The sequence below is a fragment of the Muntiacus reevesi genome, chromosome 10, assembly GCF_963930625.1.
Source record: "Muntiacus reevesi chromosome 10, mMunRee1.1, whole genome shotgun sequence".
In the NCBI taxonomy this organism is placed as follows: domain Eukaryota; kingdom Metazoa; phylum Chordata; class Mammalia; order Artiodactyla; family Cervidae; genus Muntiacus; species Muntiacus reevesi.
In genome coordinates, this window is record NC_089258.1 from 24,071,995 (window position 1) to 24,144,083 (window position 72,089).

General features: G+C 37.6%; 1 protein-coding gene across 1 annotated transcript; it reads left to right on the forward strand.

The window, feature by feature from the left end:
* The first annotated feature begins 13,566 nt into the window (after window positions 1-13,566).
* On the forward strand, window positions 13,567-58,844 carry CYLC2 (cylicin 2). Its single transcript, XM_065946498.1, has 5 exons — window positions 13,567-13,744; window positions 13,926-14,118; window positions 54,693-54,733; window positions 56,039-56,160; window positions 57,789-58,844. Exons 1-5 carry the CDS (start codon window positions 13,567-13,569, stop codon window positions 58,842-58,844), a joined length of 1,590 nt encoding a protein of 529 aa, XP_065802570.1.
* Window positions 58,845-72,089: the final 13,245 nt, after the last annotated feature.

Genomic DNA, 72,089 nt, shown 5'->3' on the forward strand with positions numbered 1-72,089 from the left:
TCTCATTCAAATTTGACAGAAAAATAAAAAAGCTTTATAGACAAGCAATAGCTAAAAGAATTCAGCACCACCAAATCAGCTTTATAATAAATGCTAAAGGAACCTCCCGGGGCGGGGGTGGGGGGGGTGGGAGTCAAGCAACTTAAAACACGCTTGTACATATGTTGTTGTTGTCCAGTCGCTATGTTATGTCCAGGTCTTTGCAACTCCATGAACTTCAGCACACCAAGCTTCCCTGCCCTTCACTATCATTTGGATTTTGCTCAAATTCATGTCCATTGAGTTGGTGATGCTATGTAACCATCATGTCCTCTGCTGCCCTCTTCTCCTTTTGCCTTCAATCTTTCCCATCAACAGGGTCTTTATAGTGAGTTGACTCTTCAGATCAGCTGACCAAAATACTGAAGCTTCAGCTTCAGCAACATTCCTTCCAATGAATATTTAGGGTTGATTCCCTTTAGGATTGACTGGTTTGACCTCCTTGTAGTCCAAGGGACTCTCAAGCATCTTCTTCAGCATGACAATCTGAAAATATCAATTCTTCGGTGTTCAACCTTTTTAATCGTCCAGCTCTCACATCTGTATATAAATACTGCAAAAATCATAGCTTTGACTAGATGGACCTTTGTTGGCAAAGTGATGTCTCTGCTCTCTAGGTTTTTCTTAGTTTTCTTTCCAAGAAGCAAACATCTGTTAATATCACAGCTGCAGTCACTGTCTGCAGTGATTTTGGAGTTCAAGAAAATAAAATTTGTCACTGCTTCCACTTTCCCCCCCATCTATTTGCCATGAAGTGATAGGACCTCTCATTGAGAGTGAAAGAAGAGAGTGGAAAAGCTAGCTTAAAATAACATTAAAACAAGCAAACAAATAACTTAGATCATGGCATCTGGTACCATTACTTCAATAAGTGGTGCTGAAAAAGTATGACAGCTACATGTAAAAGAATGAAACTAGAACATTCTCTAGCACTACAAACAAAAATAAACTAGCTGAAGGGCTCAATTTTGGTAGATAAGTCACTCCAGTGTGCACACGGGGAACATTTTTTCCTCTCAATCTGGGCTTTTCCTTTATGGGACAAGCTAATTTGCTTGGGTACCCATTTGTAGAGGGAGGTATTGTTGGACTCTACCCTGAGCCAATTCATTGGGAACTAGTCTTTGTGCGGCAAGCCTACTCTAGTTGGAATTAGCTCATTTGTAGGGTAAATGTATTTACCTGATTTAGCTACTGGTCCAATTGGAACCAGTTCATTTGGGAGCTAATTCTTGTGGGGGTGGTTAACGTAGTTGGAACTAGTTCATTTGCTTTATAGGGTAAATTTATTTGTCCTATCACGGAATCTGTATGCATCAGTGTTGGAATTTGTGCTGTTCTTATCGGAATTTGTCTGTATTTCTTTTGTTTTGGTGTTATATAGCTTATAAAAATGGGAAATATTTCATCTCCCATTCATTCCTGAGAAGGAAATGGCAACCCACTCTAGTGTTCTTGCCTAAAGAATTTCATGACAGAGGAACCTGGTGGGCTATAGTCTATGAGATCATAAAGAGTCAGACATGATTGAGTGACTAACACTTACACTTACTTACTTAAATTCAAATGGGATTAAAGACCTAAGCATAAGATTGGATACTGTAAAATGCTCAGAGAAATATATAGGCAGAACACTCTCTGACATAAATCACAGGGAGCCCTTTTTTGAAATAACTCTGAAAGTAGTGAAAATAAAAACAAAAATAAACAAATTAAACTTAAGATATTGCACAGCAAGGAAAGGAAAGTGAAGTGGTTCAGTCGTGTCCAACTCTTTGCGAACACATGGACTGTAGCCTACCAGTCTCCTCCACCCATGGGATTTTCCAGGCAAGTGTACTGGAGTGGGTTGCCATTTCCTTCTCCAGGGGATCTTCCCAACTGAAGGATCAAAGCGGGGCCTCCCACATTGCAGGCAGACACTTTACCATTTGAGCCACCAGGGAAAGGAGACCATAAACAAAATATAAAGAAAACTCACAGAATGGGACAGCATATTTGCAAATGAAGAGATCCACAAGGGATTGATCTCCAAAATATACAAACAGCTCATGCAACTCAATATCAAATAAATGAACAAGTCAATTAAAAAAAAAAGATGAAGGATCCAAACAAACATTTCTCCAAAGACTATAGTAGGCCAAAAAACACGTAAAAACATGCTCACTAAATATTAGAAGAATGCAAATCAGAACTATAAGAGGTATCACATCACACCACTTAGATTAGTCATCATCAAAAAATCTACAAACAATAAACTCTGGAGATGGTGTGAAGAAAAGGGAACCCTCCTACACTGGTGGGAATGTAAAATAGTATAGTCACTATGGAAAACAATATGGAGAGTCCTAAAAAAAACTAATATATGTCAAAGCTGTATATTGTCACCCTGATTATTTAACTTATATGCAGAGTACATCATGAGAAACGTTGGGCTGGAGGAAGCACAAGCTGGAATCAAGATTGCCGGGAGAAATATCAATAACCTCAGATATGCAGATGACACCACCCTTAATGGCAGAAAGTGAAGAAGAACAAAAGAGGCTCTTGATGAAGATGAAAGAGGAGAGTGAAAAAGTTGGCTTAAAGCTCAACATTCAGAAAACTAAGATCATGGCATCCGGTCCCATCACTTCATGGCAGATAGATGGGGAAACAGTGGAAACAGTGGCTGACTTTTTTTCCTGGGCTCCAAAATCACTGTAGGTGGTGATTGCAGCCATGAAATTAAAAGATGCTTACACCTTGGAAGGAAAATTATGACCAACCTAGACAGCATATTAAAAAGCAGAGACAGTATGTTGCCAACAAAGATCCGTCTAGTCAAGGCTACGGTTTTTCTAGTAGTCATGTATTGATGTGAGAGTTGGACTATAAAGAAAGCTGAGCGCCAAAGAATTGATGCTTTTGAACTGTGGTGTTGGAGAAGACTTTTGAGAGTCCCTTGGACTGAAAAGAGATCCAACCAGTCCATTCTAAAGGAGATCAGTCCTGGGTGTTCATTGGAAGGACTGATGTTGAAGCTGAAACTCCAATACTCTGGCCACCTGATGTGAAGAGCTGACTTATTGGAAAAGACCCTGATGCTGGGAAAGATTGAGGGCAGGAGAAGAAGGGGACAACTGAGGATGAGATGGTTGGATGGCAACATCAACTCGATGGACATGGGTTTGGGTGGACTCCAGGTGTTGGTGATGGACAGGGAGGCCTGGCGTGCTGCGGTTCATGGAGTCACAAAGAGTTGGACACGAGTGAGCAACTGAACTCAACTGAACTGAAAAAAATTAAAAATACAGCTATCATATAATCAAGCAATCCCATTACTGGCCATATATCTGCGGAGGGGAGGGGGCGGGGGGGAAACAACATTATTTGAAAGGATACAGACATTCCAGTGTTCATTGCAGCCCTATTTACAATAGCCAGGACATGCTGCTGCTTCTGCTGCTGCTAAGTTGCTTCAGTTGTGTCCGACTCTGTGTGACCCCATAGATGGCAGCCCACCAGGCTCCCCCATCCCTGGGATTCTGCAGGCAAGAACACTGGAGTGGGTTGCCATTTCCTTCTCCAATGCATGAAAGTGAAAAATGAAAGTGAAGTCACTCAGTCCTGTCTGACTCTTAGCGACCCCATGAACTCAAGTCTACCAGGCTCCTCCATCCATGGGATATTCCAGGCAAGAGTACTGGAGTGGGACGCATTGCCTTCTTCAAGCCAGGACATGGATGCAACCTAAATATCCATTGACGGAGGAATGGATAAAGAGGATGTGGTGTGTATATGCAATGGAATATTAGCCCTAAAAAGAATAAAATAATGCCATTTTCAGTGACATGGGTGCCTAGAGTTTGTTATACTGACTGAAGTTAAGTCAGACAAAGACAAATACCATATGGTATTTCTTATATGCCAAATCTAAAAATAATTGTCTAAATTAACCTATTTACAAAAGAGAAATTGAGTCACAGATTTAGAGCACAAACTTACAGTTATCAAGGAGGAAGGGGGAAGGACAAATTAGGAGATTGGGATTGACAATGTGTACACTACTATATAAAAAATGGATGACTGATGGAAACTTACTGTATAGCATGGGAACTGTATTCTATCATAATCTGTAATGATCAATATAGGAATAGAATCTAAAAAAGAGTGTGATGTATATGTATATGTATGACTGACTCACTTTGCTATACAGCAGAGACTAACACAGTTTTGTAAATGAAACACGCTCCAATAAAAATTGCTTAAAAAAAAAAGAGTATGAAAAAAATGCATTGTGCTTAAGGAAGAAAATTTAAGGTATTATACTTGCCCATTCCAGTTACGATTAATAATGATGGCACATGTTAGAAGTTTGGCATTTGGTTGGCCTTTGATTAATATGGGTTCACTTTTCTACTTTGAATGTATCTAGGGGCATGAAAGAAAGAGTGATTCCAAGGAAGAGAATGTTAATAAAAATCAAATTTTAAAATAGATGCAGCTTTTATAGGCAGAAACAGTTCATTCCTGGAAGCCCAAAAGTGTGAAGGTAAGGCTTTTGAGGATACAGGGCAGGCTTTTCGATCTGGACATGTTTGTGAAATAGTGAAGTAGGATATAAGACTGGCTAGTTTTGTGAAGGACTTCCCTTGTGGCTCAGCTGGTAAAGAATCCACCTGCAATGTGGGAGACCTGGGTTTGATCCCTGGGTTGGGAAAATCCCCTGGAGAAGGGAAAGGCTAACCACTCCAGTACTCTACCCTAGAGAATTCCATGGATTGTACAGTCCACAGGGTAGCAAACAGACATGACTGAGTGGCTTGAAAAAAAGAAAAAAAATTGTGAAAAGGTATGGGTTAATTGAAAGGAAGGTGTAATGAAATATCATATTATTGTGATTAGAAGAATTAATGGAATATAGTTACACTTCAATAAATGTTTGATGAATGAATTCCAATATATATATATTTCTACCCTAGTTCATTGTGTCAGTTATTACTAATGAGATGGCAACAGGTTCTATTCTTTGCAAAATATTTATGTTAGTGCACTGAGGTAGGCAAATTACTGAATGTCAGTCTAGTAAAATGCTATATAGGTGACTCTACTTCCCTGGCATGACTAATTTAATTTCAATTGCAAAATAGAAACTGGGTTATAAACACACAGACCCACAACCACAGACATACACACACCTGTTGGGAGCCGCCGGGACGAGAAAGGAACCTGCAAGGCAGCTCTTCCCCTCGAGGTTGTCCCAGGGGCTCGGTATGTCCTTCTGTCTTACTGTTGTTGGGCTTTCTATTAATTTTTGGAAATTATAATTTATAGTAATAAGGCCTCGCTGGAAAAGTCCAAGCCTTTTTGGAAATGCTCAAGATTACTCTGGCTCAGGACACAACCATAAACATCAAGTCATAAAAGAAAAGGCCACAGGTATAGTTTGGCTGCTTGCTTACAAGATTATAATGTTCTAGAATAGAAAAGAGTAGAGGTGTTTACATTTAGAAGTAGATATACTGCTTTAGTTTACTTGCTCCTTGGTTGAGAGGGTTTTCACTATTGCTATTTCTTTGCTGCTATTTGTTTATTGTTTCCCTTTCTTTAAACAACATGGGATATTATGGGTATTTTTGTAAAATTAGAAAATGGGGTACATAGGATTTTAATAGAAGATTTATATTAACCAGCTTTATTGCCATTATTTTACTATTAATAGAGGTATTTTGCTGCTTTAAAGGTGTTTTTGCTGTTTGATGGTTAATTGTTGTAAATTGAGATTTTGTGGTTTCAGGTAAAGAAAAATATCAGGGTTTTCTCATGGTACTATTCTCAGAAATGTCAAACATGTTACTGTGACCCTTCCCATGTGTTGTTTTACTGTCCAAAGAATTTACACTATACCTGAGCTTTATGAAACATTATTTTTGTTAGAGTGAGAATGTTAGGCCATTGAGGCAAGAAGATTATGTACAGGATATTTAAGTATAAACCCTGTAATTGAAATGTTCTAGATGAATGCTTAGGGGAAAAACATGGGGAAAAAATATTGATGGAAGCATAAACCAATATCTGATGTAATATGTGGTGACTTAAGGGGGAGGTAACATTCATTCTATAAAAACTGAACTATCCTAAAAATAAAAAAAAAGAGCTACCTCTTCTACGCAACGTCTGTGTGTGTGTGTGTGTCTGTCTTCTCTCGCCGACGCCGTTCATCCTGAGGGTTCCCCTGGATCCTTCTGGGGCTGGACCCCGCACACACCGTGCAGCAATGCCCTTCAAAGAAAAAATAATACTTATGACAGTGCTACTGTTATCTTCTTGCCCTTTTCTGCCACTTTTTAAAATTTTAGTCTTTACTTTTCCAAATAAGTATATGCCTCCCAACGTGATAGTTGTGCTAGAAGCAAAGGACACCTGTCATTCTTCCCAAGTGAATCCTGGGGTAATGAAAATGGTGTGGTTAGAAAAAGGGGAACCAAATGAGAGTCTCAAGTGTAGAACTAAATAGAGAGCATAAAATTTCAGTGACATCTCCAGTTTAGAAACCTCCAGCCACCATCTCAAGAAGGATCTTATCTCTAAATACATTATTTTCCCTACTTTCTTATTTTCCTGTAGTGATGATTCATAAACAATTAAAAAAATAATCTTCAAAGTAAATGACTTGTATGTTTATTTTGATGGAACTAAAGAAGAGAAAGAAATGTGAAAATTTACTTGGAAATCCAAAGCCAGGCTTAAAAGGTACATAAAATCTGGTAGGAGACAGTCAAAGCCAGCATTATAACCTAAAGATATGTGAAGCAGCTTTTGTGAGAGGGTTACATTGATCCAAGCAGTAAATATCAGTAGATAAATCTACAGAATCCCTAATGTCCCTATTTTTTAAAGCTAATTTTCAATATTATCATAATGTAGCAAAGGCAGATAGTGACCTCAGTGGAAGGAATAGGGTTTGACCCATTTCTTTATTTCCCTTCTAGCTATGTGACTTAGGACAATTCATATAACATCTCTGGTAGTATTGGAATAAATTATTTTCAAGAGTTATTCCTGCTCTAAAATGCTCCTTGATGCTAGGAAATGGATTACTGGAATCAGAGACACAAAAGCAAAGACAATCTTAATCATGATGCAAACAAGATGCAGCAGTGAGAGACATTGGAATTTCACAATAAGTCCCTTTCCTCTGATAAGGAGACTAATGAGCAGTGAAAAGACCAATTGTAAGCAACAGATGGAAAACAGGGGAAAAAATTCTGAAAAAGTCCATTACTTAGATAATCAACTCCTGAATAATTCAGTGATGACTGAATTGCTTTCCTCATTGCCCAAATATTTAGCAAACCTCATTGATGATACTCCTATGACTCTCCTGAGGTCACTTTCATCAAAACAAATGCTCTTCCATAACAATTCAATGGTAAGAAAAGAACAAATGAGGCTTTCCCCATTTGACATTCACTGCTGACTTTGAGCCCAGCTAGGTTTTCCTTGTCTATTTTTCAAAGGATTATATCCAGTCTGAGACTTCCCTGGTGGCTCAGATGGTAAAGCATCTATATCCAGTCCATCCTCACTATCAATCCGTTAGTCCATGCCACAGTACCCTTCTTCTAGATTTTTGTCCTAATTATGAATATTCAAATTATTCATTGACAAATGACCAGTATCTCTCTTTAGAGAAAGCTGTGCTGTGCTGTTCTAAGTCGCTTCAGTTGTATTCCACTCTTTATGACCCTATGGATTTTAACCTGTCAGGCTCCTCTGTCCATGGGATTTTCCAGGCAAGAATACTAGAGTGGGTTGCCATGCCCTTCTCCAGGGTATCTACAATCCAAAAATGCATGTTATTGCAAGACCTCCCTTTAGCATATTTCTTTTCAATCCCACCTTTTATATTCCATAATAAGGAACATTTTTATTCTTCTTACATCCAGATTGGAGTAGTTGCAAAGTTTATATTCTGTTTTTCTTTTAATAGAAATTTATAGATACTAAAAAATAATAGTGAGAGGACAATATGGGGGCAATATATTGACTTACTTGATTTCATGCTTAGAGCACAAGGGATTAACAGAAAACTAAACTTGAATTCCGAACTGGAAAATCCAAATAGACTGTGTTTAAAAATTTGCATTTTTGCTGAAAGTATAAGCACAAAGAAATCATATGCTACTGATGCTTAATACAATTTTCAAAAATGCTATCTTGTTTAAAAAGTTGAGATATGTACATATATCTCAACATATGTGTGTGTATATATATATGTAGATATAGATATATATGAAATGTGAGATGATCAATTTTTCTGATATTCCCGGAAATTTAAAAAAAAACTTGTTTGATGTTTCATGTGTTACTTGAACTTACAAAGCTGTGAAACAGTGTTAAATCTTTGAGGTCCAGCAACTTGTTTGTATTTTTTTACATGCATTTTTTTTCTATTTGACTGACACTGAATTAACAGGGAAAAACACAAATTTCCCTTCACAACCAGATTACATTATTCTATTCTATTCATAACTGCTCACATACCATTATATTCTCTAGTGAAAGAGAGAATATACTTTTGTTTTATTTAAAGCTACAGATCTATTCTCACAAGGTATTACATTCGCCCTTCAATAGAGAGAACAGTGGGGTTTCAGTGATTTGTAGAAGAAGCTGACACTATTTTAATGGTCTGAAGTGTCATTGAAATGCAAAAATATGTAAATTTAACAAAGCAATTAGTAGTAAAATGTAAAGAGAAAAAAAGATGCAACTTGTTTACTACTCTATTTCTTCAACTCTGTCACTTAGCAATTTGTATCTATTTATATTACTGTTATTCCTCAAATTTATTGTAACTAAACTTAACAAATTGATGTCTAGGCCTGGGTCTTATTGAATATAACATGCTCAGATACACATCAGTGCTTGGAAGGTAACAATTCTGTAAATGTTTATGGAATGGATTCTATGTTAGTTTCCAATGGCGGCCATAAAAAAAAAAATAGCACAGATTTGCTGGTTCATAACAACAGAACTGCATTCCATATTAGTTTGACAGTCAGATGCTTGAAATCACGGTGTCAAAAGAGTGTGTTCCTTCTAGAGACTCAGAGAGGTAGTTTTATACCTTTCTTCTAGCTCTCCTGGCTTCCCAGCATGCCTACACCACTTCAGTCTCTGGTACCATTTTCACATCATCTTCTCCCTTGCGTTTCTGTACGTTCTATTTTGTATCTTATAAGGGCACTCTATCATTCAATTTAGGACTCACTGTAGTCCAGTGTGATCTCATGTTAAGCTTTACTTTAATTACATCTACAAAGACCCTATTTTCAGATAAGGCTATCTTCAGAGTTTCAAATTTTCATTAAAACATCCCTATGAAATCTAATCTGTAACCAGGAGATAATAATAGCTAATAACTATGGAGAGCTTTTAGTCAGTTTAACACTACTCCAAGTGTTCTATATGAATTAAATAATTTGTCTCATATCAACCCTGTGATACAGGTACTAATATCACATTATTCCTATTTTACAGGTGAAAAAGCTAAAGCAGAGTGGTTTCATAACTTACCCAAGGTTTTATGGTTAATTATTAGTAGAGCCAGGCTGTGAACCCAGACATTCTGGCACCAAACCTCACATCCTTAATCACAGCTCAACTATCTCTCAGTTGAAGGGTTAAGCTTAACTAGGAGGACGTGGGGCTCGCTAGAGTCTTCTACTTCTGGCTTATCAGGCTGCTGCTTTGTTTAATAGGCTGTAGGTTTATTAGTTGAGGAGGGCACAGGCAACCCACTCCAGTATTCTTGCCTGGAGAATCCACGGACAGAGGAGCCTGGCAAGCTACAGTACATGGGGTCACAAAGAGTCAGACACGACTGAGTAACAAAGAACAGCACAGCACAGGCGTATTAGGGTTCATCAGAGAAACAGAACCAATAGGATATCCAGCTGAGCCTTGAACAACTAGAGTTTGAGACACACAGGTCGACTTATACATGGATTTTTTTTTCCCAATAAATACTGCAGTGCTACATGATCTGTTATTGATTGAATCTGTGAATGCCGGAAGTGCAGCTATGGAGGGCTGACAGTAAAGCTGTCTGCATTTTTCGACTGTGTGTTGTGAGGCGAGCAGCAGTAACGCAACTTAGATTAGGAGTAGGCCTTCCTACTATCAGGTAGCTTTCGCTTAACAATGACCACTGTTTGCCAATTAGGACCAATTAGCTTTCACCCATGTTTGCCAATTAGGAAATTAGGAACGGGGTGGAAACCCCCAGGAAAGTCCCGCCCACGCGAAAGTATTCACCAATGAAATTGTTTTGCAAACGTGTAAACAATCCGCTTCTCACTCTATAAATTTGTGTAACAGGTTGGGCTCGGGGCTCTCTGACCCGCACCACTGCGTTGGTTGCGGCAGGGAGTCCTGACTCGAGTCAGTAATAAACTTCCCTTCCTGCGAGTTGCATTGTCTTGGAAGCCTTCTCTCTTCCCGCTCGGGGATTCGGACATCGGGCATAACATTTGGGGGCTCGTTCGGGGTCCCTTTACCGGGGGAAGAGAACACTTCCAGGACAGAAGGGAAGGATAGATAATAGCACCGGTGCTCAGGAAAACTCAGGGGGCCCGAAAACCCAGCACTGTGTTGTCAGCTGTCCGTGTGTTTGTCTTTGGTGTGTGTGCCGGCATTGTCTCAAGACAGGAAGCCCAGAGTAATTCCGGGGCCCTGCTGTAAAGCAGGGGAGGTATCTGGCACAGGAGAAAGCTTTCTCTAGCCGGCGTAAGGCCGAGGCCAGTGAGCGCACTGGAAGGCAGCCGGCTCTGTGGGAAAGAGAGCTTCTCTCCTGATCCCAAGTCTGGTCTGGTCTGGTCAGGGGGCCCGGAAAAAACTCAGCGCTGTTAAGACAGGAAGCCCAGAGTAATTCCGGGGCCCTGCTGTAAAGCAAGGGGAGGTATCTGGCACAGGGAAAGTCCAGAGTAATTCCGGGGCCCTGCTGTAAAGCAAGGGGAGGTATCTGGCACAGGGAAAGTCCAGAGTAATTCCGGGGCCCTGCTGTAAAGCAAGGGAGGTATCTGGCACAGGAGAAAGCTTTCTCTAGCCGGCGTAAGGCCGAGGCCAGCGAGCGCACTGGAAGGCAGCCGGCTCTGTGGGAAAGAGAGCTTCTCTCCTGATCCCAAGTCTGGTCTGGTCTGGTCAGGGGGCCCGGAAAAAACTCAGCGCTGTTATCGGCTGACGTTTGTCTGTCCGTGTGTTTGCCTTCGGCTTTCCGTGTTTGTCCGTGTTTGTGTGTGTGCCGGCATTGTCTCTGGTCTCGTTCCTACTCTGACTCGAGTTTCAGTGAACAGGCGAACGTTTGTGGGCGCAATTGATGAGTCCCGGCCAGGGCTACACTCTGGCGGACTCTGAAGGCCCTACAATAAGTGAGCCTCAGTAACTAGAGCCCAACCAGGTGAAACTCTCCTTTCACTACGATTGTCAGCAGCTGTTGCAGGAGCGAATTCTGGCAGAAGCGGAAATGGGTCCCAGGGGCCGACGGGAGGCCAACCACCCAGCCTCATCTCGCGGACGAGGGGTTTCCTCTGTTGCAGCCTAACTGGGATTTTGAGCGAGCGGAAGGTAGGGAGCGTCACCGAGTGTACCGCCAGACTCTTATTGCTGGCCTGCGGGCTGCAGCAAGAAAGCCGACAAATTTGTAGTAAGGCAAGAGCCCACTGAGAGCCCGGCAGCCTTCTTAGAGAGGCTAATGGAAGCTTTCAGGACACCTATGGACCCCCAGGCTGAGGAGTCAGTGCTGTAGTTCTGTTAGCGTTTGTAAATCGGGCAGCCCCAGATATTAGGAAGAAGTTACAAAAGATAGAGGGATTAGGAGAACAGACGATACAGGATTTACGGAAAAGGTACGGGAGGAAAGGGAATTAGCTGAGAAGATCAGGAAGGAAGATAGAGAATATAGAACAAGGGAAAAGAGGAAGAACCAGAGGGAGCTAGCCCAGATTCTCTTTGCGGGGATAAAAGCCGGAACAGAATTGAGGGAACCTCGAGACTCCTGGACGAGAGAAAAGGAGAACCCAAAAAAAGCAGGCCCTAAAGAAAGATCAGTGCGCCTACTGCGGAGAACAGGGGCACTGGAAAAACGAGTGCCCTAAGAGGGACCTGAGGAGAGGTACGACCCAGAGACAGAGAATCTCCCCTGGAACTCGAGTTCTATATGCGGGGGAAGACAGTGACTAGGGGAGTCAAGACTCAGCACCCCTCCCCAAGTCCTGGGCAACGAAAAGTAGATCTGGGGACCCACCAGGTGTCCCATTCGTTTTTGGTGATACCAGAATGCCCAGAGACTTGTTGTGGCCGATGGCATTCCCTGTGGATGCAGTCATGAGGAACTGGAAAATTCTGCTGAAGATTACATGTTAGATCTGAGGTACGGGGACCCTGAAAATCTGGAATTAGCGTACCTCTCTATGGTGGAGATCAGACCCAGAAAGTTACTCACTCACAGCTGTGGCACTTTACTTTGCTGATCAGTGATAGACTATTGAAAACATCTGTCTCTTCTAGAGAGGCTTAAGCAGGTGAGAACTCTTGGGGAGAGAATGGTTAACTCCTGTGAGGGTGAGATAGTACCCCATGAACCAGGAAGCTCGGTGGGGGATCACTCCCCACATTCGACGTTTCATGGATGCTGGAATTCTCAAGCGGTGTCAGTCCCCTTGAAACACCCCCTTACTGCCAGTGAAGAAGCCGGGGGGACAGATTAACTGCGAGAAGTCAACAAACGGGTGAGTGACATACACCCCACTGTCTAACCCATACACCCTCCTGAGCAGCTTGCTGCCTGAGTGAAGATGCATTTTTCAGCCTACCCCTGGCGGCCCAGAGCCAGGAGGTATCTGCCTTTGAGTGGACCGAGGAGGAAGGCCAACTGGTAATCCCACAGAGGTTCAAGAGGCTCTGAGTGAGGACCTCTACGAATATCGGACTTGCCACCCAGAGGTCCTTCTGCTACACAATTAATAGCCCGGCAAGAGGTCACCTGTTTGGGGTATAAGATCAGGCAGGGGCAAAGGTGGCTAACCCACGCCATGAAGGAAACAATATTGCAGATACCAGAGCCCAAGACCCCCCGCCAGGTGAGAGTTTCTGGGGACTGTTGGATATTGCAGACTGTGGATTATGGGGTTTGCTGAGAAGGCCCGGCCCTTGTATGAGGGAAGTAAAGAGACCCCAAACTGGACTTGGACTGAGCCAATGAAACAGGCTTTCCAGACACTCATATGGGCCCTACTAGAAGCCCCAGCCCTTGCCCTGTCTAACCCAAATAAGCCATTCCAGCTGTTTGTAGCTCCATGATTGCAGCGAGATACTGGCGGAGGCCCTGGTGGCACGAAAAGACTTAACTGATGTACCCCTAAACAACAGTGAGCTAGTATGGTTCACCGATGGGAGCAGCTACACACACTGCTGCTGTTCCTCTGGATTTGGTGAAATGCCGTATGCAGGCGGACCCACAGAAGTACAAGGGCATTCTTAATGGATTTTCAGTTCCGTGGCTTGGCCAAAGGATGGGCCCCGACCCTCATTGGCTACTCCCTGCAGGGGCTCTGCAAGTTTGGTTTTTATGAAGTCTTCAAGGTTTTGTACAGCAACATGCTTGGAGAGGAAAATGCCTATCTGTGGCGCACATCACTGTATTTGGCTGCCTCTGCCAGTGCTGAACATTGCTCTGGCTCCTATGGAAGCTGCTAAGGTTCGAATTCAAACCCAACCAGGTTACACTCTGAGGGATGCAGCTTCCAAAATGTATACAAGAGGGTTGCTCCTCTTTGGATGAGACAGATCCTGCTTTGAACGTACTGTTGCTGATTCCGTGGTGTCTGTGTTGAATAAAGAGAAGGGTAGCAGAACCTCTCAGGTCCTCAAGAGACTTGGATTTAGAGTTGTATGGAAGAGACTCTTTGCCCGCATCATCATGATCGGCACTCTGAGTGCACTACAGTGGTTTATCTATGATTCTGTGAAGGTCTATTTCAGGCTCCCTCGCCCTCCTCCCCCTGAGATGCCAGAGGCTCTGAAGAAGCTTGGGTATGGACTGAATAAAATACAAATGGACGAGAGATAATCCAGGCTTGCAAAGCGTGCCAGCTGATGAGGACAGGAAAAAAGCAGCACATGGGAACGAGGTACCGAGGGGAAGAGCCAGGGCAACACTGGGAGATAGGCAACACTGGGTCAGGCAAGTACAGGTATCGCTGTCTGTTGGTTCTGGTAGATACCTTCTCAGGGTGGGTGGAAGCCTTCCCCACTAAGGGAGAGACAGCAATAGTGGTTGCTAAAAAAATCTTAGAGGAAATAGTGCCTAGGTATGGGCTGCCGGTGACTATGGGCTCTGATAACGGACCTGCCTTTGTGAGTCAGATGATACAAGGGCTGGCCCAAGCTCTGGGGATGAAATGGAAGTTATATTGTGAATATAATCCCCAGAGCTCAGGACAGGTTGAGAAAATGAATCAGAATGAAGTTGACAATAGAGACTGGCGGGGACTGGGTGATCCTCCTTCTCTTCGCACTCTTTCAGGCATGTAGCACCCCTTATAAGCTGCCCTTTTGAGATTCTGTATGGAAGACCCCTCCTGTGTGTATTAGAACCTAGATGGAAAGGCCCTTATGTTGTTCTCCTTACCACTCCTACTGCTGTAAAGGTCGACGGGATTGGACTCTGAGTTCACTGCAATCACGTGCAGAAAGCCACACCGGAAGAACAGGAGGAGAATGGAAGGCAAGACCTCACCCGTACTCGTCTGCTGGGAGGTCTCCTAATTCTCCTGCTGATTATTGCAGGAGCTGAAGCTGTATAACCTCTTGTGATGGGCCCCGGGAATGGGACGTAGGAAACAGATTTGGTAGACCCCGAGTGTGGTGCAACCCGCAGGGCCAAGTACCTCAGATATGGGTGAATCAAGCTTTACTATCTCTGCAAGGCCAAGGGCTTTCCTACGAGCTGCTGTAGATGACTTGATTTTTCTCCAACAGGGTAGGGTCTGCGAGGTTTCTATGTAGACCATACAAGAGTGGTAAGAGAATCAATCAGTCATCTAGAGAAGTCTTTGACTTCCTTGTCTGAGGTGATCTTGTTTAGGAAGAGAACAGGAAGCCCAGCAGAGATGGTTTGAGTCTTGTTTTTAACTACCTTAATTTCCACCCTCCTGGATCCACTTATAGTGTCAGCGGCCCAAGATGGAAAAGAGGAAGATTCCTCTACTTGAACAACAGACAGGGGGGAATGTGAGGCGAGCAGCAGTAACGCAACTTAGATTAGGAGTAGGCCTTCCTACTATCAGGTAGCTTTCGCTTAACAATGACCACTGTTTGCCAATTAGGACCAATTAGCTTTCACCCATGTTTGCCAATTAGGAAATTAGGAACGGGGTGGAAACCCCCAGGAAAGTCCCGCCCACGCGAAAGTATTCACCAATGAAATTGTTTTGCAAACGTGTAAACAATCCGCTTCTCACTCTATAAATTTGTGTAACAGGTTGGGCTCGGGGCTCTCTGACCCGCACCACTGCGTTGGTTGCGGCAGGGAGTCCTGACTCGAGTCAGTAATAAACTTCCCTTCCTGCGAGTTGCATTGTCTTGGAAGCCTTCTCTCTTCCCGCTCGGGGATTCGGACATCGGGCATAACATGTGTGGGTCAAAAACAAGTGCTGTGTGTAAGTCCTTCAGAAAACTTCCATACAAGTTAAAACATAATTTCGCCAATAGGTATGCTCTATTCCTTCCTATTAAAGCAGGTTTCTTCCCTCCACCCACAAAATTCTTACACTTATGATTCATCCATTTGAGTGTGCCGTCTTCATGCAGGTATTTATTTTCTGTCACTTAGTATGGCCTATCTCCTAACCTCCTTGTAGCTTTTAAAACCTAATCCTCACTTTTGAACTCTGTGGGAGAAGGTGAGGGTGGGATGTTTTGAAAGAACAGCATGTATATTATCTATGGTGAAACAGATCACCAGCCCAGGTGGGATGCATGAGACAAGTGCTCGAGCCTGGTGCACTGGGAGGACCCAGAGGAATCGGGTGGAGAGGGAGGTGGGAGGGGGAATTGGGATGGGGAATACATGTAACTCTATGGCTGATTCGTGTCAATGTATGACAAAACCCACTGAAATGTTGTGAAGTAATTGGCCTCCAACTAATAAAAAAAAAATTAAAAAAAAAAAAAAACCTTAATCCTCAGAAGGCAGTCACAAGACGGCAGAGGAATAGGAAGAGGAGACCAGTTTCTCCCCGACAGTTCATCAGAAGGTCATTCGAATGCTGAGCAACTCCCACAAAACAACTTCTGAAGGCTGGCAGAGGACACCAGGCACCCAGAAAGGCAGCCCATTCCTTTCAAAACGAGGTAGGACAAAATATAAAAGATGAAAGAGAGACAAAAGAGTTAGGGGTGGAGACCCATCCTGGGGAGGGAGTTGTGAAAGAGAAGCTTCCAAACAGTAGGAAACCCTCTCACAGGTGGGTCTGTGGGGAGTTTTGGAATCTCAGAGGACAACATAATGGGGAGGAAACAAACAAACAAACAAACAAAACCACAGAATAAGCACGCCTAACTGCAACTGCCAGCAGAGAAGTAGCCCAGATGCTCGTGTCTGCCACCGATGAGAAGGGTCTAGACAGGGAGGCACAGGCTGCATAATCATTGCTTAGGGAAAGGACTGGGCCTGAATGCCATGAGGACAATCTGAGGGAGCTAACATGAGACAGCAACCTGTGGGATCACCACAGAGGAAAAAAAGAGAGAGAGAGAGAGAGAGAGAGAGAGAGAGAGAGAGAGAGAGAACGCTCCCATGAAAGACTCTAACCCGCAGCCTGGCCCATGCACAGAACAAAGGATTGAGCAAATACCAAAGGAGAGCCAGCCGGCTGCGTACAGGCCCCTCCTCGCCCCTGGAGGTAGAGAGGCAGGCTTGCAACAGCCAGAGCTGGAAGACACCACACGAGGCTGCTGCAATCTCGGCCCCAGAGACTGCATCTTCCACTAGACTGTTAGCAGGCTCCCAATTGCTAACCACATCTTCCTGTGGTCCTGGACGGTTGACATCTGCCAGGAGGGTCACAGCCTGAGGTCAGCTCCCCAGAGGAGACACAGGCGCAGCTGAGACAGTGCACTTCCGGCGCACCTGGGGAACCCAGCAGCTGGGACCTCAGAGGTGGTTAACACGCACAGCCCGCCTGGGACGGTGCCCTCGCCAAGCCCCTGGTTGTCTGAGCTGCTCAGACCTGGGAAGGGCCCAAAAGGCATGTCCACCCGAGTCTGTGCCCTTGTGGAGTACCCGAGAACCTGAACCTGAGAAGCCGAGAGCCGGGAAGAGCACGTAAGGCAGGGCCTGCTTTGGACAGCACACCTGCAGAGCAGCCTGGAGGTTGAGAACGGTAGACCCAGAAAACACACGCCACAGGGAACTAGGCAAACCCAGCGTGGTCCATGCACTGCGGCCCCTCCCTGCACACGCCAGTGATGTTTGCTTGCCGTGTCGCTCCCTCCCCACAACACAACTGAACAAGTGAGCCTAAATAAGTGACCACCTTCGCCCCCTTGTGTCAGGGCAGACATTAGACAGTGAAGAGACTAGCAAACAGAGGGAGCCAAAACAAACAGAGGGGACTGCTCTGGAAGTGACACGTGAAACAGTTTAAAACCTGGCGTTAACATTGACTAAGCGTTGGAAAAGGCCTATAGACCTTGAGAACAAGTACAAGCTGGAAAAAGGAGCTATCTGAAACTGAACTGACCCACACTGCCCACAACAGTTCCAGAGAAATTCCTAGATATATTTTTACTATTCTCGCTTTTTAATTTTCATTTATTTATTTATTTTAATTGGAGGCTAATTACTTTACAATACTGTGGTGGTTTTTGCCATATATTCACATGAATCAGCCATGGGTGTACATGTTTTTCCCATCCTGAATCCCCCTCCCATCTCCTTCCCCATGCCATCCCCCAGGGTCATCCTATTGCAGCAACCCTGAGAATGCCATCTCATGCATTGAACCTGCACTGGCGATCTATTTCATATATGATAATATACATGTTTCAATGTTATTTTCTCAAATCGCCCCACCCTCACCTTCTCCTACAGAGTCCAAATGTCTGTTCTTTATGTCTGTGTCTCTTTTGCTATCTCTCATACAGGGTCATCATTACCATATTTCTAAATTCCATATATATGCTTTAATATACTGTATTGGTGTTTTTCTTTCTGACTTACTTCACTCTGCATAATAGGCTCCAGTTTCATACACCTCATTAGAACTGACTCAAGTGCATTCTTTTTAATAGCTGAGTAATATTCCATTGTGAATATGTACCACAGATTTTTTATCCATTCATCTGCTGGAGAAAGTGTGGAGAAAAGGGCACCCTCTCACACTGTTGGTGGGAATGCAAACTAGTACAGCCACTATGGAGAACAGTGTGGAGATTCCTTAAAAAACTGGAAATAGAACTGCCATATGACCCAGCAATCCCACTCCTGGGCATACACACCGAGGAAACCAGATCTGAAAGAGACACGTGCACCCCAATGTTCATCGCAGCACTGTTTACAATAGCTAGGACCTTGAAGCAACCTAGATGTCCATTGGCAGATGAATGGATAAGAAATCTGTGGTACATATACATAATGGGATATTACTCAGCTATTAAAAAGAATGCATTTGAATCAGTTCTAATGAGGTGGGTAAAACTGGAGCCTATCATACAGAGTGAAGTAAGTCAGAAAGAAAAACACCAATACAGTATATTAACACATATATATGGAATTTAGAAAAAATGTAATGATGACCCTATATGTGAGGTAGCAAAAAATACACAGATATAGAAAACAGACTTTTGGACTCTGTGGGAGAAGGCTAGAGTGGGATGATTTGAGACAGTGGCATTGAAACATGAATATTGTCATATGTGAAAGAGATGACCAATCCAAGTTCAATCATTGAAACAGGGTTACTCAAAGGCCGTACACTGGGACAGCCTGGAGGGCTGGGATGGGGAGGGAGGTGGGGCACAGGGCTTGGGATGGGGGACACATTTGCATCCGTGGCCGATTCATATCAATATAAGGTGAAAACCACCACAATATTGTAAATTAATTGTGTGTGTGTGTTAGTTTCAGTCGTGTTTGACTTTTTGCAACCCCATGATCTGTAGTCCACCAGACTTCTCTGTGCATGGAATTCTCCAGGCAAGAATACTGGAGCCAGGCTTCTCTGTAAATTAGCCTCCAATTAAGATGAATTAACTAATTAATTAAAATAAAACATAATCCTCTGCTGCTGCTAAGTCACATCAGTCGTGTCTGACTCTGTGCGACCCAATAGACGGCAGCCTACCAGGCTCCCCCGTCCCTGGGATTCTCCTGGCAAGAACACTGGAGTGGGTTGCCATTTCCTCCAATGCATGAAAGTGGAAAGTGAAAGTGAAGTAGTGAAGTCGCTCAGTCGTGTCCAACTATCAGCGACCCCATGGACTGCAGCCTACTAGCCTTCTCCATCCATGGGATGTTCCAGGCAAGAGTACTGGAGTGGGTTGCCATTGCCTTATAATCCCTTAGATCAGGGTAAAACATATGCAAATTGTAATATCAGATCCAGTGTAGCACTGCAAATAATTTTTTATTTTATTTTTTTGTCCTTAGGATAATCCTTAGTGTTTTACAAGTCTGTTTTACAGTTAAGCTGACTGCATTCATACATTTTACCCCAGTATTGCTAAGTAGGTTTTACTAGAAAGATTTTCAGGATAAGTCATTCTGTTACTGAAAATTAAAATCTAAGTTTATGTCATGAATTGAAAAATCATTTCTCTGGGAAATTACGTGGGATATTATTGTCTCTGGTTCTATGCCATTAGCCCTGGGAAAGATTACAGTCTAAATATTTAAAGCCCTGAAATAAAAATTAGTAAACTTTAATGATAATCATTTGTTTACCATGGAATTTTGACAAGTCTCTTTGCAAATATTAATCATAGTTATATGAAACTTTAAATTATATCTGGTAAATGTCGAATTCAATATAGCATCCATCTCTATACTATCTGAAATGCATGTTCATCCTACTTCTTCCAGAAGAATATTTGTAGTCAAGAGTTCACATATGCATAAGATAATAAAACTTTTGAGTGGAATATTGTCAATCTTTAAAAATCTTTCTTATATGAAGCCATAATATGTCTTCCTGTTAATTGTTTTAAGATAGGTTCTATGAAATGCCAAATATTAAATAAAATAATATTTCTGCATGTCCTGCTTTATTTTTATTGATATAATTGATATATAACATTGTATAATTTTAAGGTGTGCAACATATTAATTTGATACAACTTTATATGGCAATATGATTACTGCCTTGGCTTTTGTCTTCCTCTGTTTGCCTTATATCACTATAGCTTTTAGTTGCAAAATACACTAATTGTAACTCTCATAAGCTTTACCCTTTTGTTTTAATTTTCTCATATTTCACATTCTTAATACCTTCTGGAAGCTCTTCACATTGCCCAAGCTTCTTCTGAAAATAAACTATTCAGAAATGAACCAATAATTTCAAAACTGCATAATCACTATGGATAACAATGGGAACTTCATGACTCCTATTATTGGTTCTATCAAGTGCCATGCTGATATTCTATCTTCCAATAAGATTTGAATACTAATGTTTTTTGTCTCCAATGTTTAGGTAAGTTTTTTTTAAATTAAATCCTTTGAAGTTAATTTCCAAAATAGTACCAGTTTTCAGTTACTTCACAGAAATCTCCCCAAAATTTATTAGCTTATTAAATCACAGGCTCTATTGGTTAGGGATCCAGGCATGGACTGCCATGTCTTTTGCTACGTCATGTCATGGCATGGCATGTCATGTCACTGCCATGTCATTCTGGCTCTGAATATTTCACAAGGCTGCAATCAAGGTGGCTCAGCCAGGACTGCAGTCATCTTAAGAATCTGTCACATGGTTGTTTGGTGGAGTTCAATTTCTCATAGGGTTCTGGGCTGTGGACCTCAGAAGGTTGGTGACTGATGACCTGAGGCCTCTCTTCATTTCTTGCTAGATGAGCTTATACACAGAGTACATCATGAGAAATGCTGGGCTAGAGGAAGCACAAGCTGGAATCAAGATTGCTGAGAGCAACATCAATAACCTCAGATATGCAGATGACACCACCCTGAGGGCAGAAAGTGAAGAAGAACTAAAGAGCCTCTTGATGAAAGTGAAAGAGGAGAGTAAAAATGTTGGCACAAAGCTCAACATTCAGAAAACTAAGATCATGGCATCCGACCCCATCACTTAATGGCAAAAAGATGGGGAAACAGTGGAAACAGTGACTGACTTTATTTTTCTGGGCTCCAAAATCACTGCAGATGGTGATTGCAGCCATGAAATTAAAAGACGCTTACCCCTTGGAAGGAAAGTTATGACCAACCTAGACAGCATATTTAAAAGCAGAGACATTACTTTGCCAACAAAGGTCCATCTAGTCAAGGCTATGGTTTTTCCAGTGGTCGTGTATTGATGTGAGAGTTGGAGTATAAAGAAAGCTGAGCTCCAAAGAATTGATGCTTTTGAACTGTGGTGTTGGAGAAGACTCTTGAGAGTCCCTTAGACTGCAAGGAGATCCAACCAGTCCATCCTAAGGGAGGTCAGTCCTGGGTGTTCATTGGAAGGACTGACGCTGAAGCTGAAACCCCAATACTTTGGTCACCTGATGTGAAGAGCTGAGTCATTGGAAAAGACCCTGATGCTGGGAAAGATTGAGGGCAGGAGAAGAAGGGGACGACAGAGGATGAGATGGTTGGATGGCATCACCAACACATGGTCATGGGTTTGGGTGGACTTCAGGAGTTGGTGATGGACAGAGAGGCCTGGCGTGCTGCAGTTCATGGGGTCACAAAGAGTCAGACACAACTGAGTGACTGAACTGAACTGAACTGAGCATCTCCATAGGACAAATGGTTTAAGGAGAGTGAAAGAAAGTCAGAAAGATGAAGGACAGTTTTCCATAGCTTAATCTTGGAAGTAACCTCCCCTCACCTTTTCCATATTTTATTTGTGAGAAATATGTCACTTGGTGAGCCCCATTATAGGGGAGGTGATCATGCAAGGATGTGGATACTAAAAGATGGGATTAATTGGGAACATTTTCATATGCTGCCAAACAGTGTATTGTATTTTCAAAGTACAGTGTTGGCCATAATCACAAACCTTCTCCATGCTACTGAGTTTACCCATTTAATGAAATGGCATTGAGACTTCCATATTTAATGAAATGGCATTGAGACTTCCATGAGAAGGTGCCAACTATTTCTAAGATTTACTATTTGTGTCATGTAAAATATGATAAGGTGAATATTTTTCCATGGGGTTCAAAAAGATAGTGCCTTACTACTCAGCTATAAAAAATGAAATAAATAGTGCCATTTGCAGCAACATGGATGAACCTAGAGGTTATCATACTAAGTCAGAAAGAGAAAGACAAGTATCATATGATATCACTTATATGTGGAATCTAAACTATGACACAGATGAACTTATTTATGATATAGAAACAGACTTACAGACATAGACAACAGGTTTGTAGTTGCCAAAGTGGGGGAGAGATAGATTGAAAGCTTGGGAATAGCAGTTGTAAACACTTATATATAGAATGGATAAACAACAAGGTCCTACTGTATAGCACAGGAAACTGTATTCAATACCCTGTGATAAACCATAGTGGAAAAGAATATGAAAAAGAATGTGTGTGTGTGTGTGTGTGTGTGTGTGTATATATATATAACTAAATCACTTTGTTATACAGCAGAAATTAACACAGCATTGTAAATCATTCAATAAAATAAAAATTAAAAAAAAAAGATAGTTCCTTTGGTGGTGTTACCAGATCAAACTATATTATTATAAAATTTGAACAATTGCTATATTCAAAAGGAATTACACAACATCCCTCAGTAATAGATGTTCTCTAATCAACTTAAATTGTATAGATTGTGTGTTCTCACTATACAGATGGCTGTGCATAGCTCAAACTACTAAGAATGTACAATTTCCCGGTCTAGATATTATAAAATTTTTTCATTGTCCTCTAGCTTTCAGTAATTCGACTTATCTTGCAGAACATACGGGTAGCATGTGTGTACACTACTAAGGACTTTTGAAAAGACCAGAATTCTATTTAATGAATATCAAATGATTTGTCTCAAAACATATGAAAAGTCTACCAAGCAAAATGAATGTCTTTGAAAGCAAGTATTCCTTTGGGAGAATGTAAAACAATTAACTACATTAATGAGTCTTGTTGGAAACATTCTTAATTTTTTTAAACTAGAATTTCATTAATAAATTATATATGGGATTTAATTTTTTAAATTAGAATACAGAAAGCTAAAATTTAAATTCTCCCTCTTTCTCGACACTATGTCTCCATGATGTCTTAAATACATAACTTGAAAAGATACACACATATAAACACATACAATCTCCAATATATACATATACAATATATACACATACAGAACAGGTAAAATGTTCTGTACCTCATATTCTACTGTTTGAATATACCATTATGTATTCAAATGGTTCCATAAACATTAATAATGATTTTTCTTTAATATATAAATGTTGTGGTGATAATACATGAACATTGATCTATTTGCTCTTTTGTGAATATCTCTATTTATCCATCCATTATCCATAGACATATATCTAGTTGGCTTAGCACCATTTGTTGATGAGACTAATATTTCTCCCACTGAATGAGTACTCTTACTGAGATATTATCTTGAGATCAATTTTGTCATAATACAAATGTTTTAATCTTAACTTTTAAAATATTTTGTCCATAAAAATCACCTGTCTCTACATTCCTTTTTCTGAAGTGATTTGAAATGTCTAGCAAACAAGTTCCATACACAATTTTGTCTTCAATTTATATCTAAGTATTTCCTTGAAAAGTGAAAATGAAAGTGTTAGTCGCTTAGTCGTGTCCGGCTTTTTGCAACCTCGTGGCCTTTCCCGCCAGGTTCTCACGTCCATGGAATTCTCCAGGCAAGAATACTGGAGTGGGTTCCATTTCCTTCTCAGGGGGTATCTTTCCCACCCAGGGATTAAACCCGGGTCTCCTGCGTTGCAGGCAGATTCTTTAATGCTGAGCCAGGTAATTGTAAATAATATTATACTTTTAACATGTGTATTCACTATGCCAACTGCTAGTACTATAAATAAATTGATTTTTGTATGTGTGTGGGTGTGTGCTGAGTCAATTCAATCGTGTCCAACTCTGCGACCCTAGAGACTGTAGCCTGCAAGGCTCCTCTGTCCATGGGATTCTCCAAGAATCTGGAGTGGGTTGCCAGGCTCTCCTCCAGAGGATCATCCCAACCCAGGGTTCAAAGGCACGCTTATGTTTCCTGCATCGGCAGGCAGGTTCTTTATCATTCGTGCCACCTGGGAAACCCTGTTGTATGTGTGAAAGTAAAAGTCGGTCTTCCACATTGCAGGCGAATTCTTTACCTAGCTAAGCCCTTTGTATGTGTATCTTGTGATAGATATATGTGTTTATGCTTATCAAATGAACTTACTGAAATCAATTATAAATTTCAGGAGTATTGTAGACCTGTGTCATTTTCTACATGGAAAATGCCATCTGCAAATAGAAACTATTTTATTTCATCTTTTCTCTTCTGCTTATCTTTTATTTCCTTTTTATTGTTGTTTTGCCTAATTGCTTTGGCTAGAACTTCCAGCACTGTGCTGAAAAGAAGGGTGAAAGTGAACAAATGTCCTTGTTACTGTTATTGAGAGGAGAATATTCAGTCTTTAATATGATGTTAGCAGAAGGCTTTTTGAAGATGTTCTTCATTGAATTGAAGATGTCAACCTGGATATCTATTTTTCTGAGAGTTTTTACGTGAATGGGCATTGGATTTGATTCGTAGCTTTTCTGCATCATTTGAAATAACCACATGTTTTTTTTCCTTTAGTCTTTTTATGTGGTGGAATTTAATTAATATTTGGATAACAAACCATCCTTTCATCCCTAGAATCAAATCCCCAGTTTGACATGACATATAATTACTTTAAATATCATGGAACATTCTTTGCTAATATTGTGCTAAGGATTTTTCTTTTTACACTCAAGAAAGATATTGTTCTTTAGATTTATTTTTGTTGTGTACTGATCAGGTTTTTGTAATATAGTGATATTAGTTGCATAAAATTAATTGAGGACTGTTCACACCTCAGCTAGTTTTTGGAACAAACTGTATAAAATATTTGTTAATTCTCCTTTAATCATTTAAGAAATTTCTCAGTAAAATCATCTGGCTCTAGAAACTATTTTGTTTGAAAAAAATTTCAATTGTGAATTCAGTTTCCTTAATAGTCATATATTAATAAGAAAAAAAGAAGAAATTTTCTCAGATAGCCAACTTCTGTTATGTTTAAAAATGGGGTAGTGGTGATTAATTTTATATGCCAATTTGATTGACCGTGGGGTACCAGGTTGAACATTATTTCTGACTGTGTCTATGAGGATGTTTCCAGATGAGACTAGCATTTGACTTAGTGGACTCAGTAAAGAAAATTTTTCTTGCCTTTAACCCATCCATTGAGGGAATGATTAGAACAAAGTTGGAGGAAGGAGGGAAATCAATCTGTTTTCCTTCCTTTCTGCACGCTTGAGGTGGGGCATTCCATCTTCTTTGATGCTGGGAGCTGGGTTTTAACCATCAGCATCCCTGGTTCTTGAGCCTTTGAACTCAGAAAGAAGTATACCACTATTTTTCCAGGCCTACAGCTTGCAAACAGGCCACCACAAGATTTCTATGATTTGCTGTTAACACTTTTAAATCTGCTACAACTTTTGGTGGATTGACTCTTTATCCATTTTATAATGTCTATCTGTCATCAGCAAGCTTTTGTGTTTACTTTTCCTGACATTAATAGAGCCACTCCAGCTTTCTTTTTATTACTGTCTGCATGATAAATATCTTTCTACCATGTTAAATTGCAGTTGTCTATAGTATTATATTTGAAATGAGTTTCTAGTAGATAGTATATCAACAGGTAATATTTAATCCACAATTCTAATCTCTGTCTTTTATTTGACATATATTTGAGCATTACATTTAATACAACTATTAATATATTAGGCCTGAAGTCTGTCTTTCCAAGTTTTGTTTCCATTTGTTCTATTTTCCTGCTTCTCTCTCTCTCTTTTTCTTTTTTACTTTACAGCCTGTTTTTAGATTACATATTTTTAGAATTTTATTTGTCTTGATTCCAATTTTTACTGCATCTGTATAGCATTTTAAGTCTTTGAGCTAAGTATTATAGATACATATAATTATAAATGTAATATATAATTATTATTAATTATATAATTATAAAGATTATCTTTTACATACAAATATATATGTATATATAATGTAAACATGAGTAACTATGTATAATATTATATACATGCATATATGTAAAGCTTATCAGAGTCTCCTAGTGTCTTTTCAACAGTTTCAGTGAAGTATAGATAATCTACCTCTCTATACATCCTTTTATACTCCCCATTTATCAAATAATTTTCTTATATTTATTCAACATACATTTATAATCATATCAGATGGCATTAAAATTATTGTTTCAACTGTCAGACATAATTAAGAAACCTATGGAAGGGAAGAAATAGCCTGAACACCCAAGACACGAAAATACCCAAGATGTGGTGCATTTCTGGTGACTGAAGACCACAGTGTTCCGAGTTGGCCCATGTGAATATGCATTATTTGCCAATAATTTTAAACAAATAGCACCTATTGCTCTGTCATGATTTGATTAATAGTCTCACTAAACAGATAAAAAGTCATAGAAAAAGCAACTGTTTGCAGCAAAGAGGGTTGATTGATGACAATCAGCAATATATTAATGTTATAAAATATTAAAATAAAAGTAAGAGTTTTGCTTATAATAAGCAAATTAAACTAAGGAATTTAATAGTTTTTGCAAGTATATAGGACAAGATTGTTAAAAATTGCAAGATTTCTAAGTACTTTAACACTCTGGAGACCCTTAACTTTTCTTGTTTCCCTAGTTTCATTATGGTAGCAATGATAAATTAAGGTCTTCAATGATAGTAGATTGTGTAGCTAATCTTGGGATCATTGTGATGACTACATAAGACTGTTTAAAAGTAAAACAGTGGAAATTCATGGAACCAACTAGGTGCAGTCAAATAAAAGAGACAAATAAAGTGGATGAAGCCCTGGATCAGAAAGCAGAATGAGGTTCAGAGATCATCAACATAAACTCATATAGCTATAGGTACTTTACAAAAAGAGATTTAATAGTTTTGTCATAGTTATCTTTGAATCATCATTTGTTTCATCATGTAAAAAAAAAAAATGACATACCAAAAAACTAAAATCTTTGTTTAATAATTGCAGGAAGTGGTCTGCAACTGTATATGATCTAAAGAAGTACCTTCAAATTGTTCCAATAGTTTGGATTAATTCTTATATGTTTTGCATATTAAAAATAATAACTAAATAGTTTAGTTATTGATATGGCCACTATGCCATTCAACTATGACCTAAAACAAATCCCTTATGATCATACAATATAACTGACAAATAGATTCAAAGGATTAGATCTGATGGACAGAGTGCCTGAAGAACTATGGACAGAGGCTCATAATGTTGTATAGGAGGTGGTGATCAAAACCATTCCAAAGAAATCCAAAAGAGCAAAATGGTTGTCTGAGGAGACCTTACAAATAGCTAAGAAAAGAAGAGAAGCAAAAAGCAAAAGAGAAAAGGAAAGATATACTCATTTGAATGCGAGTTCCAAAGAATAGCAAGGAGAAATAAGAAAGACTTCTTCAGTGATCAGTGTAAAGAAATAGAGGAAGACAGTAGAATGGGAAACACCAGAGATGTCTTCAACAAAATTAGAGATACCAAGGGAAAATTTCATTCGAAGATAGGCACAATAAAGGACAGAAATGTTATGGACCTAATAGAAGCAGAAGATATTAAGAAGAGGTGGAAAGAATACACAGAAGAACTGTACAAAAAAGATCTTAATGACCCAGATAACCACAATGGTGTGATCACTCACTTAGAGCCAGACATACCAGAATGTGAAGTCAAGTGGGCCTTCAGAAGCATCACTGTGAACAAAGCTAGTGGAGATAATGAATTTCCAGCTGAGCTATTTCAAATCCTAAAAGATGATGCTGTGAAAGTGCTGCACTCAACATGCCAGCAAATTTGGAAAACTCAGCAGTGGCCACAGGATTGAAAAATGTCACCTGTAATTCCAATCCCAAAGAAAGGAAACATCAAAGAATGTTCAAACTCTTGAACAATTGCTTTCATTTAACATGATAGCAAAGTAATGCTCAAAATCCTTCAAGCTAGGCTTCAACAGTTTAGTGAACCAAAATCTTTCAGATGTTCAAGCTGTATTTTAGAAAAGGCAGAGGAACCAAAGTTCAAATTGCCAACATCTGTTGGATCATAGAAAAACCTAGAGAATTTTAGGAAGACATCGACTTCTACTTCATTGACTATGCTAAAGTCTTTGACTGTGTGGATCACAACAAACTGAGGAAAATTCTTAAAAGAAAGGTTGGATAGCATCACTGACTCAATGCACATGAATTGGAGCAAAGTCTGGGAGATGGCAAAGGACAGGGAAGCATGGTATGCTACAGTCCATGGGGTATCAAAGAGTCAGACACCACTGAGCGATTTACCAGACCACCTTACCTGCCTCCTGAGAAATCTATATCCAGTTCAAGAAGCAACAATTAGAACCAGACATGAAACAATGGACTAGTTCCAAATTGGGAAAGGAGTACGCCAAGGCTGTATATTGTCACCCTGCTTATTTAACGTATATGCAGATTATATCATGCTAAATGTTGGCTGGATGTGTCACAAGCTGGCATCAAGATTGCTTAGAGAAATATCAACAACGTCAGATATACAGATGATACCATCCTTATGGCAGAAAGTGAAGAAGATCTAAAGAGCATCTTGATGAAGGTGAAAGAGGAGAGTGAAAAAGCTGGCTTAAAATTCAACCTTCAATAAACTAAGATCATGGCAACCTTTTTCATCACTTCATGGCAAATAGATGGAGAAACGATGGAAACAGTGACAGACTTTCTTTCCTTGGGCTCCAAAATCACTGCTGATGTTGACTGCGTCAATGAAATTAAAAGACATTTGTTCTTTGGAAGAAAAGTTATGAGAAACCTAGAAATCATATTAAAAAGCAGAGACATCCCTTTGCCTACAAAGGTCCATCTAGTCAAAGCTATGGGTTTTCCAGGAGTCATGTATGGATGTGAGAGTTGAACAAGAAAGAAAGCTGAGTGCCGAAAAATTGTTGCTTTTGAACTGTGGTGTTGGAAAACAATTTTGAGAGTCCCTTGGACAGCAAGGAAATCAAACCAGTGAATTCTAAAGAAAATCAGTCCTGAATTTTCATTGGAAGGACTGATGCTGAAGCAGAAGCTCCAGTACTTTGGCCACCTGATGTGAAGAGCTGAGTCATTTGAAAAGACCCTGATGCTGGGAAGGACTGAAGCCAGGAAGAGAAGGGGATGACAGAGGATGAGATGGTTGGATGGTATCACCAACTCAAATGACACAATTTTGAACAAACTCTGGGAAATGGTGAAGGACAGGACTCCTGCAGTCCATGAGGTTGCAAAGAACCAGACACCACTGAGCAAATGAACAACAACCAATAGTTTACATCTAGGACATTTATTGACATGAAACATTATTCTCATTTCCCTTAATGTCAACCATGGCACAAGTTAGACAATGCTGTGACACTTACAAAACACCTTAAGAAACAGAGTCACCTCAAAGAAAAATAATCACCTTAAAGAAAAGTCATAATATTGAGCAGCAATGAAAATATTTTCTTATGAATATAATTATTGCTTTACATGGACAATTTTCTGTTCAAAACTTCTCCCCATCAAATATCCCCAAAGATAATTTGAACCATTCAGCTTCAATTAAGAAGACAGACTTTTAAGAATATATTGTTGATTGGAGTAATCACTGTTTTAATTCTCTAGAGAAATATTACTTGTAAGAAACATGCAGAGAATTGGGAAATTGTGTACCATTAAATCAAGATACTTATTTAATAGTTGATGAGGAAAGAACTGTCAAAACTAAAGAAAAGTAGAACTAACTGTGCCTTGATCATTATTTTTAGGCATAATATTTGTCTGGTAAAAAGCTCTCAAATGTATCAAATACAAATATAATAATGATGTGAAGATAATGCAAGAAAATATGATAAAATAAATCTACATTATATACATGGATATACTAATTAAAGTTTGCCAATTCCATCTAAGTATGTGCTTTAGTAGACTTATTAAAATCTATTGGGATTTTATCAATTACGAGCTGTACTCCTAATCTAGTGCTATAGTGGAAGTCCACGTGAAGCACGGTAGCATAACTTGTGATGCTTAGGGTTTTGACTAAGCATGTGAGGCTGAGCTAGAGTCTTGGACTTCTTTATTTCAACATTACCATTGCTTTTGATCATGGAAATTTTTAATTGATATCTCCTTTGACTGAGCTCTGTTTCTTTGGGATTTAGAGTACTTTCTTTGTAGAGATTTTGTTTGGGTTATTTTCCTTTGTGGATAGCTTTTTTAGGATTTTCTCTTTGTTGCTATTATTTTGATGCCTACCTTCCCCACTGGAAACTCTCACTCCTCTGAAGACTCCTGTTGACCTCTTTCCCTATCACTATGGTGATAACTACCTCTGCTTCCCTCCTTGTTGGCGTGATTTGACTATAAGTAATTTGGACTTTCACTGTTCTTCGAGAGTGGGGACTTAAGTTTTCTCCTAAATGGCTTATCTAAGACCTCTCCCTTCCCATCACTCATGATCCTTTTACCATCTTTGATCTTCCTTTCAGTTCCCTTGAATAATGCCCTCCTTCAAAATCTCTACTTCCTCCTTTTCTCTGTTCACTTCTGCCAGGCCTTTTCCTTCTCACTCCAACTCTCAGCTTTCCATAGTATTTCGAGCTTTTGGGCCTTTACTCCTCTCAAGGGGCTCTCCAAGGACTCAGGAATCCCCGATACAACCACTGAGGCTAAAATGAAACAGCCATATATTTTATCTACTTCAAGAGTTTTAGAGACAACCATATACCCATTTAATTTCCCAGCATCTCACTCCAAAATTAGTCCACACTACCTGCTTAATTGGAGTACTAAAGCTTCCAACTCATGAAGGAGGTTTCTATAACATTTTTCTTTTGTCTGACCTTTGAATATTTGGGGGATTAGGATTTTACCATATGAAATGAGGATCTGGGAACACAAATATTTAGTAAGCAACTGTTCTCAAGACTATATGCAGTATCAGGGATTGCATTATCTCACTAATTTTGCACTTGACATTTTGTTTAAAAGCAATTGTGACCAGCTACCACCTCGAAAATTCAGTGACAGGATGGCATGAACATAAGCATACATTGCTTTGTGTTGTGCAGAGGTGGACTGTAGGATATTCTATTGCTTCTTAACCATTTTCCCTCAAATTATCCCATTGTGAGGGCACATCAGTTCAATTTCTAACTACTGGCATATGCATCTGTTTTCTTAAAAGGTTCCTGTATCACCTGAGCCTGTTATACCTATATCTGCAGAAACCAGGAACACTGAAAATGTAACACCCTCTGGGGACAATATACATTGATGTCTAATGAGAATTCAGGTTTACCTATCCCAGTTCCTTGTCCCACAGGTGAAATAAATCTTAGGCACTTGTCCTCCAGGAGAATTCCAACTGTTATTTGCAGTGGAAATATAGCTGGTGGCAGGGCTTGTGTTTGTTTTGTTCAGAGGTAGACTGAGTATTCAAAAGGTGCTTAGTATCTAACAATCACTCAGTCATTATAAAACTTGGTATAGTGACTATTCCATTAAATGAATTGATGAATGAATTTTCTACAAATGACATATAAGTCACAGCACAATGCAAATATTTGATAATATATGCATGAATTCTATTAAAATTACTGAGCTTTTTATTGTTGTTGCTGGTGGGGGAGCATTGATAATACTTGTATCACTATAAATTAATTACAGTGAGTTGGTCAGCCAATCTTATGGTGAAGAAAATATGCATGGAGTCAGCAGTCTCTAGAGATTACACAATCAAACTTACAAATAGTTAATAACAGTAATTAAGTGAGCCTGCCTATTGTTCTTTGTTTATCTTAGTTTTGAGTAGTTAAAGGACAAGACTGAATATTATTTCATTAGTTTCAGGCACTCAATTGTCTGAAGGCAAAGGGACAGAACTAAATGATTTATGAAGGTCTCAAAGCTCTTCAAATATAGGCTTAACCCAATCCCAATTAAATTGATTGCCAGGAGAAGTTCTAATTTAAAGTAAAATTGGTTTTATCAGCAGCCTATATTTTCTCTTCCAACTTCTTTATATAATATCTGTGAGGACAAAAGTGACACTAAAATCAAATAAACACAAATATAATTATCTACAAAGCCCTGTTAAAAGTAAAATTACATAAAAATTACCGTGAGAATTTTGAAGAATTCTGAAAAATAGATAAAACTAAATTGAGACAATGATAACCTAAGCTTTCTTTCATGACATCCACAGATTTACCTCATTAAACAGAACAGTTTACAAAATATAGAAAGATATTTCATACCTTAGTCATCTCTATCCCTGAGTCTAAGTCCCATCATTTGGGACAAATGAATAAATAGACATAAATAAAAAACTAGGCAATCCTAACTCTGTTGTGCAGCTGTTCCTGTAGGAGAAGTCTGAATCCTGTGTCTTTCTGTTCTTCTCACAGTTTTTTTTTTTTTTTTTTTTTTTTTTTTTTATCTTCACTAAAAGAGGCATTTGTTCAAAGAAAGGAAAACAAGTATAAGATACCTTTGCCAACAAAGGTCCATCTAGTCAAAGCTATGGTTTTTCCAGTAGTCATGTATGGATGTGAGAGTTGGACTATAAAGAAAGCTGAGCACTGAAATGATGCTTTTGAAAACTCTTCAACATGATGTTGGAGAAGACTCTTGAGAGTCTTTTGAACTGCAAGGAGATCCAACCACTCCATCCTAAATGGAAATCAGTCCTGAATATTCCTTGGAAAGACTGATGCTGAAGCTGAGACTCCAATACTCTGGCCACCTGATGCAAAGAACTGACTCATTGGAAAAGACCCTGATGCTAGAAAAGATTGAAGGTGGGAGAAGAAGGGGATGATAGAGGATGAGATGGTTGGATGGCATCACCGACTTGATGGACATGAGTTTGAGTAAACTCCAGGAGTTGGTGATGGACAGGGAGGCCTGTCCATTGGCGTGCTGCAATCCATGGGGTCACAAAGAGTCAGACACGACTGAGTGACTAACTGACTGGCTGATAAGATACCTGACTATAGGTGTATAAAGAGACAGAGAGGAAACTAGTAGCACTTCCCAATGGAGTGAGATTTATTCATGCATCTGAAGTCACATTATCAGTGATGTGAAATTTGACTACTAAATATTTCATAATATTTTCTATTCTACTGTTTTTTTCCAAACACTTGACCACTGCATAAGCTTCATAATATCTACAACTCCTTTTCTATTTTAACCTTCTTTTCTTCAAATGTCTTTTGAAGTGCATGTGTTAATAGGTCAATCCTTATTTAAGACAGCTTCTCAATGGTCTTAGAAATAAAAGCACAAAAACTTAGTCTATGATGACCTTAATGTCATGGTCACATCGATGTACTGGAATCCCTCTCATGCCCCTTTCCACTCCTTTGTGCCTCAAACACATTCTTTAAGTTCTCTAAACAGGACATCCTCTCTTCCACCTAAGATCACTGGATATGAATTAACTCAGCAGGAAATTTTTCCTTCCACATTTTCTTGAGTTTAGATCATAAGCAGTCAGTTCCTTGTGGAAGACTTCCTTGATCACCTGAACTAGAGCAGTTTTCTATCCTTCTACATTTACATTTCTTACATTATTTTCAATTATATATTTATATGACTATTTAACTATTGCATTTTTTTGCACTTCTCTGAACACATACACCCTGAGATCAGAGACTGTGTGTTTATTCACCATTTTATGTTTAGCAGTTAATACAGTAATTGATGCTGACAAATGTTCAATACAAACACACACACACACATACACACACACACACATGTGGGGCTTCCGCAGTGGCTCAGCAGTAGAGAATCCACCTGCAATGCAGGATTCGCTGGAGACACGGGTTCGATTCTTGGGTCTGGGAAGATCATCTGGAGGAGGGCATGGCAACCCACTCCAGTATTCTTGCCTGGAGAATCCCGTGGACAGAGGAGCTTGGAGGGATACAGTTTATAGGGCTGACACAACTAAAGCAACAGTACATACGACACTCACTGGTACATGTATGTATGAAAGAGAAAGTTAGTCGCTCAGTCATGTCCAACCCTTTGTGACCCTTTGGACTGTAGCCCACCAGGCTCCTCTATCCAGTGAATTCTCCAGACAAGAATACTGGAGTGAATAGCCATTCTGTTTGTCAGGGAATCTTCCCAACCCAGGTACTGAACTCAAGTCTCCAGTATTGCAGGTGGAGTCTTTCTGTCTGAGCCACCAGAGAAGCCACATATATATGCATATGTGTATATATATATATATGTATGTGTGTGTGTGTATATATATATATATATATAAAATGAATGAATGAGTGAATGAATGAATCAAAGTAATGGGAAAAGCTAAAGTTCTGTAAAGAAAATTCACATTAGATGAAGTCCTAAATATTATTTATTATGGACTTCAAGCTTCAGGTATAGTTGCAAAAAAGAAAAAGAAAATTGCTGTTTCAGAAATGCGAATAGAGCAGGGACAAGGGAAGTTAGTATGTCATATCAAAGTGCTCTGATTATATATAACTTATTGAAAGGCAATTTAATATTCAACATAAGTATCCTAAGAATGCTACTACATAATACAATACTGAAGGAACAAAATTAGAGAACACCAATAAAAAGCATGTATTAAAAGATCAAGCATAAAATTAAGATACTAGTGAATATATTTAGTAAGTTTTAATAGAATACAATGAAAAATGGCTGCATTAAAAATGATTATAGCAAACCTTATGGATAGGGCCAACTCTCAATTGTAGAAGTGAAGGTGTGAGGTGAAAAGACAAGATGATGATCTTGATGAATAAGTAAGGAAGATTACAAGGAAAATAAACATGTAAGAGCACCCAGTCATGTCTGACTCTTTGTGACCTCATGGACTGTAGTCTGCCAGGCTCCTCCGTCCATGGGATTCTCCAGGCAAGAATACTGGAGTGGATTGCCATTTCCTTCTCCAGGGGATCTTCCTGACCCAGAGATTGAACCCAGGTATCCCTCATTGCAGGCAGACTCTTTACCATCTGAGACACCAGGGAAGCTTCACACTAGAAGAGCACTCACATTAGAAACCCATTAAGTGATAGTTGCTCAGTCATGCCTGACTCTTTGAAACCCTGTGGACTATAACCTGCCAGGCTGCTCTGTCCATGGAATTTTCCAGGCAAGATTACTGGAGTGGGTTGCCGTTTCCTTCTCCAGGGGATCTTCCCGACCCAGGAATCCTGCATTGCACGACAGTCTTTACCATCTGAGCCACCAGGGAAGACTACTATTAAGAGACATTTCTAAGTATAAAGACAGGTCAACAAAAGTATCAGCAGATACCTGCTTGACTTTATCTTGTAATCTATAGACAATGCAGTATAATATGTAATGAATTCATACACCTTTTCCAAAGGAATACCCAAGACAGAAGTAGCAATAAAGTTATAAATGACAGTCATCAATCAGATGAAATAATACAGATGAAGATTTTCTCTCTCAAAGAGATGGGGAATGGGCAAGTGGTCAGGAAGACACACTTCAAAGTTAAGAAAATAAGGCGTGAGTATGATGGTCAACAAGGACAATCAACATTGAGTACATAAATGAAGCAAATCATGAAAAAAAAACTTGCTGGGACTTTGGTACAAAATAACCATTTTATGAAAATGAAATCATTATTCTAGAGATTCATGTTAAGAACTGTGCAGGTTCTGAGATTTTAACAAGCTTGCAACAGTTCCATGGATTCTGGTAGAAGACAGGATACTCCTGGTCAGAGACACACAACCTATTATGGAATAGCGTGTGGCAAGAGTTCCATGTTTGCATCAATTCATCTTGCCTCCCAGACCCCATCAGTATGTTGGAGAGTGTCCCAGATACTTGCTGCACTCAAACTACGTTTGAGCCTTACAGCTGAGGAAGCCAAAGTGAGGGAAACTCATTTCATTTTTTTGTTCGTTTGTTGTGTATTTTTTTTATTTGTGTGTGTGAGTGTTGTAAGTAATCATTAAAATTTATTATGCACACAACAACAACAAGTTCATGAAGCAGGAACACTCCAACCAAATTATGGGGGAAAGCTCAGGGGTATAGAGTTGTCCCTCCCTATCTATGGGGGACTGGTTCCACGACACCTACTCAGACAACAAAATTCTTGAATGCTCAGTTCAATTCAGTTCAGCCACTCAGTCATGTCCAACTTTTCGTGACCCTGTGGACTGCAGCACACCAGGCTTCCCTGTCATTCACCAACTCCCAGAGTTTACTCAAACTCATATCCATCGAGTATGTGATGCCATCCAACCATCTCATTCTCTGTTGTCCACTTTTCCTGCTGCTTTCAATCTTTCCCAGCACCAGGGTCTTTTCCAATGAGTCACAATTTCGCATCAGGTGACCAAAATATTGGAGCTTCAGCTTCAGCATCAGTCCTTCCAATGAATATTCAGGAATGATTTCCTTTAGGATGAACTGGTTGGATCTCCTTGCAGTCCCAGGGACTCTCAAAAGTCTTCGCCAACACCAAAGTTCAAGAGCATCAATTCTTCAGCACTCAGCTTTCTTTATGGTCCAACTCTCACATCCATACATGACTACTGGAAAAACCATAGCTTTGATTAGATGGACCTTTGTTGGCAGAAAAAAAGTCTCTGCTTTTTAATATGCTGTCTAGGTTGGAAATAGCTTTTCTTCCAAACTTTTCTTCCATGTCTTTTAATTTCATGGCTGCAGTCACCATCTGCACTGATTCTAGAGCCCAAGGAAATAAAGTTAGCCACTGTTTCCCCATCTATTTGTCATAAAGTGATGAGACTGGATGTCATTATCTTAGTTTTCTGAATGTTGAGTTTTGAGCCAATTTTTTCACTCTCCTCTTTCAGTTTCTTCAAGAGGCACTTTAGTTCTTCTTCACTTTCTGCCATAAAGGTGGCATCATCTGTATATCTGAGGTATTGATATTTCTCTCAGCAATCCTGATTCCAGATTGTTCTTCATCCAGCCTGGCATTTCTTTTGATGTACTCTGCGTATAAGTTAAATAATCAGGGTGACAATATACAGGCTTGACATACTCCTTTCCCGATTTGGATCCAGTCTGTTGTTCCATGCCCAGTTCTAACTGTTGCTTCTTGACCTGCATGCAGATTTCTCAGGAGGCAGGTCATGTGGTCTGGTATTCCCATCACTTTAAGAATTTTCCACAGTTTTTTTGTGATCCACACAATCAAAAGCTTTGGCATAGTCAACAAAGCAGAAGTAGATGTTTTTCTGGAACTCTCTCACTTTTTCAATGATCCAACGGATGTTGGCAATTTGATCTCAGGTTCCTCTGCCTTTTTAAATCCAGCTTGAACATCTGGAAGTTCATGGTTCACATACTGTTGAAGCCTGTCTTGGAGAATTTTGAGTATTACTTTGCTAGCATATGGGATGAGTGCAATTGTGCAGTGACTTGTACATTCTTTGGCAATGTTGTTCTTGGGATTGGAATGAAAATTGCCTTTTTCCAGTCCTATGGCCACTGCTGAGTCTTCCAAATTTGCTGGCATACTGAGTGTGGTGCTTTCACAGCACCATCTTCTAGGATTTGAAATAGCTCAACTGGAATTCCATCACCTCCACTAGCCTTGCTCATAGTGATGCTTCTTAAGGCCCACTTGACTTCACATTCCAGGATGTCTGGCTCTAGATGAGTGATTACACCATCGTGGTTATCTGGGTCATGAAGATCTTTTTTATATAGTTCTGTGTACTCTTGCCACCTATTCTTTATATCTTCTGCTTCTGTTAGGTCCATACCACTTCTGTCCTTTTTTGAGCTGATCTTTGCATGAAATGTTCCCTTTGTATCTCTAATTTTCTTGAAAATATCTCTAGTCTTTCCCTTTCTATTGTTTGGCATATATTGCAAATAGATATCTCTATATAAATGCAAAAATCTATTTGAAAGAAGACACATGTAAAAAATAGATTGCATGATACAATTCATGTAGATTTCAAAGCTTTACAAAATTAATAGTTATAAGACAGAAGAGTGGTCACCTTCAGGGAGGGTATAAATAAGAACAAACTGAATAGATAATAGGCTACTAGTAATGATCCATTTGTAATAAAAAATGGTTGTTTAAAAGTGTGCTCATTTTGATACTTTGCTGATCACTTATGATTTTACTTATATTTAAAAGTATAATGAAAACTTCAGATACTTGCACAATTACAGGGTCACTTTTTATAACAAAGATACATGCTATTATACAAAATCACTTTGAATTCACTTAATAATCTTATTTTTACATTTGTGTGCCATTGTTTAGTGTCTGAAATCTTTTATGCAACACAGAGGGAAATGACTAAATTGCTAATCCATCGATGGATAGATAGATAGATATACAAATCATACATATATACATCTTTACAGACATATACACATAAATATGTGAATCACTGAAACCATCATAAGCTTGAAGAACCTATTTTATCTAAGAACCTCTTTTATGTATTAATATCTATATATACATATTTTGTGGGGAAAACTATGTGCCATATTTTCAAATTAGCAACATTTTGCAAAATCTTAGGAAATAACTGTTAATATCAAGGACCCATTATTCCTACCTTTTTACTGTGTTATTATAAGAAATAAATAATTAAAATACATGTAACTCTATGGCTGATTCATATCAATGTATGACAAAACCCACTGAAATGTTGTGAAGTAATTAGCCTCCAACTAATAAAAAAAAATTATTTTATAGCCTACAAAATACTTACTGGGGACTAAGAAATTCTTACTTTTCTTACTAAATAAGCACTTTGCAGGAAAGCCTCAGCATTAACGGTGTTGAATTAGTGGATAGTAGAGCAACATATCAGGATCAGACATGACTTAGTGACTCAACAACAACATTCCAGCTGGTGTGTGGTGGCACCTCAGTGTAGTTTTTTTATTTGCATTTCTGTAATTATTAGCAATTATGAATTTTTTTTCCATGTGGCTATTAGCTAGCTGCATGTTTTCTTTGGATAAATGTCTATTTAGGTCTTCTTTCCATTTTTCAACAGAGCTCTTTATTTTTGTTGTTGTTGTCATTGAATTGTATGAGCTGTTTGTATATTTTGAAAATTAAGCACGTAGCAGTCACATTTTTTGCAAATATACTCCCCCAGTTCATAGGCTGTCATTTTGTTTTGTTTATGGTTTGCTTTACTATGAAAAATCTTCTAAATTTAATTAGGTGTCATTTGTTTATTTTTGCTTTTATTTCTATTACCTTGGAAGACTGATCTAAGAAAACATTGGTGCAATTTACATCAGAGAACGTTTTGCCTATGTTCTCTTATAGGAGTTTTCATGTCTTATGTTTAAGTCTTTAAGACATTTGAGTTTATTTTTGTGTATGGCATGAGGATCTGATGCTGAAGGTAATGAGGAGTTAAGGGGGCCCTCCTATACTGGTGAGGGTATGTAAATTGGTACAGTCACTATGGAAAACAATATGGAGGTTCTTCAAAAGATTAAAAATGCAGTTGCCATATGATCTAGCAATTCCATTCTTGAGCTTATATCCAGAAAAAACTGTAATTCAAAAACATACATGCACCTTTATGTTCATAGCAACACTATTTACCATAGCCAGGGTATAGAAGGAACCTAAATGTCCATCAACAGATAATGGATAAAGAAGTCACACACACACACACACACACACTGGAATACAACTCAGCCATAAAAAATAAAATAGTGCCATTTGCAGTAACATGGATGAATCTAGAGTTTATCATACTTAGCAAAGTGAGTCAGAAAGAGAAAGACAAATATATGATATCACTTATATATGGAATCTAAAATATACCAGAAATGAACATATCTATGAAACAGAAACAGAGTCTCAGGCATAGAGAACAGATTTGTCATCACCAAGGGAGTGTGGAGTTGAGTAGGGAAGGACTGGGAGTTTGGGATTAGTAGATGCAAATTATTATGTATATGGAGGATAAAACAATAAGGTCTTAACTGTAAAGCACCAGGAAACTGTATCCAATATCCTGTGATAATCCATAATGCAAAAGAATGTGAATTACTTTCTTGTAGAGCAGAAATCAAAACTACAATTTTATTGTTGATTCAAAAAAATTATAGATATAAATATAAATATATATATTTATGTAAATATATATATATATATGTGTGTGTGTGTGTGTGTGTGTATATATAATTTAGGGGGAAAAAGTTGAAACTCCCTGACGAGCTAAATAAAGGCAACATATGCAAATACTATTCTATATAATATTTTTATTCATATATATTATTTGGATGGACTAGTAGGTAGAATTATAATTTTTTAACTCAGTTCTATCAATAAGTTGATAATGTTAATAAGCACCTAGACTTCTTTAAGGCTTCCCTGGTGGCTCAGATAGTGAAGAAGCTGCCTGCAATGTGGGAGACCTGGGTTCGATCCCTGGTTGGGAAGATCCCTTGGAGAAGGGCACAGCAACCCACTCTAGCATTCTTGCCTGGAAAATCCACATGGACATAAGAGCCTGATGGACTGTAGTCTATGGGGTTGCAAAGAGTCAGACATGACTGAGTGACTAAACATGAGTGCAAGTGTTCTATAAAAATCAGTTCTAATGAGATGGATGAAACTGGAGCCCGTTATACAGAATGAAGTAAGCCAGAAAGAAAAACACCAATGCAGTATACTAACACATAGATATGGAATTTAAAAAGATGGTAACAATAACCCTATATGCAGGACAGAGAAAGAGACAGATGTATAGAACAGACGTTTGGACTCTGTGGAAGAAGGCGAGGGTAGGATGACCTGAGAGAATAGCATTGAAACAAGTATACTATCAAGGGTGAAACAGATCACCAGCCCAGGCTGGATGCATGAGACAAGTGCTCGGGGCTGGTGCACCGGGAAGACCCAGAGGATGGGATGGGGAGGGTGGTGGGAGGGGGAATCGGGATGGGGAACACATGTAAATCCATGGCTGATTCATGTCAATGTATGGCAAAAACCACTACAATATTGTAAAGTAATTAGCCTCCAACTAATAAAAATAAATCGAAAAAAAAAAAAAAAAAAAACTTGTATCCATGAGCAACCAAACAGGTTACAATAGTAAAAGGCAATGTAAGGTTATACAGAGCATTTAACAAAAGACACATGAATGTCAGGGAAGTTAGGATTACAACCAAGCTTAACAGATAAATGTTTAGATTCATACTTCTGTCATATCATCCAATAAATTAAGACTATATGAAAAACTGCAACAATTTCTATTATGATGCAAATCAATTGGTTATTTTAAAACCACCATTTAGTCAGTAAATGTTTATGAAAGTAAATACCAATATTAGGCTGAGTAATAGAAAACGTAAAACACAAGGAAAAGTGGCTCCTCTTGTTTTTTTCCTTTAACTCTCAGGGTTCTTGGCTGTTTATGATGTCACCACTGAGCATCACTAATTTGAACTCACAATGCTTAAGTCCTGGAAAATCATAGGTGGGGGAAATGTCTGTACCAAGATTGTAAGTCCTCTTATCAAATTTTATCTTTTAAAATAACTGAAACTCTCTAGTTAACTTTACATTTTTTCTCTTCAGTGTAAAGAGATGTTTGCTGTATTATTTTATTCCACTGACAGAGAACAGATATTTAGTAGACACATGTTCTCCAGCAGCATCATGAGTTGTTTTGATACAAGACTAACTAGTTCACTCACTTAAGTAAAATATATATATGACGATGGATAATTCTTTTTCAATGTGATGATTCATTTTTTATTATATTGTATTTTGGATCATGTAAAATGAAAGAATACATGATTGATATTCAGAGAACTATCATCTCCTTAGAGGACGTTTGGAAATTTATGGGAACATATTCTTTGTCACCTTGACTAAGGAATGTTACTGAAATTTAGGGGACATAGGTCAAGGGTGTGAAAACTTTGGTAGTAAGTGGCGCAGCCCAACATAAAGAACAACTAAACACTAGATGTATTTTCTTGAGAAATATTGTGTATGCAAAAGTACTTTGCAATTAGAAGCAGATTATCCAGACCTAGGATGATAATAGTATACTTATTCTTAAATTATCTTGTGTTAAAACAGGTAGAAAAATAAAACTTTTCAATTATTTAAAGTTTTTTTTTTTTTTCCACTGTGAAGACATGAAACAAAGGCAAAGGCATGTAACTCTGAAATATAAAGGAAAGCGTAACTGGATTTTTTTTGAACACTACTGTTAAAGGAAAGATAAAACACAAATCTTGAAAATAAAACAGGCTTCCCTGTGCCTACCTCTTTATAATGCAATCACTACTTTAAAGGACAATCTTTAGCAAAATGTTTATAATTGTCATGATTGCTTTTTAAATGTTGGGTGACTTGCTGACTATTTCACAGTAATCTCGGCTCAGGCATACACCATGACAGAATAACATTATATTGTAATTTCTTAAAAATATTTCAGCGCAATAAAATACTGATGTTATTATTATCATGAGCACTGTGTAGCTTTCATTATCATGAGCATTGTGTAGCTTTCAAAGAATTTCACCATAATGGTTAAAAACTTTATTTTTGGTTTTAGGATTATTTTTATAATGTTGGTTTCTACTGTAATCCCCAAACACTTGTGCTATTATAGAATAAAAGTGTGGTTGAATTCATAATCAAATAGCTTCATTTTTGACCAATGATGTACAAAAATTCTTAATAAAATTATCATATACCTTCTATCTCAAGTGGCAAATTCTCATTCTCATTTTGAAATGCAGAAAGTAAATTTCTACTTTGTCTTTCCTCTGAATTTGTCTGGCAATGATAGGAACTTAATATTAGGCTTACGCTTCTGTTCCATGATTACCAACTTCGTCCCTGATAAATAAAATTCTCTTCATTGAGCTCACTATGCCTTCCTCCCATTTATTCTTCTTTAGTATCTTTATTCATCCGAACCTGAAGAGTTTTACCTTGTCTTGCTTTCGCCTCTAATTCAGGTTGTGTCAGTTAACTCTACCCCTCCATTACTAATTTTAAGTTGTCTAGGACATCTGAAGGAAGTGGAGAGGTTTCCCCCAAAATTTGGCATTACGTATGGTTATCTAAAAATATGAACTTCGAAAACTTTCAGTGTTAGCTTTCACATCTCATATCCATTGTGCATTTTATCTTTCTCTTCTTTACATTGCATTAATAAGTTCTTTCTTACTCTCTTGGCCTAGAGACTCACCTTGATATATAGAACAGGGTTTATCAACCTGTACAGTTGACAGGTTGGTCAACCTGTCATTTTAGGTTGACCCCTAATTTTAGGAGGGGTAACTCTTTTTTGGAGTTGAAGACGGGGTAGGGTTGTGCAGGGAGGAATGGGAGGCCTGTGCATTGTAAGATGTGTAGCAGCATTCTTACCCATTAGATGTCAGTATCAGCAAGTGTGTGTGTGTGTGTGTGTGTGTGTGTGTGTGCACGCGTGCATGCACTTACAGTCATCCCTCACCAAGAAAATCCCATGTGGCTCATGACATTTGCCTTTATTTAGAGACACCTCTGCAAACACAAGATTGACTCAGGCCCCTGCCAGTCCTTGGAAAACTTTTACTAAGTCTTCTGTGCCCTTATTTACTATACTATTGATACAGAACCCAAAAATCCAACACCTGTTGACTGGATACATTGGGATATTCACACATAAAGGTTGTCTACGGGCATTTCAAATGAAACTGCAGGCACCAAGATATGGAAGCAATGTAAAGATCCATCGACAGATGAATGGATAAAAATGATATATATGCCACATCTCAGTCACATCTGCTTCTTTGTGACCCCATGGACTATAGCCTGCCAGGCTCGTCTGTCCATGACATTTTCTAGGCAAGAATACTGGAGTGGGTTGCCATTTCCTACTCCAAGGGATTTTCCTGATCCAGAGATCAAACCTGTGTCTCTGTGTCTCCTCAATTGGCAGGCAGATTCTTTACCACTGTAGTGGTACCTGGGAAGTCACTATATATATATACACACATATTATTATACATATATGCATAAGGAGAAGGAAATGGTGACCAACTCCAGAGTTCTTGCCTGGAGAATCCCACAGACAGCAGCCTGGTGGACTCCAGTCCATGGGCTGCAAAGAGTCAGACACAACTGAGCACATGTCTGACTCGCGCTCATTTATATATTTATGTATACACACACACATATGTATTTTATATATATATATATGAAATAGAATATGGCTCAGCCAAAAATAATGAATGAAATTGTGCTACTCTAACAAAATAGATGGACTTGAAGAATGTTAAGTAAAATAAGTTAGAGAAAGAAAAATACTGCATGATATCACATATAGAACCTAAAAAAATAAAACAAACTAGTGAATATAACAAACAAGAAACAGACTCAGAGATACAGAAGACAAACTTGTGGCTACCAGTGGGGAGAGGGAAGTGAGGAGGGGCAATAAAGAGGGAGGCAATAAGAGTTGCACAAACTAGTATAAATAAATTAAGCTACAATAATATATTGTACAACATAGTGAATATAACCAATATTTTATAATAAGTGTAAATGGAAATGGAACATAACCTTTAAAATTGTACATCTACTATGACATAAAAAGACTTCAACAAAATGAAATTGGAGGCAATATCACATTATTGAGAGTTCTTACCCTAGGAATTTATTATTCATTTTTATAATTATTTCCAAACAAATATCCTATTAAAGGAAAAAGCAAAAGCAGAAGTATTTTGTTCTTATATTAAGTTTCCAGACCAAAACTAAATCCTACAAATTTGTTTAAATGTGTAACCCTTTAATAAAGTACAATTTCCAGTGGTAATATAGAAACAGATTTTTCTCTTAAAATATGATCTCCTCATGTCTCTTAGTTTGGGATCTCAACCTTTTATTCAGGAAAATCTAAAACTACCTTCCCTTTGTTAAGTCATGACCATATTATATTCCATAAAGCTGACAATGTGTATCTTCTTTACATAAAAAGCTCACAGATATTGAAACTTTTTTCTAACAATTAGATGTGTGGATCTGAAGTAAAGATAGATTTGTGGCTTCTGTATTCCATTTAATCTTAGTTAAGATGAAGTATTAGTTATTCTGTATGTATGTATAATACAAGGTATGTGTGTATGCGCGTGCGTGCGCGTGTGCTTCAGTTGTATCCAACAATCTTTGTGACCCTATGGAGGACTCTTCCAGGCTCCTCTGTCCATGGGGATTCTCCTGGCAAGAATACTGGAGTGGGTGGCCATACTCTCCTCCAGGGGATCTTCCCTACTCTGAGATCGAACTCACATCTCCCGCTTTGTAGGCGGAATGTTTACCGTCCGAGCCACCAGGAAGCCCAAAGACCTTAATATATGTATTTAAAGACCTTAATTCAAACACTAATCGTATCACAAAATAACAGCCTTTCGACTTAAATGTGTTTCTTCTTTTTAAAGTAATTAAATTAGACCATTTCCAAACTTTTGAGAGACTTCTTTAATGAAGGATAGAAATAATTTATATTCACATAAAAGTAGTTTTTAAATAAAACCTATTAAAACATATACTGGCAGTTTATATGTGTGTTTTTTTTTTATAAGAAACTTCAAAACTTAAATCTGAATACATCCTTGTGTAAAATAAATTTCTTGTCTGTTACAGAGAGGCAAGGAGAGAGATTCGATTACTAGCAGAGCCAGACTTGGGGGAATTATAGAGTCCTAAAATAGTAAATGGATTTAACTGCTTATGATGTGTGTAAATTTACATAGTGAATGAGAACTCTGATATTCGGATCATTGCTATTTTGGGGTCCTATAAATTTTCTTCAGTAAAAATAAAATTAAGTGCATTGAATTGTCGTTAACTTTAGCCTAGCCAACCTTAAGAAACAGGAATTTCAACCATTTCATTAAGTTACATTTTGCAGTTTATACTTAGTCCATTCCTCCCTCTTCATAAATGGCTGTTAAGTTACCATTCAAAATCTTTCCTATTTCTGAAAATCATACAAATTAAGTCATAACATACATATGCTTTAATTTTTGGTTTCTGGAAATTTTTTTTTTTCTTTCAGTACAGCATTTTTTTGAATCATCTGTGTTGCCATGTTGCATACACTAGTAATTCATTCCTCTACATTGCTGAGTAGTATTCCATTACATGGCTATACTGTATTTAGTTTACCCATTCCCCAATTGATTTAGTTTTTGGTTACTATGGGGTACTTCAGTTTAGGGTTCTTAAGAATAAAGCTGCTATAAATATTTTCCCCAAGTTTTTGGTAAAGCTCTCTTGGGTAAGCTACTAGTGAAAATGCTAAACCATAAAATATGTGTATGCTTAACTTTAAAAATATCAAATTACAATCAAAATTGATAGTACTATTTGTACAACCATCATTGATGATGAACATGTCAGATGCTCTATATTGTAGCTGATGACTGGTGTCATTAATCCTTAAAACTTTAGGTATTCTAGTGGGTTTAAAGGGTTCTTTTATTTCTAATCAGAGAAATATATATTTTTACATGTATATATATTTTTTCCTTTTCATCTTTCATTTCCCAGAGGTTTTTTTTTTTTTACTTTTAGTTTCTCACATAGGTCTCATATATTTCAATAAAATTGTTTTAAAATAATTTCTATTATTACAAGTTATATTCTATTGTTTCCTTAAATGTATATTTTTATAATTATAAAAATATAATTAGAGTTATATCATATGATCTTATTACATTCACTAATATCTCTAAGTAATTATTTTTTAGCTGTTGTTCAATATAGTATTTACTCAATCATGCACTCTGTGAATAAAGACCATTTTGTTTCCTGTGTAGTCTTAAAGCTTTTATTGCCTTATAGAACAAAACAGGGTCTAGGTTACAATGCAGGAATGAAGTGAATATCCATAACTTGTTTACAGATTTTAGAGGAAAGACAGTCAATATTCCACCATCAATTTAATTTTGATAGTAAGTATTGTCTAGACTCATTTTATCTATTTGAGGAAGATGTGTTCTATTTTTCGTTTTCTCAGACTCTTTAATTATGAATGAATGTTACTTTTTTTCCAAAACTTGTAAATATTTTGAGACGATCAAGATTTTCTTATATTTTTTGAAGTAATTACACTGATTAATTAATATACTTTAAACTAATATGTTTACATTCCAGAGAGTAAACCTCAACAATCACGATATGTTAGACTTTACATGTGTTACATATTGTTCAGTAAGAATAATTAAGAAATCATTAAGGAATTTTGTGTCTGTAATAATGCATAGTGTTAGTCTATAATGCACATTTCTAGTAATGTTCTTGAGACATTTTGATGACAGTGTTCTTTATATTAGTCTCAAGGATGGGTTTAAACCTCTGCTCCCTCTTGTTTCTGAAAAAATTGTGTAGAGTTAATATTTTTTCCTTAAGTTTTCAATTTGATTTATCAATACAACGCTATAAGCCTGTGCTTTGCTTTCTGGGAAACTTTGAGATAAGAAATGAAGTTTATTTAATAATTATCAGACTATTCACCGTTCTATTGTTTCATTGAGTGTCAGTACTGTTAAACAATCCTAGAGAAGGGAATGGCTACCCACTCCAGTATCCTTGCATGGAAAATTTTATGGATAGAGGAGCCTGAAGGGCTACAGTCCATGGGGCCGGAAAGTGTTGGACACGGCTGAAAGACTAACACACTTATTGGTAAATAAACACATTTTAAAAGGAGCTCATCTAGTTCACTTAAGCTCTTCAGTTTACTATAGTAAAATTATTACTGATATAGCTCATTATCCTTTAAAATATATATAATTATAAACCTTCATCTGTCCTGATACTGGTAATCTGTGTATTCTCTCTCTTTTTCTAATCAGTCTTTTTAAAAGGCAATACATTTTAATAATCTTTTCAAAAAGCATACATTGGATTTTTATATTTGCTCTAATTTTTTTAATTATCATTTTATATTGGAATATAGTTGATTTGCAGGTTTCAAGTGTACAACAAACTCAGTTATACATATACATGGACCAACTCTTTTTCAAATACTTTTCCCATTGAGGTTATTTCAGAATATTGATCAAGGTTTCTTGTGCTATACAGTAGGTCCCTGTTGGTTATCTACTTTTAAATACAGTAGTATGTATATGGCAACCCAGGCACCCAATTTATTAATTTCCCTACTTTACCACTTTGGTAACCATAAAGTTTGTTTTAAAGTCTGTGAGTTCCTTTCTGCTTTGTAAATAACTTCATTTGTATCTTTTTATTGAGATTTCACATATAAGTGATTATGATGTTTATCATTATCTAACATACTTAATATGATAATCACAAGGTCCATCCATGTTGTTAACAAATGGCATTATTTCATTCTTTTTAATGACTAACATTGTATATGTGTACCATATCTTTTTTATCCATTCCTTTATCATTTGACATTTAGGCTGCTTCTGTGTCTTGCTTATTGTAAACAATGCTGCAATAAGCAATGGGGTGTATGTACACTTCCAAACCATGTTTTCCTTCAGATACACGCCCAGGAGTGGGATTGTTGAATCATATGATAGGTTTTTTTTTTAAGTTATTTTTCAGGAACCTTCATACTGTTCTCCACACTGGCTATACCAATTTACATTCCCACCAACAGTGTAGGTGGGTTCCCTTTTTGCCACATTCTCTCCAGCATTTATTGTTTGTAGACTTTTTGATGATGGCCATTCTAACTGCTATGAGGTGATCTCATTGTAGTTATGACTTGCATTTCTCTAATAATTAGTGAAGGTGAACATCTTTTCATGTGTCTTTTGGACATCTCTATGTCTTTTTTAGAGAAATGTTTATTTAGGTCTTCTGCTCACTTTTTTATTGGGTTGTTTATTCTTTCGGCATTGAGCTGAGTGTGCTGTTTGTAAATTTTGGAGATTAATCCCTTCTTGAATGCATTGTTTGCAAATATTTTCTCCCATTCTGTGGATTTTCTTTTCTTTTTGTTTATGGTTTCTTTTGCTGTGAAAAATCTTTTGAGTGTAATTAGGTGACATTTGTTTATTTTTATTTCCATTATTCTAGGAGATGGACCAAAAATACAGTGCTGCAATTTATGTCAAAAAGCATTGTAATATATTGCATACTTATGTTTCCTTCTAAGAGTTTTATAGTATCCGGTCTCAGATTTAGGTCTTTAATCCACTCTGAGTTTGTTCTTGTGTATGTTGTGATCAGATGTTTTAATTTCATTCTTTTACATGTAGCAGTCCAGTTCTCCCAGAATCATTTCTTGAAAAGACTGTGTCTTCCTCATTGTATATTCTTGATTCTTCATCACAGATTAGAGGAAATGCTTTCAAGCTTTTCAACATTGAGTACGATGTTAGTTGTAGTTTTGAAATATGTAGCCTTTATTATGTTGAGGCATGTGCCTTCATTGCCCACTTTCTGAAGAGTTTTATCATAAATGCTTGTTAAATTTGGTCAAAAGCTTTTCATTATCTATTGAGATGATCATATGGTTTCTAGTCTTCAATGTGTTAATGTGGTGTAGCACACTAACTGATTTGTGGATATAGAAAACTGCTTGCATTTTTGGGATAAATTCCACTTAATAGTGGTGTATGATCCTTTAATGTACGTAAGGCATTTCATTTTCTAGTATTTTGTTGAGAAATTTTGCATCTATATTCATCAGTTTATTGGCCTGTAATTTTCTATTTTTTGTGGTGTATTCGGTTTTGGCATCATGGTGATGATGGCCTCATAGAATGAATTTTGGAATGTTCCTTCCTCTGTACTTTTTTTTTTAAATAGTTTCAGAAGGATGGCTTCCCTGATGACTCAGTGGCAAAGAATCCACCTGCCAATGCAGGTGATATGGGTTCAATCCCAGGGTCAAAAAGATCCCCTGAAGAAGGAAATGACAACCCACCAACTCTTCTCTAAATATTTGAGAGACTTTGCCTGTGAAACCATCTGGTCCTAGACATTGGTTCGTTGGGAATTTATAAATCACAGTTTCATATTCAGTACTTGTGATTGGTCTGTTCATATTTTCTATTTCTTCTTAGCTCAGTCTTGGGAGATTGTAATTTTCTAAGAATTTGTCCATTTCTTCTAGACTGTCCATTTTATTGGTATATAATGCTGTGAGTAATCTATTATGATATTTTGTATTTCTTTGATGTCAGCTCTAATTTCTTTTTCATTTGCTATTTTATTGATTTGGGCCCTCTTTTTTTCTTGATGAGTTTCACTAACAGTTTATCAATTTTGTTTATCTTTTCAAAGAACCAGCTTTTAGCTTCATTAATCTTTTCTATTGTATTTTCTTCTCTATTTCATTTATTTATGCTGTTATCTTTATGATTTTTGTCCTACTAATTTTGGGTTTAGTTACTTCTTTAGTTACTTTAGGGTAAGGTTAGATTGTTTATTAGAGATTTTTCTTGTTGCCTCATGTAAGATTGTATTGCTATAAACTTTCCGTTGAAAACTGCTTTTGCTCTGTCTCATAGGTTTTGAATTGTAATGCTCTCATTGTCATTTGTCTCTAGGTATTTTTTAATTTCCTCTTTGATTTCTTCAATGATCCATTGATTGTTTAGGAGCAGTTTTTTTAGTCTCTACATGTTTATGTTTTTTAGCCTTTTTTTAAAATTGATGACTAATGTCATAGTCTTGTGGTTCAGAAAATATGGTTGATATGATTTCAATTTTCTAAAATTAACCAAGGCTCATTTTGATGCCCAGAATGTAATCAATCCTGAGGAATGTTCCATGTACATTTGAAAAAAAAAATGCATTTTTCTCCTTATGATGTAATATTCTACAAATATCAATTAAGCTCCCCTGTAACTATCAAGTAATTATGTGAACACTTTTTTTCAAAACCTAAAAGTAAATTCTAAAAGTACAGGAGGCAGTGATCATGTCCATACCCAAGAAAAAGAAATGCAAAAATTCAAAATGGGATGTCTAAGGGGACCTTACAAATAGCTAAGAAAAGAAGAGAAGTGAAAGGCAAAGGAGAAAAGCAAAAATATACCATCTGAATGCAGAGTTCCAAAGAATAGCAAGGAGAAATAAGAAAGCCTTCCTCAGTGATCAGTACAAAGAAATAGAGGAAAACAATAGAATGAGGAAGACTAGAGATCCCTTCAAAAAATTAGAGACACCAAGGGAACATTTCATGCAAAGATGGGCATAATAAAAGACAGAAACAGTATGGACCTAGCAGAAGCAGAAGAATTAAGAGGTGGCAAGAATACAAAGAAGAACTATACAAAAAAGATCTTAATGACCCAGATAACAATGATGGTGTGATCACTCACCTAGAGCCAGATATCCTGGAATGCAAAGTCAAGTGGGCTTTAGGAGGCATTCCTATGAACAGAGTTAGTGGAAGTGATGTAATTCCAGCTGAGTTATTTCAAATCCTAAAAGATAAAGTGGTGAAAGTGCTGCACTCAATATGCCAGCAAATTTGGAAAACTCAGCAGTGGCCACAGGACGGGAAAATGTTAGTTTTCATTCCAATCCCAAATAAAGGCAATGCCAAAGAATGTTTGAACTACTGCACAGTTGCACTCATCTCAAATACTAACAAAGAAATGCTCAAAATTCTCCAAGCTAGGCTTCAACAGGACATGGACTGAGAACTTCCAAATGTTCAAGCTGGATTAGAAAAGACAGGGGAATCATGTATCAAATTGCCAACATATGTTGGATTATAGAAAAAGCAAGAGAATTGCAGAAAAACATCTATTTCTGCTTCATTGACTACATTAAAATTTTTAACTGTGTGGATCCCAGCAAACTGTGGGAAATTCTTCAAGAGGTGGGAATACCAGACCACCTTACCTGCCTCATGTGAAAGCTGTATGCCGGTCAAGATGCAACAGTTAGAACTGGACACTGAACAACAGGACTGGTTCCATATTGGAAAAGGAGTACGTCAAGGCTGTATATTGTCACCCTGCTTATTTAACTTATATGCAGTGTACATCATGTGAAATTCCAGGCTGGAGGAAGCCCAAGCTGGAAACAAGATTGCTGGGAAATATCAGTGACCTCAAATACACAGTTGACATCCCCCTTATGGCAGAAAGCAAAGAGGAAATAAATAGCCTCGTGATGAAAGTGAAAGAGGAGAGTGAAAAAGCTGGCTTAAAATTCAACATTCAAAAAATGAAGATCATGGCATCCAGTCCTGTTACTTCATGGCAAATAGATGGGGAAACAACAGAAACAGTGACAGACATTTTTTCTTGGGCTCCAAAACTCTGCAGATGGTTACTGCAGCCATGAAATTAAAAGACACTTGCTCCTTGAAAGAAAAGCTATTTCCAACCTAGACAGCACAGTAACAAGCAGAGACACAACTTTGCCAGCAAAGGTCCGTCTAGCCAGTAGTCATGTATGGATGTGAGAGTTCGACCATAAAGAAGGCTGAGAGCTGAAGAATTGATGCTTTTGAATTGTGTTGTTGGAAAAGACTTCAGAGTCCCTTGGACTGCTAGGAGATCAATCCAATCCATCCTAAAGGAAATCAGTCCTGAATATTCATTGAAAGGACTGATGCTGAAACTGAAGTTCCAATACTTTGGCCACCTGAAAGAAGAGGTGACTCATTGGGAAAGACCTTGATGCTGGGAAAGATCGAAGGCAGGAGGATAAGCTGATGACAGAGGATGAGATGGTTGGATGGCATCACCAACTCAATGGACATGAGTTTGAGCAAGCTGGGAGTTGGTGATGGACAGAGAAGCCTGGCATGTTGGAGTCAATGGGGTCACAAAGAGTTGGACACAATGAGCAACTGAACTGATGAGTTCAAGTCCTTGTTGTTCAAGGATCAACTATAATTTGTTATTGATTTTTAATTCAGCTGATTTTTGATCAATGAATACTCCTCAGATACTACATTCAATTTCATGGACCATGCTTATATACCACTTTAAAATCTCATATATAATAATGTGTTTCCTGTTCCAGAGCAATTTGGGAAAAAAAAAAAAAAAGTTTATAACCACGGTTGGAAATAAAAAAATTTTTCAGCAGTATATAAATGTACATTGGCTAGATCTAAGCCTAGAGATTTAGATATAGAAGGACAAGTAATTTTAATACACGTCCCCAGTCAAGAAATTCTAGGTCAGATAACTTAATAGTCAATACATCTTAAATTTTATTCAATTAATTCATTCAAATTTTTGTAGAGTGGCAAATGTGTGCCAGGTTTTGTGCTGGGAACTAAAATTGTAATGAAGCTACCAATATACTTTTTTTTCTTACTATATTTTATTAGTATTATTTATGTAATGTCAAAAAAGTAAAATGCTTTGTGGGCATGTGTGTTTTTAGGTGTATGCATGTGTGTGTTTGTGTGTGTGTAAAACTGAAACGCATGATGATCAGTGACTTTATTTTTGTAATATAATGGGAGAATGTATAAATATATTTCTTTAACAGATCTTATTATGTGCCTTAGTTAAAATAAGAATTAGATGTAAAATGTTTGCTTGTGAGTATAAACATGTGCTTACAGTATTAAGACAAATACAAACTACTTTACAACACCAGATTTATTTATCTTGAAAACATCAAAATCCATATCAATAATTGTGGTACCCACTGACCAACACACACATACACACACACGCATCTCATGGAAAAACATGTTTGCCATTTATTAATTTGGATTTGGTTTAATTCTCAGTTTATTTTGAGGATCTGGTTTTACCTAGGCATAGTCTTAAAAAGACTATGTCTTCTAATTCTTACAATGTCTTACAGTTCAATTTTAAGTCTTTGGAACACAAAGTGGGGAAGATTTCATTCATGGTTTCACATTAAAAATAAACCATAAATGTCAATATTTAAGATATGTCAATTGATGAGTTTTGTTTCAAAAAATCTTTACCCACCTTATTTTAGTTATGTTGAAGTTTGTGCTAAAAACACATATTTACTGCTCTCCATTTTTCTGTGTTGATGTAATCTTACATAATAAACAGATCTAAGAATGCAAAATATTTATCTAGCTTGTAGTGGCAAGTGTTTATGTGTAATAATGACCATTAAATAGAGTGATTTTATATAAATTAATTAAAACTTTTCCCTCTTATTTTAATAGCCAAAAAATAAACTTTGGAGCATATGATAATTACGTTCCAGGTAAGAAAGAGTTCATTTAAAAAAATGTATAAGTAATTTTACGGATAAGTGATAAAACAACAGCTGTTATGGAGCACTATTAAAAACCAACTTTTAATTTTTCAAGCACTTTTCTGATGGGTTCAGTAAATACCTTCTAAAGATATTTTGTCTTTAATTCAAAGAAAATTAAGTAAATATGTTTAGCAACATAAAGAAGGACATATTTACATGTTAGAACTCAAAACAATCAGAAAATCTTATATGTGAAAGGCAGTGTAAAAAATGGATAAACAAGTTATCTGTGTCAAAAATGTCTCCTGCTACATTCCTGATACTCTGTACCAGACTTAAAACTGACAAAATTTCATTACTTGACAAGGCCAGTCAATCTGATGTTGAAGAGCAAGTAAGTATAAGTCGCTTAGTCGTGCCCGACTCTGCGACCCCATGGACTGCAGCCCACCGGGCTCCTCTGTCCATGAGATTTTCCAGGCAAGGATACTGGAGTGGGTTGCCATTTCCTTCTCCTTCTCTTATATCAAGAAATCAATTTTAACTCGTATATTGAACTTAAACACATCTTTCATTTTGCATATTTTCTCATTGATCCTGATTCTGTCTTTAGGTAACTCACTGGCCAAGTCTCATATATAGCATGTTTTGTACATATTTAAATTGAGCGAACATATCTTTCACTAGTCTCATTGGTAGCCTCAATGTTTTTAACTGTTTATATTACAGTTTCTATGTAACTCAACCATCATAATCATAATTCTTTAGGTACTGCTTATCAATTTTCTTCATTAGTATGTCATTTATAATAGTGCAGTTCTTGGGCATATAACACTTACTCTTGTAGCTTAGAAAATGATTAAGAGAATCTTAGACTCAATCATATATTTACTGATTATTTTAAACAAGAAATGTGCTAAGAACTTTGGAAGCTGCAGGAGTAGTTACCACATCTTCTGTTCTCAGTAGAATTGTATTCCAACCAAAAGAGTATTAAAAAAAAAATCTAGAATGGAAGAGATAGAAGGATTAAGAGGAAACAGCAAAACTCCTTCTTTCTATTTACATTACAGACTGTATTAGTTTCACAATGACTATATAGCTAACCATAAAGCTGGTTAAAATTTAAAAGCAATCAAATTTAATTTCCTCATACTAATAATACAAAATTTCAAATATTACCAAATGCATGAAACCATAATTTGGATCATTTATTTATTCATTTACATATAATCACCATACTGCCATTTTAGACCTGATAAAATTCTATTTACTCTGAGATGTATGCTTATTTTTGGTTTTTTATTTCAGTCAGTGAATTAAGCAAAAAATCATGGAATCAGCAACACTTTGCCCTGGCATTTCCCAAACCACCAAGGCCAGGAAAAAGAAGGAGATCAAAACCTTCCCAACTACGAGAAGATACAGGTCCTGTGAGTATTGAAAAGATTATATAATTTTACTCATAATAATCTTAAAATCATGAATATTTTATATATGCTACAGATCAGTGCTGACAATGGGATTTCTGTGATGATGGACATATTTTATATCTTTACATTCTAATTCCAATATTGCTACTGAACACTTGAAATGAGACTAGTGCAACTGAGCAATTGGATTTTACAATTCAACTGGATTCAGTTCACATGTGGCTTTTAAATAGCATACTGGACCATACGTGTGTGTTAAGTCGCTTCAGTCATGTCCAACTCTTTGCAACCTTATAGACTGTAGCCCACTGGGCTCCTCTGTCCATGAGATTCTCCAGGCAAGAATACTGGAGTGGACTGCCATGCCCTTCTCCAGGGGATCTTCCCAACCCAGGGATCTAACCCCCATCTCTTATGGCTCCTAAATTAGGAGGCAGCTTATTTACTAGTGCCACCTGGGAAGTCCATGAATAGTACAGTTAAAGGTAACTCAATTCTACTACTTGGAGAAAGTAGATATATTTTATTTGCATTTCACTGTATAAAAATTATTCCTGTATTTTCTATCAAATATTTGTTCAGCAATACCACATTACAGAAAATATGTATCCAAGAAACATAGAAATCTGGATATCCTAATGTTACAGTTAGTATAAACATTTAGAAAATATTTCTCAGCTGGAGTTATCCCCTCATTAGAATCATGGGGTTACATCATACACTGAGAAAGTTTCAATGCTTTCTTATTTCCAGAAATACATAATTCAGAATTCTGAGCATTAGAAGATTAATATTTCCCAATGTTTCTGGGATCATCATGGAATAGGAAAAATTTCAAGAAAAGTTTTCACAAAATGATTTATCTTCAACTCTTGTTGATATAACCCAGTTTCTTCTGTTCTTTCATGTTCTTTTTTGTTCTTTATTGCTTGTTTTACCATTCATGAACATTCTTTCCAAAATTGTTATTTTTGCAATTAAGTTTTTAAAAATATTTGATTAGGAGTTGAAAACAGAATGCACCATTCTGTAGAAACTAGTTGTCAACCAAAGGTTATTACTTTCATTAATGCAGGTTCCCAGCTGATGTTCAAATCATATCTTGTCAAGGAGAGGAGTATCAGGCTTTTAATTTTAGCTACAGGTAGCATTCAAAATTCCAGAGACCTTGAACATGACAATAGAGATCAGGATATGCTTGAACATAAAACTCTTAGATATTAGAGAATAATTAGTTCCTGAGTTAGCATAGAAATGGAAAGTGGATAAGATATTCCAACAAGCTTCAAGAACACAGAGTTTAAAAAAAAAGTTTCTCATGACTGTGAAGCAAGCTTCTGGTATGTCATTACAAAGTGGAGGTCTCTGAGAATTTTAACATATATCTTGAGGGAATTATGACGGTCCTCTAAATTAATAGGCCTAAAATGAGGTATGGCTGTCCTTTAGTACAACAAGGAACAAAATTTTTTAAAAAGCACAATAAGCTATACAAACTACCACTTATCCTCTATTTATCAAAATCTAAAATGTTTTCATGGTCAAAGTCGAATGCATTTAATATCTGGTAAAAAGGGCTGTATAACTCACACACAAGTTGTTCATCATTATTCTAACCAATATTTCAGATCTATGATGCAGAGAAGTTAAGGGGAGATCGTAAACCACCTTTATGGATGCATCGTTCTTTAATGAGAATTTCTGAGAGACCGTCTGTTTATTTAGCTGCCAGGAGTCAGCCTCCCCAGAAAGCAACTCGTTCCTCCAAGGAAGATTCTAAAAAGGCAGCAAAACCTTCATCTCCGATGCTTAAGAAAAGTAAAGAAGACAAGGACAAATCAGATTCAGAAGCAGAGCCCACAGTTTCAAAGGAAATATCCAGGAAACTTTCAAAGAAAGAACCAGAAGCGAAAGAAGAGAAACCAGATGAAAAGAAAGATTTAAAAAAAGAGAGAAAATATTCAAAGAAGGGCAAGGAATCAGCGACAGAATCTGAAGATGAAAAAGCAGGTGCAGAGAAAGATTCTAAAAAAGATAAGAAGGGGTCAAAGAAGGGCAAGGAGTCTCCTTCAGATTCAGGAGGTGAAAAAGGAGATGCAAAGAAAGATTCTAAAAAAGATAAGAAGGGGTCAAAGAAGGGCAAGGAATCTCCTTTAGAATCAGAAGGTGAAAAAGGAGATGCAAAGAAAGATGACAAAAAAGATAAGAAAGGTTCAAAGAAGGGCAAGGAATCTGCTACAGAATCAGAAGGTGAAAAAGGAGATGCAAAGAAAGATTCCAAAAAAGATAAAGATAAGAAAGGTTCAAAGAAGGGCAAGGAGCCTGATTCAAAGGAAGAAGGTGAAAAAGGAGATGCAAAGAAAGATGACAAAAAAGATAAGAAAGGTTCAAAGAAAGGCAAGGAGTCTGCTACAGAATTGGAAGGTGAAAAGAAAGATTCAAAGAAGGATAAGGAAGGGAAAAAAGATGCAAAGAAAGCAGGTGAGAAAGGTGATGAATCAAAGGAAAAGAAAGATTCAAAGAAGAAGGATAGTAAAAAAGAAAAGAAAGATGAGAAGAAGCCTGGTGAGGCAGAAAGTGAACCAAAGGATGCAGCCAAGAAGGATGCCAAGAAGGATGCCAAGAAGGATGCCAAGAAGGATGCCAAGAAAGATGCCAAGAAAGATACCAAAAAGGGAAAGTAGGCCTTGGATGATAATTCAAAAGCATATTTGAGGAAACAGTTTTAGTAGTCTGAAACTGCATCTATGAGTGGAAGGGGTAGTCAAAGAATTAATGAAATAATTTGTAAATGGGGGAAAGAAGAATTCAAAGATGGACTCAGAAAAGCTTCATTTAAAAAAAAAAATAAGGCAAAACATTAAAAGGGCTTGAAGGTTAATTACATGAAATTTGGGGAGATGAGGATTCAACAAAAGACCCCCAGAAAGATTCAAAAAGAATATTCAAATAAGAATGTAGAAGTTAATGATCTTGAACCTATGGATACAAAGAAGAAACAAAATCAACAAAGGAGTCAAAAAATTCATGGATGCAAATGTTGAATCCATAGATTTAAACAACTTGAAGTTAATACCCACAGATTTAAAAAAGAATCATGGAAGTCATGAGGGGAAGTCAAACAAATTTCATAAAATCTACTTTCAAATAAGCACAAATACAAATTAAAAGTAGAATTCCTCAAAAAAAAAAAAAAAAAGAAAAAGAAAAAAAATACTGCTTTTTTGTGAGCCTATACCATCTCTGAAGAATAATCAGCCACAAACAAGTTGATGGATATTGAACACTCTGCTTCCAAGACAAGATAAACATACTTGGTGAGTTAGTTTTTCTTTCTTTTAAATAAAATAAGATTAAAAATCAACTGAACTAGCTTAAAGGTTTGAACTGAAATTTATCATTCTTATAAAATCTCTGTGATCTGATTAGATTTTTACTAGGTTTTCATCAGGTTTGAATATTTTCATAAGAAATATTTAAGAATCTGGTCAGAACACCACATGAATGAAGGTTTTTAAAGCACCAGTGGAAAGGTTATGGGAAGCAGAATTATTTAAGGTGAGGGAGAAGAGACTGGTTTATGATATATAACATAATTGCTTACTAAAAATTTTATGTATTTGATTGTTTTAACAGAAAATGGTGGCCAACTTCTCTCCATTTAAGGAATGATGCAAATCAAAATTGTCCAAATTACAAATGTGAGTAAATTTAAATGAGACATATTGATTCTTGATAATTTGATAAATATATATATATATAAGCAAATGAACCAAAATTAAACAGAGTTTAGCAGGGGCTTCCCTGATAGCTCAGTTGGTAAAGAATCTGCCTGTAATGTGGGAGACCCTGGTTCGATTCTTGGGTTGGGAAGCTTTGCTGACGAAGTGATAGGCTACCCACTCCAGTATTCTTGGGCTTCCACTGTGGCTCAGCTAGTAAAGAATCCTCCTGCAATGTGGGAGACCTGGGTTTGATCCCTGGGTCAGGAAGATCCCCCGGAGAAGGGAAAGTCTACCCATTCCAGTATTCTGGCCTGGAGAATTCCATGGACAGTCCATGGGGTTGCAAAGAGTCGGACATGACTGAGTGACCGTCACTCACTCACTAGCAGAGTGAAAATACTTCCATGATACTATTTTCATGTGAAAATAGTTAACTTTATAACTATATTAAGCTCTCTTATAAGCTCTCTTATTATCCCATGAATCTTATTAATGTGAAAAAAATAAAAAGCAAAATAAAACAAAAATCAAAACCTTGGACTTCCAATTAGTGTCAATTAAATCTTTTTTGATTTAAAACATACTCTTTCAGGTGAACTCAACAATGTTGCAGAACTTGCTAAGTGATTTTCTCTCCCCTTTCTTATTCCCAATATAAACTCTAGATCTAAAATAAAGTTTCCCCTTTAATATTAAAGGAAGGGTCTCCTATTCCGTATGCACTCAAAAACTAACTTTCTATTAAGAGTAAAGTGTAGTTTCTTTGCCTGTTTAAATATTGGCCCCTGTCACCATATATAAACTACTAGGGGTTAATGGCTATTGTGGCTCATGGTCTTCCAGGTGGTCTTACCTTGCTGATCTGAATCAGTTGTGATGACAAACAGTTGAATCCTGCCCCATTGGTCTCCTCTCCCCCTTCCAGGAAACTCCTCATTCTCCCTCTGCTTAGAGTAAAATTCTTGTTCAGATACTCAACGTTTTCTGAAAATATTAGCATCAGTCTGAAAATTTAGGAAAACATTTTAAAAACAAAATTTATTGATGTATAGTTAATTTACAATGTTGTGTTAATTTAGGAAATCATTTAAAATCCCCCATTTACCTCTGAAACTACCCTGAAAATTTTCTAACATAATATTCAAAAGTCAAATTTTAGATTCAGATTTAATATCTAGTGAAAGAACAACTGAACATTTGCCTTTACCATTCTACTGAACTGCACCAAGTCATCAGGAAACCTCCGTATAGCCCAATCAAACAACAGTATCTTTTTACCCCGACAGATCATCTCTTTTCTATCTGTATATTTCCCCGAGTTATCCCATCCATTCAAAGGGATTTATACATCATTCTTACTCTGTTGAATCCTGCATTTTAAACATAATATTGATTTCTCCACTTAACTCCAAATTCATATATCCAAATATTAAATTAAAGCATCTACATCACTGTCATCTGGGCAACTCAAAATTGTTGTTTTGTTTAGTTTCTCAGTCGTGTCTGACTCTTTTGCAACTGATTGTATCCCACCAGGCTCCTCTGTCCATGGGATTTCCCAGGCAAGAATACTAGAGTGGGTTGCCATTTCCTTCTCCAAGGGATCTTTCCCGACCCAGGGACTGAACCTGCACATTCTCCATTGACAGGCAGATTCTTTACCGCTGAATGGTAAAGGAAGCCCATCTCAGTTTTTTTTTGTTGTTGTTCAGTCGCTAAGTTGTGTTTGACTCTTTGTGACACCGTGAACTGCAGCATACCAGGTTTCTCTGTCTTTTCATTATCTCCCCGAGTTTGCTCAAACTCATGTCCATTGAGTCAGTGATGCCACCCAACTATCTCATCCTCAGTGGTTGAAATGAAATCCTCGTACCCTTCTCCTCTTGCCCTCAATCTTCCCCAGCATCAGGTCTTTTCTAATGCGACTCCTTTTTACATCAGGTGGTCAAAGTATTGGAGTTTCAGCTTCAGTATCAGTCCTCCCAATGAATATTCAGGGTTGATTTCCTTTTGGATTGACTGGTTTGATCTCCTTGCTGTCCAAGGAACTCTCAAAAGTCTTGTCCAGCACCACATTTGAAAATGTCAGTTCTTCAGTGTTCAGCCTTCTTTATGGTCCAACTTTAACATTCATACATGACTACTGGAAAAACTGCAGCTTTGACTATATGGACCTTTGTTGGCAAATTAATGTTTCTGCTTTTCAATACACTGTCAGGTGGTTTGTCATAGCTATTCTTCCAAGGAGTTCTTCACTTTCTCAAATTAACATTTCCCAAGTAGAATTCGTGATACCCTTCCTGTGGTTCTCCAAAATGTCACCAAATCAGTAAATGACAGTGACATCTAACCTGCTGATGCAATCCAAAATTGATGGGTCATTCATAATTAATTTTTCCTTTTATCCTACTTATTAATTATCAAATTCTTCCTGCTTACCTCCAAGATAATTGAATTGGTCTTTTTCACTGCATTTCTATCACTTTCACACTAGAAGCCCAATTAGCTATTATATCCCAGTTGGATACCTCCCAAATTCCACCTAAATGTAGGGGAAGCCCCCCTCTATCATTTCTCACCTCTACTCTGTAAATCATTCTTAACAAAAAGTCATGATGTTTCTTCATTACTCAAACTTCTCCGTGTATTACAGTCATGTTAAGCATAAACTTTCCTTCTGCTCTAGCTTATAAAGTCTTTAATAATCTGACTACTCACTACTTCTCTGCCCTTTTGTATCAAAATTGCCTACAATGGTCTTGTCACATTGGCTTTCTTTCTATATTTAACTATACAGACCAGCAAGTATTTTAGGCTTCACACTTGTTCCCTCTGCTTATAACACAATTTTCCACACACTTTACACTGTTGACATCTTCAAATTAATCGTCTTCAGCTTAAATTTTATCTGAGTATTTTTAAATAGATTTTATTTTTAGAACAGTTTTAGGTTTACAGAAAAATTAATCTGTGAGTACAGAGATTTCCCATACATGCCCTGTACCCACACATGCATAGCTTTCCCCATTGTCAACACCTCTCACCAGAATAATACATGATACTACTGATGAACCTACATTTACATATCATTATTACATAAAACCAATAGTTTACTGTTGGTGGTGTATAATTTATGGGTTTAAAAAAATGCATAATGACACATAATAGTTTCACTGCCCTAAAACTCTTCGTACTCTGTTGATTCATCTCACTGTTGCCCCCTACCTCTAGCAACCAATGATCTTTTTAATGTCTTCAGAGTTTTTCCTTTTCAAGAATATCATACTGTTGGAATATTAACAGCCTTTATTAGACTTGCTTCTTTCATCTAGCAATATGTATTTAAGATTCCTCCATGTCTTTGAATGGCTTAATAGCTCATTTCTTTGTAGTGCTAAATAATATTCTATTACCTAGATATACCACAATTTATCTATATACCTACTGAAATGGAGAAAGAAATGGCAACCCACTCCAGCATTCTTACCTGGAGGATCCCATGTACAGAGGAGTCTGGCAGGCTACAGTCCATGGGGTCGCAAGAGTTGGACACAGCTTAGCGAATAAACCACCACCACCACCTACTCAAAAATATATTAGTTGATTCTAAATGTTAGCAATTATGAATAAAGCTACTATAAACATGCATATGTAGATATTTTCATATGCATAAATTTTCAACCCCTTTGGGTAAAAACCATGGAGCACAGTTAATGGATTGTATGGTAAGAATGCTTAGTTTTGTAACAATACTATATTATATACTTAGAAATTTGCTAAAAGGTTAGGTCTGTTTTTATCAAATTAAAAATGGTAACAATATGTAAAGAAGGTGGAAGGAAACTTTTGGAGGTTATGAATATGTTTATAATGAAGACTGGGGTGATGGTTTCTAAGATATATATTTATCCCCAAACTCATGAAGTCATCAAGGTGTCTACATTAAAATTTATCTATAGCTTTTTGTAAGTCAAAACACTATGTGTGTATATATGTATATATACATACAGATATATACATGTACAGGTTCAATCCCTGGATTGGGAAGCTCTCCCAGAGAAGGAAATGACAACCCACTCCAGTATTCTTGCTTGTAAAATTCCACAGACAGAGGGGCCTGGACAGCTACAGTCCATAATGTTGCAAAGAGTTGGACACAACTGAGTGACTAAGTCAGACACACATGCATGTATGTGTACTTTACTTATTACACATGCTCATATAGACACACACACAAAAGAAATTTGAAAACTACTTTTTATACTGAACTTTACAGTTCTGCATTCCCACCAGGAAAGAATGAGAGTTACTCTCGGTCTATACACTTCTTAGCATTTGGCAGTATCAGTGTTTTGGGTTTTGGCCATTCTAATTGGTGTGGTATCTCATTGTTTTGATTTGCATGTCTTCCAAGACACACAGGTAAGAACCCTTTCATATGCTACTTGCAATCTATCTTCTTTGATGAGGTCAAGGTTTTGACTCATTTTTTAACCAGACTGTCTGTTTACTTGTTGTTGATTTTCAAGAATTCTGTGAATATTTTGGATAAACATTATTTATCAGATATATCTTTTTCAAATATTTTCTCCCACTCTGTGGCTTATCTTTCTATTCTCTAGTCAGTGTTTACATAAAGCACAGTTTTTAAATTTGTTTTAATGAAGTCTAGCTTATCAATTCTTTCTTTCACGAATTTACTTGGTTTTGTATTTTAAAAGTTACTACCAAACCCAAGATTATTTAGCTTTTCTCTTATACTCTAAGACTTTTAGAGTTTTACATTTTCTGTTTAGGTCTGTGACCCATTTGATCCAGACATGTTTCTCTGCACATCTTTTTGTCCTTCACTTCCCTGTTACCCGGCTACTTCTCTCTTCTAACATGCTATATTCTTCTGTGTAACATCTATAGCCACCTGTTGTCTGTCTATATCTATCAGTCTATTTTATTCATTTTCCAATCTAATTTATCTTTAATCTATCTACCTCTCTCTCTTGTCAAAATCATTTATTGCATTCTGCTTGTTTTCTTGATAAGAATAAAAACTTCACTGGGGAAGGAAAATTATGGGGCTGATTCTCTGCTGTCCCTAGTACTCAGCATGTACTACACTGTACATGCAGTGTACACTCACGCCATCTGTCTAGTAAATGAATGTGTCAGCTGGAGTATCTACTTGAAATTACTTACTTGGAGTGGGCATCTCCAAGATCCTAAACTGAAACATGTGACTTAGAAAAATCAAACTAATTCTCCAATTGCTATTTAGCTCACAAGGATATGGCCTAATCTCATCTGATAAGATTCCTCTCAATGTGACTATATTCACTCTCAAACGGTTAGCTCAACTTAGAAGTTATGTTACCTAGTTTCATAGCCTTCCTATTTATGGTCTGGTATGATAGATTAGAATTAAAAAAAAAGGTTTCCACTACATAGAAACAATTAAGGATCATATTCCCTCCAAATCTAGTATGAAGAAAAAGTACAGGCTCAGTTTTTTGAGTAATTACTTGTAGCTCTGATTTCCAGTCTACACACTTAGTTCTTCCATAAGGGCTACTAGTACCACCTAAAAACAACTTTACTTATCAGTTTAGACTCTGACCTATAGAAGAGGCTCTTGGGTTTTTCCTAATGCTATATTTTATGAGCCAAATGTGGGCTATGAGTTCTGTTAGAAATATATGGAAATGATAAAAAAAAAAAATAAACCTGTAATTCATATGCAAAAAAGGCTTTTGGTCATTAACATAATAAATATATATTAAGAAAACTCTCCAATCAATGAGGATTATGTCTGTCTCTAAGATATATCCAGTTTTCTAACTTTTAGTCATTTGCTTTTTCTTTATTTCTAACAATAGCAGCAGAGATGATTGATTGTTTAACTATAGGTTGTTTCTCTAACCTTTATTGGCCTGGTCTCCTACTAAGGCCAAACAGGAAGTGAAACAGGATGGGATATCAATTCAAAGGGAGAACTCCATGTGTAGGACAACATTCGTCTCAATAATCTTGACATATGATTCAGTCCTCAATTTTGACTTTTCATCACACAGTTTGCATGTGGAAGATAGTTTTCTTCTTTTATTGGTTAATTTTTCATGAGTAAAGTTTAGAGCTGTAAAATTGAAATCCAGATATGAAAGAATTGCTACTTTTGTAAGCTTGTTAATACATGATTAAACATTGTGATGACTTGCAGTGATGGCTAAAGATTTTCAGTATGGCTAAAATCACATTAGCAGTTACTGTTTAAAGAAAAGGAAAATCTTGTCTTTAGCAACATATATGTCTGAAAAAAAGTACGTAATTTCTCTGGCCTCCTTGTGTGGAAAATTAAGGTAGTTCAATAAGTCATTCTTTAGTCATGTTGATATTATAGAATTCTATAGATACTCCACAATATGCTTCATTACCTGCAATGGTATGAATAGTTGCAAGGTGTTCCTGGTTTGAAGATTTTTTTCTTCTCTGCATGTGTGTATATGTGTGTCTGTCTGTGTTTATGTAATTTTGTCAATGTTACAGAGCAAGTAAAAAAATGTTAAAAGTGAGTATCATTAAAGATGAAGTAACTGATTGACTTTGTTTGTTTTATGTAACAGAAAACAAACATCACATTGTACCCAATATAAAATACCCACTGATTTTTCTGAAATAATAGATTTTAGATAATACCAGTTTCCTCCAATTTCACTAAAATCACTATTATCAATAATTCTAATACAGGAATAAAAATCAATAGTAGAAAGGAGGGGGATTAAGATGGCAGGGTAGGAAGACATAGAGCTCACCTCCCCATAACATGCAACATCAAAAATACATCTATAGAGACAGAGATGGCAAGGTGTGCACAGTTTAACAAACCAGAAAAGGCAAGGAAAGAGAGTATCCTCTAGAGGCTCCAAAAAAGAAAGCTACTGTGCTGACATGTTGATTTTTGCCAGTGAGAACCCTGTTGAATTTCTGACCTATAGTGCTATAAGATAACTCTCCTGTGGGACCTTCCATAGAGGAAAGAAAGATGTTTATGTTTTTACTGGATCTTCTATGGAGTGCTGAGTCAGAGCTTGCATCACAGTCTATGGATCATCAGGAGGAACGTGACTGACTGAAATTTGTGAATAAATGTTCTACATAACATGAAGACAAAAGACACCATTTTAGCTTTAGTTCTAAGAGCAGACCCTGACATAAGGACTTGGGTGATCCTAGGAAACAGAAATGAAGAATGAAGAAAGAAAATCAGGGAAACAAAATGCTAATGAGCAGATAATCACTCAGTCTCCCTCTGAAACTTCTGATAAGCCATGGAGAACACATACTGGGACCTTACTACTGTGGAATGGCAAGTGAAAATGAAAGTGAAAGACAGTCGGTGTCAGGCTCTTTGCGACCCCATGGACTATGCAGTCCATGGAATTCTCCAGGCCGGAATACTGGAATGGGTACCTGTTTTCTTCACCAGGGGAATCTTCCCAACCCAGGGGTTACACTCAGGCCTCCCGCATTGCAGTTGGATTCTTTACCAGCTGAGCCATGAGGGGATGACCAGGCCAGGACATTTATCCTCTGATTCTGCTCTCTCACTTGGGGAAATAGATTGATCCTCACTGACTATTGATTGGTCTCCCAGACTGCACTTTCCCACAATTCTGGGTTGTCCCTAATCAAGAGAAACCTGTAGTGCCAGAGAAAGTTCTGAAGCAGAGACTAAGAGATTCTGGTGTTTAAGGTAGGACTGTCAATTTGCCAGAAACATCCACCACTGTCTGTGAGCTCAGATGAAGTGAGAAGATAAGGGACAGCAGATATTGTTGACAAAAATGAGAAAACTATACTTGTGGTGGGAGAAAAACCTAGATGATACACACTTAAAGTGATTATCTGGGGGGAACAAAGGATTTATTTACTGTTAAAATGGGAATGGACTTCCCTGGTGGCTCAGTGGTAAAGAATCTTCCTGCAGTGCTGGAACCACAGGAGACTGTGGGTTCAATTCCTGGGTTGGGAAGGTTCCCCTGGAGGAGGAAATGGCAACTTACTCATCAGGACAATCCCATGAACCAGAGGAGCCTGGTGGGTTACTGTCCATGGGATAGCAAAGAGTCAGACCCAACTGAAGCAACTGAACAAGTATGCACAAAATGGGGATGACAAATGAATTCCTACTCTCATACCATCTCTGATTGACTGGTTGCACAGTGCTGTTTTGAGGATTCTCAAAAGGCTCAGTAGGAAATTATATCTTTATCAATTAACAACCAAGACATAGAAATGGAAGAACAGAGGGACAGCATGTGGGCCATGTATGTGCCATCCTCTTTAAAGTAGAGACCATTTTTATTAATAGCATCACTGAATGTGATTTCTTTAATAAATTCTTCCACAGATTTGATCTTTCAAAATGCGCAGCATGTGAGGTATCTTCCGTTAACAAGCAAATTCTCCAATTAATGTTATGAATAAAACTGGGATAACTTCAAAGGCACAGTCGTTACGGGCATTAGCTTTGTTATTCTGCTACATGTTTCAAGTAAACATGATATTTTTTTTCTCAGTTATACACAAAAATCAGTCATGATATTAATCAGAAGATACAAAATGTATTAAAGAAAGTTAGTGTTTAATAGTGTCAGTGCTTGGTCATAGTTGTCAATGTTGGAACAAGGAGGGGCATTAATATATCAATTCTCTTAGTAATTTTCATTAAACAATGCAGTGTTAACAAATATGGATATGTTAATTAGATAGATGGGAGGAATCCTTTCATAATATATATGTATATCAAATAACCATGATGTGTACTTTTGTCAATTATACCTCAATAAAACTGGGAAAAAATCCTTAGGGGAAAATGAATCATTAAATCAAGTGGGCAAAAAAGGTATTATTCATCTGTCATAATATCTTAATGAGGAAAATATCACCATTTACTCTAAGACATTATTTGAACTTCAGACTCCAACAATAAGTACAATATCAAATATCTCAACTTCTACTTTTATGACACAATTCAATTTCAATTTCTATGGTTATTCCTAAGTAGCCCTCAATTCTCATCTCCAATAATGCATATGAATAAAAACTACCATCAGGTCCTGCCCAAACCACTACTGCTAATATACCTGTATTTAGCTTCAACACAATGTAGTAATAGTAATATATGTATATATACATATACACACACATATATGATGCACACACGTGTGGAATAATTCTCATGGAAAACTAACTGGAAACTGGCAGAAGAGCTCCAACACAGTCAAAACTGGCCTTTATCAGTGTGTGCAGAGGGAGTTAGTAACACAATGGTATGCAAAGGCTAACCACTGAATCTAGGGCAGAGAGTCCCTGACATAAGACTCATTTAGCTACACGGAGACAGCCTGGAGGATCTGGGGTGTGGTCACAGTGGGAGGGTGACGGTCATTGTCAGCACACTCAGAAGTACTTAGTGGTTTGTCTCCCAGGGAGAGTACTCAAGTTCTACTCACTCCACACTGAAGCTTGCTAAATCTGGGACAGACAGGTCCTGGGAGAAGACTGCCACAGGGGCAGTCGAGATCTCAGGCAGCGGTGCAGTCACCTCAATTCTTGCATAGCCACAACTCCAAACCACCAGCTCTAGGCCCAGACTACTAAATACAACAGCTTTGCACTAACTAGATCTGTGATGAACATAAGAGAGAAAGCTTTGTGATGGGGACTGCTTCTGAGCAGAACCATGGACACCTACAGAGACAATTTATAGGTCCTGGGTGACCACACAGGCTTACCTGCATTATCACTCCTTCTTTTGGGGCAAGGTGCACACTCATGGGCAACAAAACCTGGTCGAACTTGACCCTCAGAGCTTCTTTTCCAACAACTGGGAGGCAGACTTCACACCCAACAGGACATTGGCAGATATAACAGAGAGGAAGCCCTGACTCATATCCTGCACAGGCTTCAGATAAATCAACACCAACTACACTCTCTATCAAAGAGATAACGGCCAGCACACCCTGAGTAAAGACAAACATCCAGAAGAACAAAACAATAAAGTCTTTTCTTCATGAAGTATACATATAAAGTTTACCTCCAAGGAAGGAGGTATTAATATAAAGCCTCCTGCTGCTACTGCTAAGTCGCTTCAGTCATGTCCGACTCTGGGACTGCATAGAAGGCAGCCCACCAGGCTCCCCCATCCCTGGGATTCTCCAGGCAAGAACACTGGAGTGGGTTGCCATTTCCTTCTCCAATGCATGAAAGTGAAGAGTGAAAGTGAAGTCACTGAGTCATCTCTGACTCTTAGAGACTCTTAGCGACCCCATGGACTGCAGCCCACCAGGCTCCCCCGTCCTTGGGATTTTCCAGGCAAGAGTACTGGAGTGGGGTGCCATTGCCTTCTCCAATATAAAGCCTAGAAGTATCCAAAACTTACATGAAAATTTTGTAGGCATGCATTATTTTTTTTTAGACAAAATTTGGCCTCATCAAGAAAGTGATAGTTCAGGGAAAATATGAAAGCAATTCTGAATAAGGTGTTATTCAAATTCCCTTTGCAATGTATACCTTTCTCAGGTAGTAAAGGAATAACTTGCTAAAATCTGGATCAATCTCTGTAAAAATGAGAGAGGAGTAATCATTGTTATAACAAATTTCTCAAAAGGTCACTAGTGAGGAATATCCTTCCACCTATATATTTATCTATCTACCCATCCAACCATCCACTGACATACCTATCTACCTATACACCTACCTGTCTACCTACCTGCCATCTATCCCTATAGTCTTCTTTCAGTTATTTTTAGTATTTTTACATCAACTTTGTCATATCAATTTTACTTATTCATTGGACAATAATTAGCTAGTAAGTACTCCAGAAGGGCTTCCCTTATAGCTTACTTGGTAAAGAATCTGCCTGCAATGCAGGAGACCCCAGTTTGATTTCTGGGTCAGGAAGATCCGCTGGAAAAGAGATAGGCTACCCACTCTAGTATTATTGGGCTTCCTTGATGGCTCAGCTTGTAAAGAATCTGCCTGCAATGTGAGAGACCTAGGTTCAATCCCTGGGTTGGGAAGACTCCCTAGAGAAGGGAAAGGTTACCCACTCCAGTATTCTGGCCTGGAGAATTCCATGGACTATGCAGTCGCAAAGAGTCAGACAGGACTGAGTGACTTTCACTTTCAAGTACACCAAATGGAAGAATTCTGGGTTTTGGCCATCATTGAACATGGTATCTGGAGAAATCTAATGCTTTCTAAGAAAACATAGCTCTGATTTCAGGACTCTCCTTGTTAAATGATTCAAACAGAACTGCAATCAGCCTAATCTGGAGCTTAGTGTATTATAAAAATGAAATTGCCTATTAAAAAGAAAGTGCTTCCATGGGCAATTATGGAACAAGTATAGCTTGTTTTGAATGAAAAATATTACTATGAGTAAACATAAGAGGAGGGTATCCGGATAGTGACTTCTAGTTTTCTTACCAGATTGAGGTAGTAGGAGACAAATAGGAAATCTATTTGGAGTGCTGAATTTGTTCAAGAATTAATTTTATGGGTCTCAGAAAGTTATAATACATGCTATAACTTTTACATTTCCTAAGTTCTTGAGTGCAAAAGTGAATAGCATCCATGGTAATTACACTTGCAGTTCTTACAGTTAGAAATAATAAAATAAGTTTCAGAGTGTGCCTAGTGGGTAATACTGACAGAACACTGAATTGTGCAATACAGTCTTGGGATAAAGAATGTTAAATCAAAAACATACATGAACATTGGAAATACATTTTTTAGAGAAAGACGTAAAGATGTGATTTTACTGATACCAAGATTAAGTACCATGTAATATGTTTGGAAATTTAAGGATAAATCTAGAATAATAATCCTTGAGACATTTACAACATGAATCATCTCTAAAATTTATCTCTTAAGTATTCCTTGGAGCATCTCTGGGAGCATGTCAAGTGATATGGATTACTAGACTTCAGGATAGGGCAATTCTGTCTCTGCCTATGGCTTTTAGAAGACGCTCTCCCTACATCTAGCTATACACGGTCCCTATGAAGATTCTAACCTTCTAGTTTCACTTCTTGCTTTGCCCCAAATGACTTTATTTATTCAAATTTAAGTATGTGTTAAACCAGACAAAATGGAAAGATAGAAACAAATCTCAATTGCTGAGGCCCAGTCCAAGCTCAGATTTGG

What these genes read in the sequence shown, in the direction of transcription:
- CYLC2 (XM_065946498.1), top strand. Translation starts at nt 13,567, where the DNA reads ATGGATTTTCAGTTCCGTGGCTTGGCCAAAGGATGGGCCCCGACCCTC. An exon ending in GAGGCTCTGAAGAAGCTTGG is followed by an intron (nt 14,119 to 54,692) that starts GTATGGACTGAA and finishes TTATTTTAATAG; the next exon opens with CCAAAAAATAAACTTTGGAG. An exon ending in TACGAGAAGATACAGGTCCT is followed by an intron (nt 56,161 to 57,788) that starts GTGAGTATTGAA and finishes CCAATATTTCAG; the next exon opens with ATCTATGATGCAGAGAAGTT.